General features: G+C 35.9%; 1 protein-coding gene across 2 annotated transcripts; it reads left to right on the forward strand.

Annotated features, from left to right (window-relative positions):
* Window positions 1-12,975: 12,975 nt before the first annotated feature.
* Window positions 12,976-50,013, forward strand: CYP2C110 (cytochrome P450 family 2 subfamily C member 110). Of its 2 annotated transcripts, none has more exons than XM_070224298.1 (9): window positions 12,976-13,235; window positions 14,730-14,892; window positions 15,066-15,215; window positions 21,476-21,636; window positions 22,820-22,996; window positions 36,571-36,712; window positions 39,567-39,754; window positions 46,488-46,629; window positions 47,437-50,013. In XM_070224298.1, the coding sequence occupies exons 1-9, from the start codon at window positions 13,068-13,070 to the stop codon at window positions 47,550-47,552; spliced, it is 1,407 nt and encodes a 468-aa protein (XP_070080399.1). In that variant the 5' UTR covers window positions 12,976-13,067; the 3' UTR covers window positions 47,553-50,013. The 2 variants fall into 2 exon arrangements, with proteins under 2 accessions (XP_070080399.1, XP_001502212.2); XM_001502162.4 differs by having other exon boundaries at window positions 12,986-13,235; window positions 48,290-50,013.
* Window positions 50,014-72,089: the final 22,076 nt, after the last annotated feature.

The following is a 72,089-nucleotide window of genomic DNA, read 5'->3' on the forward strand; positions in this document are numbered from 1 at the left end:
AGAAGCCTTATGGTTTTAGGTCTCACCTTTAGGTCTTTGATCCATTTTGAGTTTATTTTGGTGAATGGTGAGAAAGAATGGTCAATTTTCATTCTTTTACATGTGGCTTTCCAGTTTCCCCAGCACCATTTGTTGAAAAGACTTTCTTTTCTCCATTGTATGCCCTTAGCTCCTTTGTCAAAGATTAGCTGTCCATAGATGTGTGGTTTTATTTCTGGGCTTTCAATTCTGTTCCATTGATCTGTGCACCTGTTTTTGTACCAGTACCATGCTGTTTTATTCTTCCAATCCATGTACATGGGATGTCTTTCCATCTCTTTATGTCACCATCTATTTCTTTCAGAAAAGGCTTGTAATTCTCATTGTATAGGTCTTTCACTTCCTTAGTTTAATTCACCCCCAGGTATTTTATTCATTTTGTGGTGATTGTGAATGGTATTGTGTTCTTGAGTTCTTTTTCTGTTAGTTCCTTATTAGAGTATAGAAATGCTACTGATTTATGCAAATTGATTTTATACCCTACAACTTTGCTGTAGTTGTTGATTATTTCTAAAACTTTTCCAATGGATTCTTTGGGGTTTTCTATATATCAGATCATGTCACCTGCAAACAGCAAGAGTTTCACTTCTTCCCTCCCTATTTGGATTCCTTTTATTCCTTTTTCTTGCCCAATTACTCTGGCAGGACCTCCAGTACTATATTAAATAAGAGTGGCAATAGAGGGCATTCTTGTCTCATTCCTGTTTTCAGGAGGATGGCACTCAGTTTTTGCCCATTGAGTATGATGTTGGCTGTGGGTTTGTCATATATGGCCTTTATTAGTTATATTATATTATTATTATTAAGATAGTTCCCGTCTATCTCCATTTTGTTCAGAGTTTTTTATCATAAATGGCTTTTGGATCTTTTCAAATGCTTTCTCTGCATCTATTGAGATGATCATGTGGTTTTTATTCCTCAGTTTGTTTTTGTGGTGTATCACGTTGATTGATTTTCAGATGTTGAACCATCCCTGTGTCCCTAGTATGAATCCCACTTGATCATGATGTATGATCCTTTTGATGAATTGCTGAATTCGGGTTGCCAAGATTTTCTTGAGAATTTTTCATCTATGTTCATCAGCGATATCGGCCTGTAGTTCTCTTTTTTCGTGCTGTCCTTGTCAGGCTTTGGTATCAGCGTGATGTTGGCCTCATAGAATGTGTTAGGAAGTGTTCCATCCTCCCTAATTTTTTGGAATAGCTTGAAAAGGATAGGTATTAAATCCTCTCTGAAAGTTTGGTAGGATTCCCCAGGAAAGCCATCTAGTCCTGGGGTTTTATTCTTTGGGATGCTTTTGATTGCTGTTTCAATCTCTTTCCTTGTGATTGGTCTGTTCAAATTATCTGCCTCTTCTTGAGTGAGCTTTGGGAGATTGTAGGAGTCCAAGAATTTGTCCATTTCCTCTAGGTTATCCATTTTGTTGGCATAGAGTTTTTCATAGTATTCTCTTATAATCCCTTGTATTTCTGCAGAGTCTGTTGTTATTTCTCCTCTTTCATTTCTGATTTTGTTTATTTGAGCTTTCTCCCTTTTTTTCTTTGTCAGTCTGGCTAGTGGTTTGTCAATTATATTTATCTTCTCAAAGAACCAGCTCTTTGTGTCATTGATCCTTTCTACTGCCTTTTTTGTTTCAATAGCATTTATTTCTCCTCTGATTTTTATTATTTCTCTCCTTCTGCTGACTTTGGGCTTTGTTTGTTCTTCTTTCTCTAATTCAGTTAGGTGTAGTTTGACTGCGTATTTGGGATTTTTCTTGTTTTTTAAGATGTGTCTGTAGTGCGATGAATTTACCTCTTAATACAGCTTTTGCTGTATCCCATGTGAGTTGATATGGCATGTTATAATTTTCATTTTTCTCCAGGTATTTTTTGATTTCTTCTTTAATTTCTTCAATGATCCATTACTTATTCAATAGCATATTGTTTAGTTTCCACATCCTTGTGCCTTTCTCAGCTTTTTTCTTGTAATTAATTTCTAGCTTTACAGTATTATGATTGGAGAAGATGCTTGTTATTATTTCAATTTTTATAAATTGTAGAGGCTTGCCTTGTTTCCCAACATATGGTCTATCCTTGAGAATGTTCCATGCGCACTTGAGAAGAATGTGTATTCTGCTGTTTTTGGATGAAGTGTTCTATATATGTCTATTAAGTCCAATTGTTTTAGCTTTTCATTTAGCTCCACTGTCTCCCTGTTGATTTTCTGTCTGGATGATCTGTCCATTGATGTGAGTGGGGTGTTGAGGTCCCCTACTATTATTGTGTTATTTTTAATATCTTCTTTTAGGTTTGTTAATAGTTTCTTAATGATCTTTGGTGCTCCTGTGTTGGGTGCGTAGATATTTATAAGCATTATTTCTTCTTGATGAAGTGTCCTTTTGACCATTATATAATGTCCCTCTATGTCTCTCTTTACCTGCCTTATTTTGAAGTCTGTTTTGTCTGATATAAGAATTGCTACACCTGCTTTCTTTTGTTTGCTATTAGCTTGGAGTATTGTCTTCCACCCCTTCACTCTGAGCCTGTGTTTGTCCTTGGAGCTGAGGTGTGTTTCCTGGAGGCAACAAATTGTTAGATCTTGTTCTTTAATCCATTTTGTCACTCTGTGTCTTTTTATTGGAGAGTTCAATCCGTTTACAGTGAGGGTGATTATTGATGCATGAGGGCTTAATGCTGTCATTCTGTTGCTCATTTTCCAGTTTTCCTGTGTTACCTTTGTTTCTTGTCCTGTGTGTTTTAGCCTAACCATTGACTTCTGCAATTTCTTATGCTGGGTTTCTTAGATTTTTCCTTATTTATGTTTTGTGTCTTTGTTCTGTTTTTTAGTTTAGTGGCTACCCTGAAGTTTGTATTCAGGATATCCTGTATAATATAGTCCATTTTCTGGTGGTCTCATACTTACTTGGCCTAGACTGATTCAGTCCCTTTCCTCTTCCCCTCCTAAATTATTATTTTCATCTCTTATTCCAACTCATGTTGTGAGTTTGTGGTTAGAGTGATAAGATCGTTTTTGCTTTGGTGGTATCCTTCCCTTTATCCTAATTCTATAGTTGAATATTTGCTATCCTATTCTGATTCTATCTGTTTGTCTCCCTACTCTGTGATTTGTGACCCCTTTCTCCCTTTTTTTCTTTTTTCAGGTAGGAGAGCCTTCTTGAGGATTTCTTGTAGTGGAGGTCTTTTGGATACAAAGTCCCTTAGCTTTTGTTTGTCTGGAAAAGACTTAATTTCTCCATCATATCTGAAGGATATTTTTGCTGGATAAAGTATTCTTGGCTGTAGATTTTTATCCATTAAAGTTTTGAATATGTCATTTCAATGTCTCCTAGCTTGCAAGCTTTCTGTAGAAAAATCCACTGAAATTCTGATAGGAGTTCCTTTGTAGGTTATTTTCTTCTGCCTTGCTGCCCTGAGTATTCTTTCTTTGTCATTCATTTTTGCCATTTTTACTACTATATGCCTTGCAGTAGGTCTTTTTACATTGACAAATCTAGGAGATCTGAAAGTTTCCTCAACACACATTTTCCCTCAATCCCTAGATTTGGGAAATATTCTTCAATTATTTCTTTGAGCACTCCTTCTGTTCCATTTTCCTTTTCCATGCCCTCAGGGATTCTGATAATTCTTAAATTGGATTTCCTCATTGAATCCACTATTTCTCTGAGATTTTCTTCATTCTTTTTAATTCTTAGTTCTCTTTCTTCCTCTGTCTGGAGCCATTCAGTCTGTCTATCTTCAATTATGCTAATTTTCTCCTGTATGGTATCTACACGTGCATTCAGGGAATCTGTGTTCTGTTTTATCTGATCCATTTGATTTTTCATCTGTGATACTTCTGATTGATTCTTCTTTATCGTTTCAATCTCTTTTGTGAAGTAACTCCAGGACTCGTTGACTTGTTTCTCTATATTTACATTTACCTCATTGAGTTTTTTGATGATAGCTACTCTGAACTCATTTTCACTTAGTTTACCTATTTCCAAGTCCTCAGGGCTTAATTCTGTGTTTTTATTGTTTTCCTTCTGGTCTGGAGCTTTTATAAATTGCTGGATGGTAGAGGAGTGGTTTTTGCACATGTTGCTATTATTCAATGGCAGTTACAACCTGTCGCCACTAGATGAGGGTCAAGAGCAGCACAATCTGAGCCCTCCGCCTTCAGCTGCAATGGTGGCACGCAGCATGGTTTGTGGAAGGAGGGGCACTTTCTCTCTCCCACAGACCTGGATTCTGATCAGCTCTCACTCTCTGGTTTCCCAGGGCCATGGCTTGATGGGGTCCCCACACGCAAAAGCTTTCCCTCATGAGTGGGTTTCTGCTGCATGGGCGGTGGGAGTCCTGGATGAACCTGGATGTGCAGCACCTCCCCCGCTCATTTCTTCACCTGCAGCAGCAATCCCAGTCTCTAGGGGAGGCAGCGAAGTTCTCTCCTACCCCATTCCAGATCCCCCAAGGGCGGCTCCAGCCTCTCTGCCCTCCATGTTTGGCTGCTGTGGGTCTCTGACAGTCCGTGTTTTATTAGAATTATTGGTTGAAATTCAGTGGTTTGTTTTTTGGTTGTACTTTGGAGGGGAGAGAGTCTCGGGTGAGCTCACTCCGCAATGTCACTGACATCACCCTCAAAAGGCATCTCTTACATAAGCCAACTTCTCCAAGATCAGGAGACATAGCCGACTCACCTAATACATAGATATAAGCACAGATAAAGAGGCATAATGAAGAACCAAAGGAATACATTTTGAGCAAGGGAACAGGACAAAACCCCCCAAAAAGGACTAAAAGAAGCAGAAATGAGCAACCTACTTGACAAAGAGTTGAAACAAAATCTCATAAGGATGCTCACAGATATTGGGAGAAGACTGGATGAACACAGTGAGCTCATCAACAAAGAACTGGAAAATATAAAAAAGAACCAATCAGAAATGAAGAATACAATACTGGAAATGAAAAAGTCACTAGAGGGACTCAATAGCAGAGTAGAAGATACAGAAGAATGGATCAGCGAGATAGATGAAAGACTAGATGAAATCACCCAAGCTGAACAGAAAAAAGAAAAAAGAATTAGACATAATGAGAACAGTCTAAGGGAACTCTGAGACAATATGAAGTACACTAACATTCATATTATAGGTGTCCCAGAAGGGGAAGAGAGAGACAAAGGGGCGGAAAACTTATTTGAAGAAATAATAGGGGAAAATTTTCCTAAGCTATGGAAGGAAACAGACATCCAAGTACAGGAAGCACAGAGAGCTCCAAAGAAGATAAACCCAAAGACGCCCACACAAAGACATATTATAATTTAAATGTCCAAAATTAAAGATAAAGAGAGAATCCTAAAAGAAGCAAGAGAAGGGCAACAAGTGACATACAAAGGAAAGCCCATAAGGCTATCAGCAGACTTCTCAGCCGCAATCCTAAAGGTGAGAAGAGAATGCCATGACATATTTAAAGTGGTAAAAGGAAAAAACCTACAGCCAAGAATAATCTCTCCATCAAGGTGCCATTTAGATTGGAAGGAGAGATAAAGAGTTTCCCAGACGAGCAAAATTTAAAGGAGTTTGTCACCAAGAAACCAGTTCAACAAGAAATGTGGAGGGGAGTAGTTTAAGTGGGAAAGCAATAAGTACAAATAGGGATGAAAAAATTATCAACCCCCCCCCAAAACACCAATCAATAAAATCACTGGTAAAGGTAAAAATATAGTAAAAGTAGCAGACCAACCACCTGTGAAGATAAGATGAAGATTAAAAGACAAAAGTACTAGAATTACCTGTTTCAATGAAAAGAGGGTAAAGGATAGACACACAAAAACAAGAGATTAGATATGATTTCAAAAACGTAAAATGTGGGAGGAGGGGAGTGAAAAAGTAGAGCTTTCAGAAAGAGGTCAAGCTAAAGAGTCTAACAACTCAATATAGACTGTTTATATATATATATATATATATATATATATATATATATATATATATATATAGAATGTTATACAGGATCCTCATGGTAATCACAAATCAGAAACATATTACCAGTAAGCAAATAAGACAAAAGAAATCAAACATATTACTAAAGAAAGTCGTCAAACCATAAGAGAAGAGAGCAAGAAAAAAAGAAAGGAACATAAAAGAACTACTAAAACACGCAGAAAAAAAGGAACAAAATGATAATAAATACATATTTATCATTAGCTACTTTAAATATCAATGGACTAAATGCTCCAATCAAAATGCATGGGGTGGCCAATTGGATAAAAAAACAAGACTCACATATGTGCGGCATACAAGAGAAACACTTCAGACCTAAGGACACTCACAAACTGAAAGTTAAAGGATGGAAAAAGATAGTCCATGCAAATGACAAAGAAAAGAAAGTGGGGGTAGCAATACCTATATCAGACAAAATATACTTTAAAACAAACATTGTAACAAGAATCAAAGAAGGGTACTACATAATGATAAAGGGAACAATCCAACAAGAAGATATAACACTGGTAAATATCTATGCATCCTAACATAGGAGCACCTAATATCTAAAGCAATTATTAACAGACAAAAAAGGAGAAATAGACAGTAACACAATAATAATAGAGAACTTTAACACTCCACTTACACCAATGCACAGATCATCCAAAGATAAGATCAAGAAGGAAACACTGGCCTTAAATGACACATTTGACCAGATGGACTTAGTGGAAGTATATAGACTATTCCATCCAAAAACCACAGAGTACACATTCTTTTCAAGTGTACATGGAACATTCTCCAGGATTAGTCACATATTAGGCCACAAAATAAGTCTCAATAAATTTAAGAACATCGAAATAATACCATGCATCTTGTCTGACCACAAATGTATGAAACTAGAAAAGAACTACAGGAAGAAAACCAGAAAAGCCACAAAAATGTGAAAATTATACAAAATGCTACTGAAAAACTATTGGATCAATGAAGAAATCACAGGAGAAATAAAAAAATTCCTGGAGACAAATGAAAATACGACATGCCAAAAATCTATGGGATACATCAAAAGTGGTTCTAAGAGGGAAGTTTATAGAAATTCAGGTCTAACTCAACAAAGAAGAAAATTCCCAAATAGACAATCTAACAGTGCATCTAAAGGTACTGGAAAAAGAACAAAGCCCAAAATCAGCAGAAGCAAGGAAATAATAAAAATCAGAGCAGAAATAAATGAAATAGAGACTAAAAAAAATATAAAAAATTAATGAAACCAAGAGATGGTTCTTTGAAAAGATAAACAAAATTGACAAACCCTTAGCTAGACTCACCAAGAAAAACAGAGAGAAGGCTCAAAGCAATAAAATCAGAAATGAAAGAGGAGAAATTGCGACAGACACCTCAGAAATACAAAAGATAATAAGAGAATACTATGAAAAGCTATATGCCAACTAATTGGATAATCTGGAAGAAATGGATAAATTCTTAGAAATATACAACCTTCCAAAACTGGACCAAGAAGAAGTAGAGAAGTTGAACAGACCAATCTCCAGCAAGGAGATCAAAACAGCAATCAAAAACTTCCCAAAAAATAAAAGTCCGGGACCAGATGGCTTCCCTGGTGAATTCTACCAAACATTCACAGAAGACTTAATACCTATCCTTCTCAACTGTTCCAAAAAGTTGAAGAGGAGGGGAGGCTTCCTAACTCATTCTACAAAGTCAACGTTATCCTGATACCAAAACCAGACAAGGAAAGCACAACAAAAGAAAATTACAGGACAATATCACTGATGAACATCGATGCAAAAATCCTCAACAACATATTAACAAATCAAATACAACAATACGTGAAAAAGATCATACATCATGATCAAGTTGGTTTCCTTCAAGGGAGGCAGGGATGGTTCAACATCTTCAAATCTATCAACGTGATACACCACATTAACAAAATGAAGAATAAAAATCACATGATCATCTCAATAGATGCAGAGAAAGCATTTGACCAGATACGGCATCCATTTATGATAAAATCTCTAAATAAAATGGGTATAGAAGGAAAATATCTCAAGAAAATAAAGGCCATATATGACAAAACCACAGCAAATATCATTCTCTATGGAGAAAAATTGACAGCTATCCCTCTAAGAACAGGAACCAGACAACGATGCCCACTTTCACCACTCTTGTTTAACATAACATTGGAAGTCCCAGCCAGAGTAATCAGGCAAGAAAAAGAAATAAAGGAGATCCATGTTGGACAAGAAGAAGTGAAACTCTCACTCTTTGCAGACGACATGACTTTATATATAAAAAACCCTAAAGAATCCACTAAAACACTTTTGAGAAATAATCAACATCACTAACTATCAGGGAAATGCAAATCAAAACTACAAGGAGATATCACCCCTTCAGGTCAGAATGGCCACAATTAACGAGACAGGAAGCAACAAGTGTTGGAGAAGATGTGGAGATAAGGGAACCCTCAAACGCTTCTCGTGGGGGTGCACACTGGTGCAGACACTATTGAAAGCAATATGGAGTAGCCTCAGAAAATGAAGAATAGATCTACCATACGATCCAGCTATTCCACTGGTGGGTATTTATCCAAGAAACATGAAAACACAAATGCATAAATATACATGCACCTCTATGTTCATTGCAGCATTATTCACAATAGCCAAGACTTGGAAGCAACCTAGGTGCCCATCAAGGGATGAACGGATAAAGATGTGGTTGTTTGTTTTTTGTTGTTGTTGAGTTGTATGAGTTCTTTATATATTTTGGATATTAACCCCTTGTTGGATATATGATTTGTAAATATTTTCTCTCAGTTGGTGGGTTGCCTTTTGTTTTTGTTGATTGTTTCCTTTGGCTTGCAGAAGCTTTTTAGTCTGATGTAGTCCCATTTGTTTATTTTTTCTTTTGTTTTCCTTGCCTTAGTAGACATGGTGTTTGAAAAGATGCTGCTATGACTGATGTCAAAGAGTGTGCTGCCTATATTTTCTTCTAGGAGCTTTATAGTTTCAGGTCTTACATTCAAGTCTTTAATCCATTTTGAGTTAATGTTTTAGTATAGTGCAAGAAAATCTACTTTCACTCTTTGCATGGGGCTGTCAAGTTTTCCCCACACCATTTATTAAAGAGACTTTCTTTTATCCATTTTATGTTCTTGGCTCTTTTGTCGAAGATTAGCTGTCCATAGATGTGTGCTTTTATTTCCGGGCTTTCAATTCTGTCCCACTGATCTGTGTTTCTGTTTTTGTACCAATCTCATGCTTTTTTGATTGGTATAGCTTTGTAGTATGTTTTTAAGTCAGATATTGTGATGTCTCCAGCTTTATTCTTTGTTTTTCAGGGTTGCTTTGGCTTTCAAGGTCTTTTGTTGTGCCACATAATTTTTAACATTCTTTGTTCCATTTCTGTGAAGAATATTTTTGGGATTCTGATTGAGATTGCATTGAATCTGTAGATTGCTTTAAGGAATATGGACATCTTAAACTATGTATATTCTTCCAATCCATGTGCATGGAATATCTTTCCATTTCTTTATGTCTTCATCAAATTCTTTCAATAATGTCTTATGCTTTTCAGTATATAGGTCTTTCACCTCTTTGGTTAAGTTTATTCCTAGATATTTTACTCTTTATGTTATGATTGCAAATGGGATTACATTCTTGAATTCTCTTTCTACTAGTTTGTTATTACTGTATAGAAATGCAATTGATTTTTGTAAGCTGACTTTGTACACTGCAAACTTGCTGTAGTTGATTATTTTATAATAGCTTCTGATGGATTTTTCAGGGTTTTCTATATATATATAATCATGTCATTTGCAAATAGCAAGAGTTTCATTACTTCCTTTCCAGTTTGGATTCCTTTTTCTTGTGTAATTGCTCTGGTCAAAACATCCAGTACTGTGTTGAATAGGAGTGGGGAGAGTGGGCACCTGTTCCTGTTTCTAGAGTGGTGGAGTTTAGCTTTTCACTGTTAAGTCTGATATTGGCTATGGGTTTATCATATTTGGCCTTTAATATATGATGTATTTTCCTTCTATACCCACTTTATTGAGAATTTTTATCATAATGGGATGTTGAATCTTGTCAAATGCTTGCTCTGCATCTATTAAGAGGATCATGTGATTTTTATTCCTCATTCTGTTAATGTGGTGTATCACATTGATTGATTCGCAGATGTTAAACCTTCCATGTGCCCCTGGTGTAAATCCCACTTGATCATGGTGTATGATCCTATTAATGTATTGCTTTATTCAGTATGCCAAATTTTGTTGAGGATTTTTGTATCTATGTTTATCAATGATATTGGCCTGTAATTCTCATTAATTTTGTTGTCCTTGTCTGGTTTTGCTATCAGAGTAATGACCTCATAGAATGAGTTAGGAAGGGTTCAGTCTTTCTCAATCTTTTCGAATAGTTTCAGGAGGATAGACATTAAATCTTGATTGAATATGTGGTAGAATTCTCCGGAGAAGCCATCTCATCCTGGACATTTTTTTCGGTGGGAGGTTGATTACTGTTTCAATCTCTACTTGTGATTGGTCTACTCAGATTCTCTATTCCTTCTTTATTCAGTTTTGGGAGGTTGCAAGAATCTAAGAATTTATCCATTTCTTCTAGTATGTACAATTTGTGGACATATGGTTTTTCACTGTGATTCTTTTTTTTTCACTTATTTTTTTCACTTATGATTCTTTGTATTTCTGCAGTATCTATTGTAGTTTCTTCTCTTTCATTATTTATTTATTTATTTATTTTGCTTGAGACTTCTCTCTTTTTTCTGGTAAAAATCTGGCTAAGGGTTTGTCAATTTTGTTTACCTTATCAAAGAATCCAATCTTACTTTCCTTGATATTTCTATTGTTTTTTAGTCTCCATTTCATTTATTTCTGTTCTAATTTTTATTATTTCACTCCTTCTGCTGACTTTGGGCTTTGTTTATTCTTCTTTTTCTTCTTCTCTTAGAACTAGATTACTTATTAGGTGTTGTGTAAGATTTCTTATTTGAGATTTGTCTTGTTTGTTGTAGTGGGCCTCTACTGCTATGGATTTCCCTCTTAGAACATGTTTTGTTGTTTCCCATAAAAGTTTGTATGTTATAGTTTCATTTCTGTTTGTCTCCCGGTATTTTTCAATTTCTCCTTTGGTTTCTTCATTGATTCAATGGTTGCTCATTAACACGTTGTTTGTCTCCACATATTTGTGACTTTCCCAGCTTTTCTCTTGTAGTTGATTTGCAGTTTCATAGCATTATGGTCAGAAAAGATGCTTGATATGATTTCAATCTTCTTAAGTTTATTGAGGCTTGCCTGGTTTCCCAGCATATGGTATATCTTTGAGAATGTTCTACGTGCACTTGTGAAGAGTGTTTATTCTGTTGTTTGGGGATGAAATGCTCTCTGTATCTATCAAGTCCATATGATCAAATTATTTAAATCCGCTATTTCCTTGTTGACTTTCTGTCTGGATGATCTACCCATTTATGGAAGAGGGGTGTTGGGGTCCCCTATTATTACTGTGTCCTGTTAATTTCTCCCTTTGGTTTGTTACTAGTCACTTTATATACTTTGGTGCTCCTGTGTTAGGTACATACATGTGCAAACGTCTACAAAGCTTTGAGCAAGGAGATAAATAGATAGACAAAAATCACAAAACTGTAGGTCTTTTTCAGAACAGGAGGAAATAATTATAACTTAAAAATAAAGGGAAGGAAAACATATAAAGTAACTATAAACATTTCAATTTAGTCACAAACTTATGACACAAAACAGAATAATTTGTAACAACAATGACTAAGAAGGGGAAGAGGTAGGAGATAGGACCTGCTTAGGCTAATGGAGATAAGAGGCTATTAGAAAAGGGACTACCTCATCTATGAGATCTTTTATACAAACCTCAAGGTAACCACTGACAAAAATCAGAGCAGGGCCACAATTCAGAAAAAAAAGAAAACTGAGAAAACCTCCAAAACAAAAGGATATTCAGACATGCAAAGGATGAGAAGCAATGAAAAAGTAGAACAACCAGAAAACAAGGGATAACATGGCGGTACTAAGCCCTCATATATCAATAACACTCTAAATGTAAACAGACACAGAACAGCTGGATATATTAAAAAACAAGATCCAACAATATGCTGCCTCCAAGAAACACATCTCTGTTCTAAAGATAAACATAGTCTCAGAGTGAAGTGATGGAAGATGATACTCCAAACAAATGGCATACAAAAGAAAGCAGGTATTGCTACACTTATATCAGACAAAGTAGACTTCAAGATAAAAAGGACAATGAGAGATGAAGAGGGACAGTATATAATGATGAAAAGGACTTCCCTTTAGTCATTTTAAAAATAAAATATAATAAACTCTTTTCTCCTGTGATTGTTAGGGGGTTAATGATAAAAGCTGTGTTTATTTCCTCAGTTATTTACTTGATATAGATATCTATCTGTCTATCATCTATCTATCTATCTATCTATCTATCTATCTATACGTATGGTCATTCGAGAACTGAATTATGGTAGCTATTTTGTTTGAGTGGCTATAATGTTAGCACAGTGCATTAAAATATTTAAAAGCTTTCCATTTTCAAGGAGAAAGTATCTTAGTGTTTGATAAAACATTAAAAGATGAACATTTTTACATATAAGAGATGGAACATGCTGATTTCCCCTGAAGTCATAAATTTCCAACTGGTCATCACTCTGAGAATCCAGAATGTTTAGAAATATTTTGGAAGAAATCATTTACTTCAGTGATTCTTATCTTGGCTGAACTTGAAAGTACCTGAGGATTTTGTTTCTTTGTATTTTGATTACAACTTCCTGGCCCTATCCCAGTACAACTAAACCAGAATTTCAAGGATAAGAGATTGGAGAGAAGAGTAAGGCTAAAGAACACTTTGTTTTATCTTTATCAGTGGGCCAAAAGTCCACTCAGAAGAGATTAGAGTTGATTTACCTGGTTGATTGGTCACTTTATATGTCAGAGGCAGATATTGAATTGGCAACAAGTGTTATAAAAGCTTTGGATTTCAGGTCACAGTTGTCTAAGTAAAAAGAGACCATGGATCTGGTTGTGTTCCTGGGGCTCTGTCTCTCCTGCTTGCTTCTCCTTTCACTCTGGAAACGGAGATCCAGGAAAGGGAAGCTCCCACCTGGTCCCACTCCTCTCCCTATTATTGGAAATATCCTGCAGTTAGATGTTAAGAACATCAGCAAATCCTTAAGCAAAGTACGTATGTTTTAAGTTGGCTATGGCTTACAAAAAGTAAGTAAATTAATCTTTACTATTAAATAAAATGTATTCCCGGTGGCAAATGATTAAAATAGATCATTGTACAGAAAATACTCACTCTGGTGGGCTGGGTCGTGGCTGAGTGGTTAAGTTAGCACACTCCACTTTGGCGGCATGGGGTTTTGCCAGTACAAATCCTGGATTTGGAGCTACCACTGCTGGTCAGGCCATGCTGAGAAGGCATCCTACATAGCACAACCAGAATGACCTACAGCTAGAATATACAACTAGGTACTGGGGACTTCAGGGAGAAGAAGAAAAAAAAAGATTCCAGGCTCTGAACTCAGACAGTCTGGAATTTCATATTTAAAAAAAAAAAATACTCTGCATTTCCATGTTTTCATTGTTTGTTTTTTAGTTTGTTCTTGTCAGATAGTGGAATGAAGTGTTGCATTTTGGAGGAAGAGAAACATTTAAATTATCATAAGATAGACTCATAAAGTGGAAAAGTCTGTAGTGCTGCTGCTTGAAATTGTTTCATAGTCATTCATTGTGATTTTTATGCCTTCAGGCAAAAAGAGATTACAGATTTTATTCAAGATGTTACTTTCTTTACAAGCTATGGGTTTTGTTCATATTAGTTGTGAAAATTAAACTTCTCTGAAGAAGAAAATTATGTCTAATGTCAAGAAATAGCTATGGGCTCAGGATCAGCAATCTCGAGTGAAAGAAATAATCATTGAGGATCCACTGGGTGGTAACAGAGTCCTTTTGGATTCTGCACAAAGTTGCTGTCTATACCCTATGAATGATGCAGGATAGAAGAAATTGTTCTTCCATGAGACGCTGCATGTTCTGGCACTGCCTCTGTAATGCTTTCTCTCCTTCTGTATTAGCAATATCAGTGGTTTCAAACTGGAGTAGGTGTTAGACCATCTGGGTTCATTAAAAAAAAAAAACAGATTTCTAGTATTCATTACAGGGCTACTAAATCAAAATTCCCATGAGAAGAATTCCACAAGTGATCCTGAAGCAATCAGCCTCATATTGTTCCAAAGATGGGAGGCATTGTGGACTGATAAATTGCTCAAGCATCAGATGTTGACAAAACATAAGTTCAAATTTGGATCTTTTATTTATTAGCCATCATGCACTGCAAAAGAATTTGTAATTCTTTGTCTTCAATTTCTTTATTTGCAAAACAGGGCAAATAAACTTGCTGAATGTGTTGATGTGAGGATTATATTTAATATGTGTGCCAATTGCCCAGGTCATTCCATGGCACATTGTAGGCCATCCATATGTGGCAGCTATAATAATCATCATATTTATGAATAAAATTCAGAAGTACTTAGAGCAATGATGACAATAAAAATATAAAATGCATCATGATAATATCAGTCTGAATCGTACAAATTATAGACTAAATTGTGACTTCTTTTGCTAAGAATATTTTGCTAAGAATATTTGAATTATCTTTCCGCTTTCCAGCTCTCAAAACTCTATGGCCCTGTGTTCACTGTGTATTTGGGCTTGAAGCCCACTGTGGTGCTGCATGGATATGAAGCAGTGAAGGAAGCCCTGATTGATCTGGGAGAGGAGTTTTCTGGAAGAGGCAGTGTCCCACTTCTTGAAAGATCTAATAAAGGATACGGTAGGTGTGTGTGTGCAAGTTCAGCATTGGTAATGGCAATGAGAAGATAAAAAACAGAGACTTAAAGAGCTCCTTAATTGAGTTTAGCCCATCCACAAGCCTACCACGTGTCGTGTCAGTTTCCTCTTCGTTACTGAGAACCTCCCTTACAGTTTCTGTTTACCCTCTGATAGGATTAGTGTTCAGCAGTGGAAAGAGATGGAAGGAGATCCGGCGCTTTTCCCTCATGACCCTGAGGAATTTTGGCATGGGAAAGAGGAGCATTGAAGAATGTGTTCAACAGGAAGCCCACTGCCTTGTGGAGGAGTTGAGAAAAACCAATGGTGAGTGATTCTATACTCTGTAAGTCTGACATTAACAGGCTGTTCTCTTTTCCAATAACATCCTTGAAAGTACTTTAGGAGTGGACAAATCTTTCATGTGGGTCATGGCTACCAGCCCTCAGGTGCAAAAAGAAGGGTGTGAAGCAGAAAGCCAAGGAAGCTCCAGTGTATGTCTGCTTGTTGTGTGTGTACACTCATGATTGTGCATACAGTCTGGGTATACAAGTTCATTTAATCTTATTCTGTCCCAGCTTTATTTGTTTATTGTCAAATCATTATATTACAAAAGTAGAAAGTTGAGTCTAATTTTTTAAAAGTTAAAGAGTATTGTTTGTCCCATAGAGTAATCATGGGTTACTTCTTCCAGAACATCTTGCCAGGGAACACTTGTCAAGCGTAAGTAACCTTTCATACACTTATGTTGCTGAACCAAGTGACATGTGCTCTCACTTAATTGGACTGTGTTTGTGCCATCATCCCCACTGACAAGCCTGAGGGTTTTTTTGCAATGTCCCTTCCTACAGTTCCCATCAATAATGTTGCTGTATATGATTTTTAATTAAACATACGGTTTTAATTGTTGTGGCATATCTTTGTGCAATTCTCCTCAATTATAATTTTCATATAAAAAGCATGATTTAAAAACTCTCAGCATGAATTCTCATATTACCCACTTCTTAACATATTGAGTTACATATTTCATGAATGTATATGCTACAGCATAATTCTGCAAAACACACAAGTGCCAAGTAGTATAATTATTTAACTAGACTTCAACTATTATTAATCCCCCTCCCTAACTATAATTGGCTCTGTTTTTGGTTTTGCTTATTTTCCTCCCTCTTTTATTGGATTTTGGATTAAAACTAAATGGTAATTATTTACCTCCCACTACCAACTCTAGTAACCTGTGAAGTGCTTTTCAGAATGACTCTGATTTTCCGTTTGGATTCCCAGTTGCCCTGTTTTAAAATTTATCTCCAAATGAAATGAAAGCACAGACTGAAAATTTGATTTTACATGTGGCTCTGTCTCTATAAATCTATGTGAATCCATCTCACACACATATCTTCTAGGTGTTGCAAATTACTGTACACCTCCTTAGCTAAAATAAAGCTCTTTTTCTGAAAGTTTAGAACGCTGGAATGTGTAAAGGAGCCTGGCATAGAAACAGATAACTCAATAGGTCTCCTATTATTCAATGCCCTGTTGTTTCTTCACATTATTTGTGATTCAAGTCACCTTTAATTAAATCTACAAAAGTGAGTTTGGGAGGATTTTGCATATAAAGTTTATTGGTCATTTTATTACAATTTCATTTTACAGATCACCACCAAGAAGAAGACCTTTCCTCTACTTTAATTTCTTTACCTACAAAATGATAGAATTAATAAAATGATGGTAAACTTGAAAATTTACTAAAATACACTATTCTGTTGATGACTATGCAGAATAATATCTCAGAGGTCCACAAGAGAGTGGTTTTGCACAAATAAATTAAATTTGGGAACTAATTGGAGACAGTGGATTCTGCTTCCTAATGTAGAAAATTATTTTTGTTTTCTATATATGAAATGAAGAAATAAAAGGACTCCATTTATCAATTTAAACTCTTTTGTTTGCCTTACCTGGGATTCAGTTTTAAATTAAAATTTCTCATTTTAATTTTATTTAAAGCAAATAAATCTAACATTAATTTTTAAAAATTATTTTATTGAGGATTCATTGGATGTAATGTTGTATAAATATCAGGAGTATATTATTATATTTCAGTTTTTTATGAACTACAATGTGTTCACCATCAACAGTCTAGCTGTTATCCATGACCATACATATGTACCCCTTTACCTCTCTTGCCCTCCCCTAACCCCCTTTTCCTCTGGAAAGCACTAATCTGTACTCCTTTATCTATGTTTTTGTTTATCTTCTACATATGAGTGAAATCACATGATATTGGTCTTTCTCTGTCTGACTTATTTTGCTTAACATAATACCCTTCAGATCCATCCATGTTGTCACAAATGGCACAATTTTTCCTTTTTGATGTCTGAGTAGTATTCCATTATATATATATACACACACATCTTCTTTATCCATTCATATACTGATGGGCACCTGGGTTGCTTCTAAGTCTTGGCTATTGTAAATAATGCTATGATGAACATAGGGGTGCATAAATAATTTTGAGTTATAGATTCTTTTGGATAAATTACCCAGTAATGGAAAAACTGGATGATATAGTATTCTTATTTTTTTTCCAGGCCAATTGCTGTGTAATCCTTATTTTTTTTCAGTTACTTTATTGATGTCATAATGGTTTACAACATTGTGAAATTTCAGGTGTACGTAATTATTTATCGCTTTCTTTATAGACTGCACCCTGCTCACCATCAGTAATCTAATTTTTATCTGTCACCATATATATGTACTCCTTTACCCCTTTTGCCCAACCCCCTTCTCCTCTGTTAATCATTGATCTGTTCTCTTTATCCATGTTTATTCAGCTTCCACATGTGAGTGAAATCATGCAGTATTTATGTTTCTATGTCTGGCTTATTTTGCCTAACATCATACCCTCAAAGTCCATCCATGTTTTTGCAAATGAGACTATTCTATTTTTTATGGCTGAGTAGTATTCCATTGTGTATATATACCACATCTCCCCTATCCATTCATCCATAGGAGGGCCCTTGGGTTGCTTCTACATCTGGGCTATTGTGAGTAATGTTGCAATGAACATAGGGGTGCATAAATACTTTCAATTGTTGATTTCAAATACTTTGGATAAATACCCAGTAGTATGATAGCTGGATTGTATGATATTTCTAATTTTAATTTTTTGAGAAATCTCCCTACTGTTTTCCATAGTAGCTGCATCAGTTTGCATTCCCACCAGGAGTATATGAGGGTTCCCTTTTCTCCATATCCTCTAAAAAGCTTGATATTTCTCATCTTGTAAATTATGGCCACTCTGATGAGTATAAGGTGCTATCTAATTATAGGGGTTTTTTCGTTTTTTGAGAAAGATTAGCCCTGAGCTAACTGCTGCCAATCCTCCTCTTTTTGCTGAGGAAGACTGGCCCAGAGCTAACATCCGTACCCATCTTCCTCTACTTTATATGAGGGATGCCTACCACAGCATGGTGTGCCAAGTGGTGCCATGTCCACACCCAGGATCTGAACCGATGAACCCCGCTCCGCCGAAGCAGAATGTGGGAACTTAACCGCTGTGCCACCCGACCGACCCCTAATTATAGTTTTGATTTGCATATCCCTAATAATTAGTGACGTTGAACATCTTTTCACATGCCTTATGGCCATCTGTGTGTCTTCTTTGGAACAAAGTCTGTTCATACCCTCTACCCATTTTTGATCAGGTGTTCATTTTTTTGTTGTTGAGTTGTATGAGTTCTTTACATATTTTGGATACTAATCACTTGTTGTATATATTTTCAAATATTTTCTTCCACTAGTGGGTTGTTTTTTCATTTTTTTGATGGTTTCTTTTCCTTGCAGAAGTTTTCTAATCTGCTGTACTCCCATTTGTTTATTCTTTCTTTTGTCTCCCTTGTCTAAGCAGACAATATATTTGCTAAGACCTATGTCAAATAGTATACTATCTATATTTTCTTCTAGGATTTTTGTGGTTTCATGTCTTATATTCAAGTCTTTAATCCATTTTCAGTCAATTTTTATTTATGATATAGGATAATGGTCTACTTTCATTCTTTTGTATGAGGCTGTCCAGTTTTCCCAACACCACTTATAAGAGAGACGTTCCTTTCTCCATTGTATGTTCTTTGCTCCTTTTTCAGACATTAGTATCCATAAATGTGTGGTTTTATTTCTGAGCTTTCAATTCTATTCCATTGATTTTTGACTGTCATGTAGCAGTACCACACTGTCTTGATTACTATAGTTTTGTAGTATATTTTGAATTCAGGGAGTGTGATACCTCCAAATTTGTTCTTTTTTCTCAAGATTGCTTTAGCTATTCAGAGTCTTTTGTTGTTTTATATAAATTTCAGTATTCTTTGTTCTGTTTCCATGAAAAATGTCATTGGGGTTGTGATTGGGATTGCATTACATTTGTAGATGTCTTTAGGTAATATGGACATTTTAGCTATGTTTATTCTTCCAATCTATGAGCACAAAAAATCTTTCCATTACTTCATGTCTTCTTTGATTTCTTTCAATAATGTTTTACTGTTTTCAGTGTGTAGGCCTTTCACCTCTTTGGTTAAATTTATTCCTAGGTATTTTATTCTTTTTGTTGCTATTGTAAATGTGATTGTATACTTGATTTCTGTTTCTTTCTGTTAGTTTGTTGTTAGTGTATAGAAATGAAATTTATTTTTTATGTGGACTTTGTACCCTGAAACTCGACAGTATTTATTTCTAGTAATATTTTGGCGGCTTCTTTAGGGTTTTCTATATATAGAATCATGTCATCTGCAAGTAGTGACAGTTTTACTTCTTCCTTTACTATTTGGATCCTTTTACTTGTTTTGCTTTTCCACTTGTTCTTTCTGAAACTTCCAGTACTATGTTGAATAGGAGTGGATAGAGTTGGCATCCTTGTCTTGTTCCTGTTCTCAGAAGAATAGCTTTCAGTTTTCCACCATTGAGTATGATGTTGGCTGTGAGTTTGTCATATATGGCCATTATTATGTTGAGGTACTTTCCTTATATACTCATTTTATTGAGAGTTCTTTACCATAAGTGAATGCTGTATCTTATTAAATGCTTTCTCTTCATCTGTTGAGATTACCATGTGATTTTTATTGTTCATTTTGTTAATGTGATATATCACATTGACTGATATGTGGATATTGAACCATCCCTGCATCCCTGGATTAAATCCTACTTAATAGTGATATATGATCCTTTTTAATGTATTGTTGGATTAAATTAGTTAATATGTCGTTCAGGACTTTTGCATCTATGTGTTGTGTTGTCTTTGTCTTGTTTTGGTATTAGGGTAATGGTGGCCTCATAGAATGAGTTAGGAAACTTCCCCTCCTCTTAAATTTTTTGCAAGAGTTTGAGAGGGATAGTTATTAAGCTTTTTTTGGATGTTTGGTAGCACTCACTGAGGAAGCCCCCTGGTACTGAACTTTTGGTTTTGGAGAAGTGTTTGATTAATGTTTCAATCCCTTTGACTGTGATTAGTCTATTCAGATTTTCTATTTCTTCTTGATTTTTGGAGAGGTTGTATGATTCTAAGAATTTATCCGTTTCTTCTATGTTACCCAGTTTGTTGGCATATGGCTTTTATTAGTATTCTCTTATAATCCTTTGTATTTCTGTGATGTCTGTTGTAATTTCTCCTCTTTTATTTTTGATGTTATTTATCAGAGTCTTCTCTCTTTTTTCTTAGTGAGTCTGGTTAAGGGTCTGTCAATTCTGTTTATCCTTTCAAAGTACCAGCTCTTAGTTTTATCGTTCATTTTTATTGTTTTTGTCTCTATTTCATTAATTTCTGCTCTGATTTTTATTATTTCCTTCCTTCTACCTACTTTAGGCTTCATTCTTTTCTGTGTTCTTTTAAGTATAGTGTAAGATTATTTGAGACTTTTATTTTCATTGAGGTTTTTATTGTTCTTGTATTTTAATTTTTTCAAAGAAATTATTAGTACATTCTCCATTTTTACATATGTTCCTTCAAATATACAAATTCACTCCTAATCTCTGTCTCTTTAGTCATCCCTTCTACTGTTGTATAAACAGTTCTTTCTACTATTCATTAAATACAAAAATTTGGAAGTCTCTAACAATTTTTTCTTCCTTTGTCAGTCCTTAATTGTTTATAGGCTTTAAAGATAGATGTATTCTGCACTGATATATTATTTGGTGTCTCAAAAAGAGGCCTCTTTGAATGTATTCTATATCCCTCCAAAATAAGAGGTACCTTGGGTTAGAATGATGTTAAAAAAGGTGGAGATATGAATAGAATATTGGGGAAACCATTATTTAACTAGCTAGGATATAATGGTCAACTCAGGCTTAACATAAAAGTGATATGTTGATTTTATGCATGATGAATTTTTCTTGTTACAGGAAGATGTTGTTTTAAAGTTTCTGAAATTAATTTTCTCTGATACCTCAAAGACAAACACTTTTATTTATATATATATATATAATGTATATGTATATATATATATATATATATAATGTATATGTATATATATATATATATAATGTATATGTATATATATATATAACGTAATGTTATTATTTAAATGTTTCCATTTCTTTAGCTTCACCTTGCGATCCCATTTTTATCCTGGGCTGTGCTCCCTGCAATGTGATCTGCTCCATTATTTTCCAGAATCATTTTGATTACACAGATCAGAATCTTCTTAGCTTGCTCAAATTAATGAATGAAAACGTCAATATTCTGAACTCCCCATGGGTACAGGTGAGAATACATCCTTTATTTCTGAAAAACCAGTGATACTCTTTTCTCTGGCAAGGCCTAAATTCCATATGGACTAAACTGTGAAGTGAATGTTTGAATAGGACAGTCCTACACAGAGCTTAGTGTTATGGAGCAAACTTCTGGGAAAGATGGCCAAGTTCTTTATTTTACACACAAGAAAATAAATGCCCAAATACAGTTCTTGAATTCAAGTCCATTTGCTCCCTGTCCAGTGGTTTTTCCACTAAATTTCAAAGCCAAGTTCCCATAAATTGTTTTAATGATTGTCCAAAAAGTACAGCTATAGCAATCAATGGGCATCCAAGCCCTTGCTGAAAGGCTTCTGCTACCCAGAAGTATTGCCTTCCAATCGATACGTTAAGGCATCCTCATCACATTACTTGGCAGAAATATCCCAATTAGGGTGTCAAGGAGGGAGAATATTTGGGAATACAGATGCTGCTGAGAAACTCTGAAGAGGGAGAGGATGTTTGATGCTTCAGCTGGGATCCTTGTTGATGAGATAACTAGGTTAGGAATGACAAAATGATTGAGTTTTATGGTGTATGAACCCTAAACAAACACAATTTCACCCAATGCTGAGCTGGCATGTGCTGTAATCTGTTTAAAAGATAATTGTTTGATTTTAGAGAAGTCACTTAACTGCTCTTGTACACAGTTATTTTATGCATAAAATGGATTTCATGGTATTTGAAAGACCCTCTCTATTCTAAAACATTGATTCTGTTTGTGAGTCTGCTTGATACAAGTGAGAAACAGTAAATACTAGCTGATGCTTCTTGTCAGGTTACTCAAACTCCCTTAACCTTCGTTCTCATCTACAAATTGGGAATCATAGGAATTCATGCCACTCTATATTTCCAGGTTGTAGGAAAGTGTTGATGTAAAATAATGAGAGATTTGATATAAATATGTTTAAAAAAATTTTTAATAATGATATGCGTGTAGGAAATGATTAGCATCTTTATCCTCTGGTCATAGTTCTCTCCCTGAAATCTTTGTAAGCATAGGGAATTACAATATATGTGCAGTGAAAATTCCTTCCTAAAGATAGGCACCGTATTTTATTGATTTTTATACTAAAAATTTCTAACCAGGACTTTGCATATGATATACATGTCTTCTTTAACTTTTTCTTATTTAATAATTTTTTCTCTTTCAGGTCTGCAATATTTTCCCTGTTTTCATGGATTATTTCCCAGGGATTCAAAACAAATACTTAAAAAATTCTGATAACATAAAAAGTTATCTTTTGGAGAAAATAAAAGAACACCAAGAATCCCTAGACATTAACAATCCTCGGGACTTCATTGACCATTTTCTGATCAAAGTGAAACAGGTAATAAAAGCTCAATTATTTGATTGTTTGTGCACTTTGTGGTTCATTAATGAATTCTGTAGTTACTAGAGATGTTTACATGGTCAGGCAGGAAATGCTTGGCAACCACTTTCAGTACTTATTGTGAGGATGGATCCGAACTAAGCATCAGGGGAAATTCAAAATTGAATTATTAAATGACTAGAACACATGGACCGTGTCCTTGGGTGCTAATAGTATTCTTGAGGAAGGACAGGATGTGCAACTCAGGTGAAATGGATAATTACAAAAAAGTTACAAAATACAAAATGTTGAGCCATAAAATGAAGATGGAAATGATCATTTGTACTCAGTGTATGGAAGAATGAGAAGGAAGACTTGACCAAGGTGGGCTTCCTGAATATTCTGAGGTTTGAGTAGATCTTGAAATTTTTTCAGTGAAGGGTAAGGGAGGGAATTTCAGGTGGGTTGAATGATGAATGCAGATGTTCAAAGGTGTGATTTGGCAGAAAAGATTAGTTAGGTTAAAAAGCAAACCTTTAACTGAGAGTAACCAAACAGGAATTTGGACAGATAAAGAGTTGGAAGTTGGTGTTTACCAAGTAATTGGTAAGCATGAATGCTGGCATGGAAAATTTTGATTTGATCAGGAAGAAATGTGAGATGGGAAAAGAATGGAATTCAGATAATTATTAGGAAAAATTATCCTGCACTTCCTGTAGAGAGATCTGTATGATGAAAACGGAGCTCAAAGACTAGCCTGGAGATTTTTAATTTCTTTAAACTGATGACTTGATGGTAGATTGGGTCATAGAAGTTCAGAGGAGTCTCAAGCAAAATCAAGGTTATCCATCTTATCGTTTACTCAGAGATCTAGGAAGACAATCAGTTAGGCTGTGCCACAGAAGTCAAAGCAGAAGCAATAGGGATGGCTCAGTGGCATAGTTCTTAAGTTTGTGCACTCTGCTTAGGTGGCCTGGGTTCTGTGTGTTTGGATCCCAGGTTTGGACCTACACATTACTCATCAAGCCATGCTGTGGTGGCATCCCATATACAAAACAAGGGAAGATTGGCATAGACATTATTTCAGGGAAAGTCTTCCTCACCAAAAAAAAAAAAAAAACAAAAAACAAAGAAAAAAACAAAAAAGGAGAAGCAATATTTTAGAAGTAACTTAACAGATAAAAAAACTGGAAAATGAAGAATGTTCTCCCTGGGAACATCCTTGGATTTGAGTAGACTTTGTGTCAGGAGTTCTATAGAGAGTGGTTTTAGTAGAGAAGGAAGGATGGGAGTCATATTTCAGGATCTTGTGTAGTAAATTTTAGAGATGAGACCAAACGTCCCCTATGGTAAGTTCAACCAAGATGGGAAAGATTTGAATGGTGAATTTAAATCGTGGAAGAGTCAAGTTGAGAAACTGAGTAAAAAAGCTAATATGTGTCATGGAGACACTTGTGTTGGTACAAGGTACTCATTGATGGGAAGTGAGGTAGACTCCAGAATAATTTGAAAGAAAAGCTAAGTTTAGAGAAGAAACTTCTTTCCCCCGAGGTCACCATTACCTTATTCAACCACTTTGTAGCACTAGCAAGATACGAAAAATCAGTTATTAGGGTAAGATGTGAAATCAAAGATGCTGAAGGAGATGATATTCAAAGTATTACCCATAGAATTTGAGCTAGACCTTCAAATCATGTGTTCTAGATGGAATAAAGTGAGAAGGTAAAATGATTTGAATAAATTGGAAGAGGTAAAAGGCAAATTTTTTAACTCTGTATTCTCTTCTTTTAGAGCAATGACTCATTCTTTTTGGGGTCCTGTTAATTTGAGAATCTGATTTAATATGTGAACACTTTTCCAGAAGAATGCACCTACATGAGTTCAGCATATTTTTACACAATTATTGGGGTTTCCTTGGTGCTGTGAAGCCTCTTCAGTAATCTCAGGTCAGGGAGAGCTCTAAGATCTTTGGTATTTATATTTCAAGTAGCTATTTCCTGAGTACTATATTTAAAAACAATGTTGTTTCTCTGGACTCACAATGTGTTTAAGGTTCTGGTTAACTTATTTTTTGTAAGAGCTGTATTGAGATATCATTCACATATCATAGCACTTACCAATTGGAAATGCACAATCTAATGGTTTTTAGTATATTTCTGGAGTTATGAAACCATCATCATAATCAATTTAAGAACATTTTCATCACTCTAGAAAGAAACTCCATACTCTTTAGCAGTCATCCCCCATTTTGTCCCAAATGTCCCAGCCCTAGGAAACCACCAATCTACTTTCAGTCTCTAGTATCTGCCTATTCTGAATGTTTTGTATAAGTCAAATTTACAATATGTGGTCTTTTCTGACTGGCTTCTTTCACTTAGCATAACTGAAAGCAGAGCTTTCAATTAGCATGTTTTCAATATTTATTATCATTGTAGCATGTATCAGGACTTCATTCCTTTTTATAGATTAATATTCCATTGTATGAGTATACCTTATTTTATTTATTCATTCATCAATTAATGGACATTTCACTTTTTCCATTTTTTGCTGTTATGAATAATGCTTCTATAAACATTCATGCACAAGCTTTTGTGTAGACATATGTTTTTATTTCTTTTGAATATATACCTAGAAGTGGAAATCCTGGGTCAAATCAAAACTTTATTTTTAACCTTTTGAGGAATTGTGGCTGGAACAAAAATCTAAATGGAAGAGCTAAACTTGTAAAAGTCTTAGAACAAAACACAGGCAGAAATGCAGCTGCAGCATGCTCATATTCCCAGTGTATAATGGTTCTAATTTCTCCATGTCCACATCAACACTTATTACCTGTAGTTTTGATTATAGCAATCCTAATGAATGTGAAATGATCTCTCATTTTAGTTTTGCTTTGCATTTTTCCTGGTGGTTAATGATGTTGAGCATCTTTTCGTGGTTTTATTAGCCACTTGAACATACACTTTGGTGTCATATCTCTTCAGATTATTTGCTTGCTTACTCCAAGGTTATTTATTTTTATTGTTAACTTGTAAGGGTTCTTATGTATTCTAGATAGAAATCCCTTATCAGATATTTTGCCAATATTTTATCCATTTTATGGGTTATATTTGGTTTCTTGGTGTTGTCATTTGAAGTGTCAAATTTTTAAATTTTGATGAAGTCCACTTTACCTGTTTTTTCTTTGGTTGCTTGTGGTTTTGGTGTCATATAAAAAAATACCTAATATAAGATCACAAAGACTTATGCCTGTATTTTCTTCTAACAACTGTATAGTTTAAGCTCTGTCATTTAGGCCTACAATCCATTTTAAACTGATTATGTATATGGGAGGAGTTTCAAGATGGTGGCATAGGAAGATCTTGAACTCACTTCCTAACCTAGACACCAAATCTACAACTGCATTTGGAATAATTCCCTCTGAAATGGACCTGAATATTGGATGAACAGAGCCTCCACAACAAATGATAAAAGGACTGAGTCAAGATAAGTACAAGAGGCAGAGTCATGGGCTTGCCAAAGAACAACACCACAACCACAGCAATCCACAATCAGAGAGATCTCAAAAGTATGAAATGTTTCCCTGAGGAGCAAGGGGTTCAAGCTCCACGTCAGTCACCACAATCTTTAGATTCTACATAGGACAAGTTCCCCAAACACTGGGCTTTGAAAATCAATGGGAATTATGTCCAGGGAAATCATAAAACTATAAGAAATGTAAAACTCACTTTTAAAGTGCTGGCATGGAAATTCACTTAACCTGGAAAAAAGTACAAAAACACTAGTTTGAAATGCACAGAACATAGGTAAAAAAGACTCATTTCTGACTTTAAAGCTTTGGCCACAGAGGCACAAATCAGCTGAGACTCCCTTCCAGGGACTGAGACACTAGTAGGAGCCATCTTTGTGATTTCAGTATATCTTTCTAATACCAGCATTGCTGGGTGCCATTTTTCAACTCTCCCTCTAATCTGCTAGTGCAAGTGAGTGCATCCCACTGAAAATCCCACCTGCCAAATCACTGCTGCAGTAAAAGACATGCCTCTCAGACAGGCAAGGAGCCAGTCCTTCCCACAAATGCGTTGTAGCAGTCACTGATGCACCTGGCAGATGGCCATGGGCTATCCCCATCAACCAACATGCCAAAATAGTCACATAGGCACCTAGCAGCAGGCATGGGGCCAACCCCACTTGCCAATGTGCTGGAGCAGATATGGGTGCAACTAGAAGCTGGGTCAGGGGCCTGTCCTGCCTACCAATGCATCACGGTGGTTGCAACTCCACCCTGAAGTGAACTGAGACCAGACCCGTGATCAACATGCCACAGTCAAGGCCCAGACACAACAGGAAGCTCATGCCTTGAATGCCTGGAACAGATGGTCAGGGAAGACTGTGCTTCAGTATCCCATAGGAAATCTATATAAGGACACTCCTTCAAGACTGGGAGAGGTAGGTGATTTAGCTAATATATAGAAAAAAAAACTCAGTGAGTTGGGCAAAGTGAGGAGACAGAGGAATATGTCCCAAACAAAAGAACAAGACAAAACATCAGAAAAAGAACTAAGCAAAATGGAGATAAGCAATCTATCTTATAAAGAGTTCAAAGTAATGGTCATCAGAATGCTCACTGAACTTGGGAGGAGAATGAATGAATACAGTAGGAGCTTCTACATAGAGATAGTAAATATAAGAAAGAACCAGTCAGAGCTGAAAAATAAGATAACTGAAATGAAAAACACACCAGATGGAATCAACAATAGACTAGATGATACAGAAGAATAGATCAGTGACCTTGAAGACAAGGTAGTATAAATTAATCAGAATAGAAAAGAGAAAAAAGGATTAAGAAAAATAAGAATAGTCTAGGAACCTATGGGGCAACATCAAGTATACCAACATTCACATTCTATAATTGGTTCCAAATGAGAACAGAAAGAGAAAGGGGCAGAAAAGCTATTTGAAGAAATAATGGTGAAAAAGTTCTCTAACCTGTGGAAGGAAACAGAAACCCAAGCACAGGAACCACAGAGAGTCCCAAACAAGACAAACCCAAAGAGATCTACACCAAAACAAATTATAATTAAAACATCTAAAGTTAAAAATAATCTTAAAAGCAGCAAGAGAAAAACAAATAGTTACATACAAGGAAACCCCCATAAGACCATCAGCAGGTTTTTCAGCAGAAACTTTACAGGCCAAAATGGAATGGCATGACTTATTGAAAGCACTGAAAGGAAAACCTTACAACCCAGAATACTTTACCTGGCAAGGTTATCATTCAGAATTGAAGGAGAGATAAAGAGTTTCCCAGATAAGCAAAAGCTGAAGGATTCATCACCACTGAATAACCTTACAAGAAATGTTAAAGGGACTTCTTTAAGTGAAGAAGAAAAGACCGTAACTTGAAATAAGAAAATATGTGAAAGAGAAAATCTTGCTGATAAAGGCAAATATAGAGGAAAGGTAATGGGTAAATCACTTATAAAGTTAGTAGGAAGGAGGAAAGACAAAACTGGTAAAATCAATAATAGCTACAATAATTAGTTAATGGACACAAAAAAAGAAAAATATGTACAGTATGACATCAAAAAAGACATGGGGAGAGTAAAAATGTAGAGCTTTTAGGATGAATTTGAACATAAGCTACCTCCACTTTAACATAGACTGCCACATATATAGGTTGTTATATGTGAACCTCATGGTAATCACAAACCAAAAACCTATAATGGATACACAAAACCAAAGAGAAAGAACTCCAAATAAAACTAAAGGAACTAAAGAAGGTCATCGACCCACAAGAGAAAAGAGCAAGAGAAGAAGAAAGGAATAGAGAAGAACTACAAAAACAACCAGAAAACAATTAGCAAAATGTCAGTAAGCACATACCTATCAATAATCATGTTAAACGTAAATGGACTAAATGTTCCAATCAAAAGACATAGGGTGGCTGAATGGATAAAAGAACAAGACTCATCTATATGCTACCTACAAGAGACTCACTTCCAATCTAAGAACACACAGATGAAAAGTGAAGGGATGGAAAAAAGATACTTCATTCAAATGGAAATGATAGGAAAGCAAGGATAGCAATATTTATATAAGAAAAAATAGAATTTAAAACAGAGACTGTAACAAAAGACAAAGAAGGGCATGCCATGATAAGAAAGGAGTCAATCTAACAAGAGAATATAACATTTATAAACAGTTATGCATTCAAAGTAGGAGCACCTAAAAATGTAAAGCAAACAGCCAACATAAGATAGAAATTGACACTAATACAATAATACTAGAGGATTTTAATACCATACTTACATCAACAGATAGATGATTGAGATACAAAATCAATGAAGAAATGGTGACTTTAAATGACACATTAGACTTAACAGATGGATTTAACAGGTCTGTACAGAATATTCCATCCCAAAACTGCACATACATACTTTTTCCAAGTGCACATGGAACATTCTCCACGTTAGACCACATGTTTGGCTACAAAACAAGTCTCAAGAAATTTAAGAAAATTAAAATTACATCAAGCATCTTTTCTGTCACAATGGTATGAAACAAGACATCAATTACAAGAAGAAAACTGGAAAACATACAACATGTGAAGACTAAACAACATGTTACTGAACTACCAATAGGTCAAAGAAGAAATTAAAAAATACATTAAGACAAATGAAAATGGAAACAAACCTTTCCAAAATTTAGAAGATGCAACAAAAGTAGTTCTAAGAGGGATATTTTTAGTGATACAGGACTACCTGAAGAAACAAGAAAAATCTCAATCTAACCTTACACCTAAAGGAACAAGAATAAGAACAAACAAAGCCCAAAGTTAGTAGAAGGAAGAAAATAATAAAGATCTGAGTGAAAATAAATAAAATAGAGACTAAGAAAACAATAGAAAAGATCAATGAAACTAAGAGCTGACTGTTTGAAAAAATAAAGTTGATAAACTTTTAGCTAAACTCATCAAGAAAAGAAGAGAGGCCCTACATTAGTAAAAAGCAAACGAAAGGGGAGAAGTTACAACTGATACCACAGGAAAACAAAGGATCATAAGACACTACTATTTGACAATTATATGCCAACAAATTGGACAGCCTGGAAGAAGTGGATAAATTCCGAGAAACATGCAATCTCCCAAAACAAAATCAGGAAGAAATAGAAAATCTGAACAGAGTGATTATTAGCAATGAAATTGAATCAAAAAGTTCCCAACAAATAAAAGTCTAGGCCCAGATTGCTTCACAGGTGAATTCCACCATACATTTCAAGAGGATTTAATACCTATCCTTCTCAAATTATTCCAAAAAATTGAAGAAGCAATACTTCCAAATACATGTTTTTGTTGAGTTCGTGATAGTTTACATCATTGTGAAATTTCAATTGTACATTGTTTCTTGTCCATCACCATAAAAGTGCCCCCATCACTCCTTGTCCCCACCCCCCAACCCCCTCCCTTGGTAATCAATGAACTGTTCTCTTTGCCCATGTGTTTAGCTACCACATATGAGTGAAATCATATGATGTTTGTCTTTCTCATTATGGCTTATTTTGCTTAACGCAATACCCTCCAGGTCTATCCATGTTATTACAAATGGGATTATTTTTGTCTTTTTTATGGCTGAATAATATTCCATTGTGTGTGTGTGTGTGTGTGTGTGTGTATACCGCATCTTTATCCCATCATCAGTTGATGGGCATTTGGATTGCTTCCATGTCTTGGCTAATGTGAATAGTGCTGCAATAAACATAGAGGTACATAGGTTACTTTGGATTGTTGATTTCAAGTTGTTTGGATAGATATCCAGTAGCGGGATAGCTGGATCATATGGTATTTCTATTTTTAGATTTTCAGGAATCTCCATACTGTTTTCCATAGTGGCTGCACCAGTTTGCATTCCCACCAGCAGTGTATGAGGGTTCACTTTTCTCCACACCTTTCCAACATTTGTTATTTTTAGTCTTAGTGATTATAGCCATTTTAACAGGTGTAAGGTGGTATCTTAGTGTATTTTTATTTGCATTTCCCTGATGATTAGTGATGTTAAACATCTTTTTATGTCCTTATTGGCCATCTGTATATCTTCATGGGAAAACTGTCTGCTCATATCCTCTGCCCGTTTTTTGATCAGGCTGTTTGGTTTTTTTGTTGCTCAGTTGTGTGAGTTCTTTATATATTATGGAGATTAACCCCCTGTTGGAAGTATGATTTGCAAATATTTTCTCCCAATTGGTGGGTTGTCTTTTTGTTTTGATCTTAGTTTCCTTTGCCTTGCAGAAGCTGTTTAGTCTGATGAAGTCCCACTTGTTTATTTTTTCTTTTGTTTCCCTTGTCTGAGAAGACATGGCATTTGAAAAGATCCTTTTAAATTCAATGTCAAAGAGTGTACTATCTATAATTTCTTCCAGAATCTTTGTGGTTTCAGGTTTTATCTTTAAGTCTTTGATCCGTTTGGAGTTTATTTTTGTGTATGGCATGAGATAATGGTCTACTTTGATTCGTTTGCAAGTGGTTATCCAGATTTCCCAGAACCATTTATTGAAGAGACTATCTTTTCTCCATTGTATGTTAAATATATTTTACAAACCAGTATTACACTGATACCAATACCAGACAAAACACTATTAAAAAATAAAAGAAAATTAAAAGCCAATATCCTTGACGAATATGGATGTAAAAATCCTCAACAAAATTTTGGAATATCGAATTCAACAATAATTAATTGATAATTGACAATTAAAATGAACATACACTATAGTCAATTGGGATTCATTCCAAGAATGCAAGGAGGGTTCAACATCTGCAAATCAATCAATGTGATACACCACATTAACAAAATGAAGGACAAAATGCTTATGATCATCTCAAAGGATTCAGAAAATGCATTTTGCAAAATTCAGCATACATTTATGATAAAGGCTTTCAACAACATGGGTATAAAGAAAACATACTTAACATAATTAAGGCTCTATATGACAAACCCACAGCAAATATTGTACTCAACAATGAAAAGCTGAAAGTCTTTCCTGTAAGTCCTGTAAGATCAAGAACAAGAGAAAGATGCCAACTCATGTCACTTTTATTCTACATAGTTTTACAAGTCCTGGCCAGAGCATTTTTGCAAGGAAAAGAAATAAGAGGAATTTATTTTGTAAAGTAAAAAGTAAGGCTGTCACTATTTGCATATGACATGATACCATATAAAGAAAACCCTAAGAAATCAGCCAAAAAACTATTAGAACTAAGAAATTAATTCAGTAAACTTGCAGGACATAAAAATAACATACAGAAATCGGTTGCATTTTATACAATAATAGCAAACTGTCAGAAGGAAAAATTAAGAAAAGAATCCCATTTACAATTGCAACAAAAAGAATAAAAGACCTAGAAACAAATTTAACTAAAGAAGTGAAAGAACTGTACTTTTAAAACTACAAGACATTGATGAAAGAAATTGAAGATGACACAAATAAATAGAAAGATTTACCATGTTCATGGATTGGAAGAATGAAGATTGTTAAAATGTTCATACTACCCAAAGCAATTTACAGATTTAGTGCAATCACTGTCAAAATACCAATGGCATTTTTCACAGTAATAGAACAAATAATTCTAAAATTTATATGGAACCACAAGAGACCCTGAACAGCAGAGGCAATTCTGAGAAACAATAACAAACCTGGAGTTATCACACTACTTTATTTCAAAATATGCTACAAAGCTATAGCAATCAAACAGTATGGTACTGGAAAAAAATCAGACACATAGATCAACGACACAGAATAGAGAACCTAAAAATAAATCCACACATGTATAATCAACTAATCTTTGACAAAGGAGGCAAGAATATATGATTGGCAAAAGACAGTCTCTTCAATAAATGGTGTTGTGAAAACTGGGTAGCCACATACAAATAATGAAACAATCTTACACCATCTACAAAAATGAAATGAATTAAAGACCCAGATGGCCTATAATTATGTCTCATTATTTTTTCTTGAGCCTGTGCCCCTGACTGTGAACTTCACCAGAACTTCTCAGTTTTTCTTCTCTCTCCTTAGGTGGAATAGAATGGATAGATGAGACTGGGATTGTGTATTTCTTTTCTCTCTTGTGGAAGCCTATAGCCAGCTGGAGTTGGGTATTCCCTCTCCCAAAGTATAATAGGCTCTGATAAAACCCAAGCAGATGAGGCTGTGGTGAAGCAGTTTATTCTGAAAGCAGACCTTGTGAAGAACAACAGAATGCTCTGGCATATTTCAAAATGGTTCCTTTTCTCTTCTTGCCAGAAATGAGAGGATACTTTTCCCTACTATACTTTTAGAGTTCCTGAAAGTAAAACTGACAGAAATGTGGGTCCTTATATGATTGGGTTCCCCCGGAGTTTTTAACTCTCAGACTTGTCCACACTAAACCTCCAGCAATTTGTAATTGCAGTTTAGGTTTTGCAGTTTAGGTTTTCCTACCCTTGTGCTGGTTCCCACAGAGGTTTTGGCTCATGGGTTTCTGTTCTGCTAAGTCATGGTTCTTTGTATCTTCTTGTCTGTCCCTCCAATTTTGGAAGCAGTGGTTTTCCCTCTGATTTCGCTTATCTGATGGATCTAAAAAGAGTTGTTTATTTCCCAGTTTGTACAGATTTTTATTTGTTGTTAGGATGGAGTGGCAATTTCTAAGCTCCTTACATGCCAGGACAGAAATTGGAATCTTATTAATATTTTTGATGATCCTTTGACATGATAAGTCATTTTTCTGTTGCTGCCTTAAATATATTTTTCCCTCTGTCTTCCGGCCTCCACTGTTTCTGATGAGAAATCAGCTCTTATGGTTTTTATGATCTTTTGTACATGATAAGAAAATTTCTCTTTCTGCTTTCAGAATGCTTTGTGCATGTTGTTATTTCTCATGGTATCTCTTAATCTCTGTTCATTATTCTTCATTCTTTTGTCTTTATGCTATTCCAACTGGGTAATTCCAGTTTCACTGTCTTTACGTTTGTTGTTTCTTTCTTCTACCTGCTTAAATCAGCTGTTGAACCATTCTAGTGAATTTTTAAAAGTTGTTCAGCTATTATACATTTTATCTCTAGAATTTATATATGTATTTATATTTATATTTTCTATCTCTTTATTCACATATTCTACTTGCTCATTAACATTCTCCTAGTTTCCTTTAGCTCCTCTCCCATGGTTTCTCTCAGCTCTTTGAGCATATTTAAGACATTTAATTTAAGGTTTTTATCCAGTAAATCCAATATACAGGCTTCCTCAGGGATGATTTCTATTTTTTTCCCAGTTACTGGGGCATACTTGCCTATTTCTTTGAATGCCTTGTGATTTTGGTTGAGAACAGAGCATTTGCAATATTGTAATATGGTAACTTTGGAAATGAGATTCTTTCTGCTCCCAGGGATTGCTGTTACTTGATGAAGTCTTCGGTAATCTATTTCTTTAGTGATTTTTCTAAACAGTTTTTCTCATCTTATGTGGTCACTGAAGTCTCTGATCTGTGAGTTCCACAGTCAGTGACCTGGCAGAGATTTTCTTAAATGCCTGAATCTAATACAAATAGAAAACAAATTCTCTCCATTTAAATTATCTTAGCCAATGTCACAGAGGCAGTTTGTTCAACCTGTGGGAATTTGTACAATGGCCAGCCTCTGTGCTGGCCCCTCAGTGATCAAAAGCAAGCAATCAACACATACTCCTGATTTTTGTAAGACAAGGTCCTTATTGTCCACACTAGGACTAGCAACCTGCAACAGTTTTGTGGGCCACTGTCCTCAGGGCTGCCTGCAGGGGAGCTGGTGTGTGAAGAATAGTAGTTGGTATGCCAGATACTGAAATTTATCAACTTCATTCTGATCAAGCACTCTCATGCATTCTGTAAGTGTTCAACTAGACTCCAGATTCCCAAAATAGTTTTTTCAGACAGTTCATACAAGGTCCATGGTTGGTTCGGTGGAAGGAACAATTCTTGGTGCTTACTACTCTGCCATCTTTGTGGCATTACTCTAGTAAATCCAACTTAACAATAATAAGTGTTTTGATTCATGACATGGAATTTGTTTCTATTATTTAGGTCTTCTCTGATTTCTTTCAACATTGCTTTATATATTCTAGCTTACTTTTGATTGGATATGTGCACATAGCCATTAAATACCCAAATTCACATCAACAGATAAAACATTAATATTGGTTTATGAGTACTCTGCTCTTCTTACTGATTTTAATGTAGTTTAGATTTGACAAGCTTAGAAAAGTGTGGAAAGCCAATGTTAATAAGGGAGGTGACTGTCTATGTCTAGGAAGTACACCTGTTCAGAAGGTTAAGTCTTTCTTACTGATGTTGATTACATAATATTAGACATTCCACAGGTCACCTGGAGATTATAAGCACAACATCAAATTAATGCTGACCTAGGGTCTGATTAGAATATATATAAGAGAGAGAGGGAGACAGAGAGATAGATTTTTTGACCGTCTAGTCAAAATTTAAAATTAACCCTTTGTTGTCAGTTCTGTGTCACATAATCCCATTAGTCCTAAACCAAACTTAGTTGTCCTTATCAGGTGCTTTCCCTCTTCCAAAAACCAGTTAATGAGAACTCCATTTAGTCAGTTCCTTGTCCTGCTCTACCTTTACCCTCAATTTCATCTCTTCTGAGAAATTAATGCCCAAACTCTCTGTCTTCATGTTTGTGGTGTTCCTTGTATTTTTAATTCCTATGCATTCCTGCACCTATTTCCTGGAACAAATTGCCTATCACCTCACAGATGAAATATAATGGTGGTCAGCCCCTTCTTGTCTTTGTGAATCCGTTCTCTTTGCCTATAATCTGCCTTAAGATGTGCTGCCATATTAGCTTTGGCACAATTTCAACTTCATAATGAGTCTGTAGGTAATACTGAGTCCAATTAAATTCTTAACAGAGAAGAGAATTGCATACTTTTGATTTATTCTTATTACATCTTCCATGGTATGGCCTTAATTGAGCCATTTATCTCAAATAATATTATGTTTGTTTGCAAATAAGAGAAAATTCAACTAATAATGTCTTAAACAAATAGCTTGTTTATTTATCTTACCTAAAAGGAGTCTTGTGGTCAGCCAGTATAAGGTTAGTGCAGTAGCCCTGAAACATCACAGACTCAGACACTTTACATTTTCCTTCGCCATACTTAGTATACAGGCCTTCATCTTTATGCTTAAATACTGCTGTAGCAAGATGTTGTCTACCTCACCTCCACTTTCACATCTGTATTTTGAGTAAGAAGCAGGAAAGAGAAGTGGCTCCTCCAGGCTTTTGCATAATCTCACTCACAAGAAACATATATTACCTGGCTGACCAACTGCAAAAAGGATGGTGAATATAATTTTTAGGCAAGAAAGCAGCAAGGGGGTAAGAAATGAAGACTGGCTCTACTATTCTGCAGTCTATGATACCATACAGCAGCTTTTTATAATACTTCACTATTCAGCTTCAATCATGGCTTGATTTTATAACAATCTAAGTTATTTTATATTCATTGTAAATAAATATGCTGGCAAACTAATTTGTCAAATAATTGTACTAAATCATTCCTAGGAAAAGCACAATCTACATTCTGAGTTTACTATTGAAAATTTGTTATACACTGCAAGTGATTTATTTGCTGCTGGGATACATACAACAGCAACCACCTTGAGATATGGACTCCTGCTTCTAATAAAGCACCCAGAGGTAACAGGTATGGCTACACGTGATGAACAGGGAGAACTTCAGAATAGAAATCTGGCAAGGCACTGTTAGTGTCCTCTATCTTATTTCTCTTAGAGAAGCTTCATTATTGAAATTTCTATGCAACTTTTTGTAATTTGTCCAAATTGAATGAAGAGACAAAAATGACGCAACTTTGCACAACAGAGGATGGTGACTGAGAGAAGTGAAGGACAGTGTAGGTAGTAGGAAATCAATAAAGTTTTGGTGAACTGCCTGGATTCCATTGGCGGGGGGTGATTTGTGTCAGGCAACAGCCATCATGAATTGGCCTAACATTACATATTAGTTTTCTTAAGAAGAGGCCACTTTGAATGGTAGATATGTTCTTGAAGAACTCTTTCCTTATTCTGAAAATACAGTGTTCTGATGCTTGGGTAGGGAAGATGGAATCTCTTTTTATAGAAGCATAAGTGGAAATTCTAGAAATCGATTGAACTTGGGAAAATTTGTACAGTCTGAAAATATTCTAAAAGTTTAGATAAATAAGAAAAGTGTTATTATTTAGGGAGAAGGCACACCCAAAGGAATTTTTTTATTTCAGAAGTCTGTTTCCAGGAAACTGGGCTTGACAAAATAAGAATTTTAGGGAGCAAATAATTTTATCTTTTATGAACAATGTTATTTTACAAATTTACCTCAAAGGAGTTCTAGTCGTGCATAGTAGACTAGAAGCATCCATTATCTTTTCTTGTGTCAGGATCTCATTGAAATGATTATAAACTAGTTACAAATGAGAATTAATTAGTCCATTGAAGGTGGAGAAGAGGAGTACAAAAGCAGCCAACAAGTCTTCAACGAATTTCTGAAACACAGAGAGCAGAAGGGAGGATGATTACTCCAGCAGAGATGATGAAATGGTAACTTAAATGTCAGAAGAAGATTTATCAACAGGGAAAACCTAATTTTTGTCCCTAAAATCCCCAAAATTTTCACTATTTGGAAATACCAAGTGTCTAATAAATTAGGGGAGAATGAGCCAGAAGGTAAGAGGCTTCCCTCTACAATGTGAACAGGTTTGTACAATTGTACAGGTTCTCTCTACAATTTTTTTGAGCAAGTAATTGTTTTCCTCTCACAGGAAAGAGAGACTTTCCAAAGGAAAGACCTACATTTTCTACCATTGAGATAGAACATTTTCTCCAAGTGTTCAGCAGAGTAAACAAAATAAATCATTGGGCCAGCCTGGTGGCACAGTGGTTAAGTGTAAACATGTTGCTTTGGTGGCCCAGGGTTCACTGGTTCAGATCCCGGGTGCAGACATGGCACCGCGTGGCAAGCCACGCTGTGGTAGGCGTCCCACATATAAAGTAGAGGAGGATGGGCACGGATGTTAGCTCAGGGCCAGTCTTCCTCAGAAAAAAAAGAGGAAGATTGGCAGATGTTAGCTGAGGGCTAATCTTCCTCAGAAAAAAAAAAAAAGTTTCAAAAAGAAATAAATCATGAATCCCAAGAGACAGGGTCATGAAATTTCAGAACATCAGTGAAAAGTTAAAATCATGAAAATTTTCAGAGATAAATCAGGTTCTCTATATATAAATGATTAGGAATCTGAATGGTATCAGAATTCTCAAGTGCAACTATCATCTTGTGTGTTAATAGAAAAGGATAATTTCAGATGCGCATGTTTGCCAAAAATTTAACTCCCTTTTTCCACTTTCTCAGAAAGATGCTGGAAGATATGCTCTGTCTAAATATTAGAAACCAAGTCTGTCATAGTCATGGGCTCCAGGAATCAGAAGACCTCATGTAGGAGGATGGAATTTTCAGGGAGGGTACTCAGGCCCAGACCTGGGAAACAACCAGTTTACATTGTACTAGATAGACAAGAAGGTGTGAGAGAAGTTAAGTTAATAAAAGCGAAGTGACTGATAATGTGAGGTTTGAGTATTTGGAAAATCATTACTAGGAGTTTAAAACCTCTGCCTGAACATTTGAAAATAATTCTAAATAGTCAACTAGAAATTTAGGAATTGATATAAATTGTTCAAAGATAAGTTTAAAAATATGTAGAATGAATAATAATCATGATTATCTTACCAGTGAAGAATATTTATGTGGCTATAGTGGTGTAAACAATGCACATTGATATAATCAAAATTATGATCAAAATATATAGACAAGAGTGGATTGAAGGGAATTGTGTGTCTGTGTGTGTTTGTGTGTGTGTGTGTATCTCTTCATGTGTATTTTGCATGGACTGGAAGTAGAGATGTATATCCTCATCTCTCATACCAGGACTTCATTAAATATTGCCTAAAATTAGATAAATGAATAAATAGAGGCAGAAATGGAGTCATTATTTAGAAATACGTATATGAATTTGAGAAGAAACTGTAAGAATGATTTAAAGAGGCTGAACCTGGGGAGTTGGAGGTTGAAGGGGGTACCACTGCAAGTTGCATACACACACATGCAAGCAGGCATACACAAAGAAATACATATATGTAGATCAATTAGTAGAATTTAATGTATTATTTTGACATAAATTAACATTTATTTCTATTTTTCCTTATGTAGTGACAGTAATTTCTTGAGTTAATTATGTGATAAGTGTTCATATTTTGAAAAATTTAATCATTTCTGTTTGTATTAATTATACTTCATGGTATTATATAGGTATGTAGAGATATATATAATACCTAGATTGTAGGAGAGTTATATGTTTCTATATTATAACAATTCTCTATGTCTAGTTGCACTTCTGGACATATATGTTTATAATGATGTTCGGACACCTTCGTAATTCTTAATGTAACACTGAATTGCTGTGGCAAGTGTGTCATTTTACTCCTTTTCCATCAGTCTTCCTTGTATCTTATCAGCTAAAGTCCAGGAAGAGATTGACCGTGTGATTGGCAGACACCGAAGCCCCTGCATGCAGGACAGGAGCCACATGCCCTACATGGATGCTGTGGTGCATGAGATACAGAGATACATTGACCTCGTTCCCACCAACTTGCCTCATGCAGTGACACGTGATGTAAAGTTCAGAAACTACCTCATCCCCAAGGTAAGATTTCTTTCTCTTATATTGACCTCACTGCTCCTGAAGTTCCCATAGCCACAACATGGTTCCACTCTTCTACCAATACAAGGTGAGAGAAACGCAAAAATCATACATTTGGCAGGTTGAAGGACTTTGTGTTGTATCCACTGGGCTATAAAGCTTTATAACAGGTCTTGGTAGCTGGCAGTGTAAGTCTTCCAAATTTCTTCTGCTTCTTCATTATTCTTTTGCTTACTCTTAGCTGTTTACGTTTCCAAATACATTTTAGTTTCAGTTTGCGAATTTCGCAAAACACTTTCCTGGGATTTTATCAGGGTGACATTAAATCTACAGATCAGTTTGAAAAGAATTGGCATCTTGAAAATAATTGACATGTTGAATCTTTCAATTCATGAATATGGCATGTGCTTCCAACTTATTTGAGCTTTCTTATTTTTTTCAATAATGTTTCCTTTTCAGTGCAACAGCTTGCACATCTTCTGTTAGTTTTTTTCCCAGGAATTAACATTTTTGACACTATTATCAATTCTATAATTTTAAAAAATGCATTTTCTATTTCTTCACATCTAGTATACAGAAATGTAATAAATTTTATTGTTTTGATGACCTTTCCTGTAATAACCTTGCTAAATTGACTAATCACTGCTAAGAATTTGTGTGTAGATTCATCTGGAATTTCTATGTACACAATCCTGCTGGCTGGGTTAGTACTTTTTTAATTGCGGTATAATTGACATACAACATTATATGAGGTTCAGGTGTACAACATAATGATTCAATACTTGTATACACTGTAAAACCATCACCACAATAAATCTAGTTACCAACTGTCACCATAAAAAGTTAACAAATTTTTTTTCCTGTGATGAGAGTTTTAAGATTTACTCTTTTAGCAATTTTCAAATATGCAATTCAATATTATTGACTATAGTCACCATGCTGTGTATTTTATCCACACGAGTTATTTATTATATAACTGGAAGTTTGTACCTTTTGACCCCCTTCACCCATCTCACCCACCCCACAGGCCCCCTCCCCTTTGGCAACCACCAATCTGTTCTCTGTATCTATGAGTTTTGTTTGCTCATTGGTTTTGTTTCATTTCATATTTTCTAGTACTCATGATTTTAATTCCTTTTTATTGAATTACTACATTGGCTAGAATTTCCAGGATAGTGTCCAAAAAGTGGTGCTCGTGGACCTCCTTATTTCAATTTTGAATTCCAGGAGGTGGTGGAGGTTTAACACTGCACGATAGATAATAACGTATTATATACATTGTGGTAGATATTCTGTATATAATAAGAAACTTCACTTCTCTCATTTTTGCATGACATTTTGTCCTGAATGTGTGTACAATTCTGTCAGATGGACTCTGTGTCTATTGATATATTCTGTATTTTGGCCTCCCTTTCTCCACTACATATGCATATTCTAACTATAAGCACATAGCTTGATTTAATCTGCTATATTTTGTTCTGGACTTTTATATTTATATTCATAAGACAGATTAGCCTGCAATTTTGCTTTCTCAAAATTTCCTTCTGAGATTTCTGATATGAAAGTAATGCTGGCCTCAAAAAATGAGGTGGGAAATATTACCTAGTTTGAGTCTGTTTTTATTGCCGTCTCCTCTCACTTTTCTTTTTCTAGCCACTAGTTGCATCCTTGGAATGCCTAATAAATTTTGGTTGAATACAAAATACCATATAGGAAAAAATGGAGTGTTTCAAGGATGTTTATCTTCTTCTAGAAAGAGCTCTTCTCTCCTTCACTAAGCAGTCAAAATGATGTAATGCTTCCGGCTCTGATTCAGAATTGAAAATGAAGACAGTCTAAAATCGACTATGGGTGTCAGCTGACTTCTCTGAGGTTGTCTCCTCTCTGGAATTTTGAGGACACTTTTCATCTTAACAGCTTTCCAATGCCTTCTAACACGTGGTTTTTATATTTATCCAGACTTTATAGTTGCTGCGCTGCAAGCTACTTCATTCCACTTGAAGCTAGAACATATTACTAATAAAATGAAAAATAACATAACTAAAAATTCTATTTCCATGAGGGAAAAAGAGCTGTAAATTTGGTAAGGTTGCAATTACTATCACTATCTTCTGGGGAAGAGGGACTTGAGGACTTTACCAGGAAGTAGTGGGGCTTGCCCTGAGGGTCACAGATCTGATGCAAAGGTTAGGACTTCAACTCCAGTGTTTTATCAACCAACAACAACAACAACAAAAAACGCTACCAGGCAAAGGCTTTTCTTTTTTAATATTGGAACATGAGGGTAAAAATTAATAAAGTTTGTTTCTCCTCCTATTACTAACGAAATGAGAAATAGACTCAGGAATCAGATAAGGATTGCCAGCCTCCCCCATCTACTGTAATATTTGTGGACCTGCTTGAGGGGAGCATCGCATCTGCTGAGCACACCCATCAATTTCTCTGCGGAGCAGATCACCTTGTGCCTGGTGGCTTTTGAGCCTGCACAGCCGAGAGCCCAAAGGAATGACCCATTCCATTCTGCATGGGGCAGCCCAGTATAAAAATATGTAACGCTGAGAATCTGATTCTATCTACCCTCTTTCTAATCAGATAAATGATTTCTTCTACCATGGAATGGAGTTACTGAACTAAGTAGAGATAATGGTCTAAGACAGGAGTTGGAAAACATTTTCTGTAGTGGGCTAGATAGTAAATATCAGGGCATTGGGTCTCTGTCGCCACTACTTAACTCTGCCATTGTAACACAAAAGCAGTCATAGATTGTACATAAACGAAATAAGATTATGTGTTCCAATATTTATGGACAGTGATACTTAAATTTCTTGTAATATTTACCTGTCACAAAATATTGTTCCTTTCTTAATTTTTTTCAATTTTAAAATTCTTGGTTAATGGGCTGTACAAACACAAGTGGCAGGCTGGATTTGAATGGGCTGTGCTTTACTGACAACTTGCCTAAGACAGCCCTGTCCAACAGAACTTTCTGCAGTGATGGAAATGTTCTATATCTGTGCTATCCAATACAGTAGCCAGTAATCACATATACCTATTGAGGCCTGTAACGTGATTAATGCAATTGAGGAGCTAAATTTTTAATTTTATTGACTTTTAATTAATTTAACATAAATGTTAAGAACAGTGTGTAGCATGTAGCTTCAGCATTGGGTAGCATGGATCTAAAATTTTTTCCTAATACCAAGTTAGACATCCTTCATCCTCAACTTTGCAATACTGAAAGTCCTGAAAATACAAATAAAATGTAAGTTTGGTGCGATATCACTGGGTAGTCAAAACCTGGCTTGAATTGAAGTGAACTATTTATATGCTTACTTATCACACTTTGTGTAAATATTCATATTTTGCTTAAAAAGTATGAATATGTTTAATTATATGGTATTAATCTACAATCTTTTGGGAGTATTGTAAATTATACAGTGTATACATCATAATCCTTTGTAAAATGTCAAACAATTCCAAAATTTGAAATACATTAGGATCCATCAGTTTTACTTCCAGGATTGTGTATTTATACCTTGAGGGAAGACAAATGTTCAAATTTAATGGGCTGAAGCAGAAAAATAGGAAGAAGATAAAATTATCTGCCTAGAGGTAATTTTATGATGGATGATGAAGCATTTTGGGGGAAGGATAACTTCCCCTGAGTTGTAGAAAGTCCACTTGTATTTCATGTGCCAAACTTATACCTCTTTCATTTTTTTTTCTTTTTTTTTTTTTTTGAGGAAGATTAGCCCTGAGCAAACATCTGCCACCAATCCTCCTCTTTTTGCTTAGGAAGACTGTTCCTGAGCTAACATCCGTGCCCATCTTCCTCTACTTTATATGTGGGATGCTTACCACAGCATGTTTGCCAGGCAGTGCCATGTCCACACCCGGGATCTGAACCGGCAAACCCTAGGCTGCGGAAGCAGAATGTGCAAACTTAACCACTGCACCACCAGGCCGGCCCCCCTCCTTAATTTTTTAAGTTCTTATTTCTCAGCCAGGAAAATGCATGATCAGAATTATTATTTTTTTCTTTTTGGTGAGGAAGATTGGCCCTGAGCTAACATCTGTGTCAATCTTCTGCTATTTTGCATGTGGGACGCCTCCACAGTATGGGTTGATGAGCAGTGTGTAGGTCTGCACCTCGGATCCAAACCCCTGAACCCTGGGACATTGAAGTGGGGCACACGAACCTAACCACTATACCACTGGGCTGGCCCTGAGAATCACTGTTATTTTTGCATGTAACAACAGTTCCTTCCCTTTTATTGCTGAGTTGTATTCTGTTATGTGGAATACCACAAATTGATGATCCATTCACCAGTAGTGGATATTTTAGTTGTGTCAGTTTTTTGGCTAGCTGAATAAAAGTACTATGTTCATCTGAATACTTATCATTCACATAGTATGAACATTGACATGCAGATATTTGTATGTACATATATTATCATTTCTTTTGGGTAAATCCCAAAAAGTGGAATTGTTGCATAAGTGTTTAAATTTATACAAAACTGATAAACTGTTTTCTATTGTGGTTTTGCCATTTTACATTCCCACCAGCAATGTATGAGCATTCCACTTGCTCAACATATACTCTATCACTTGCCGTGGATAGTCTTTGTAAATTTTAGCTACTGTAGTGGTTGTGTAGTGATATCACATTTTGCTTTAACATCCCATTCCTTGATGAGTAATAATGTACAGCTTCTTTTCATGTCCTTATTGGCCATCTTGTATCTTCTTTGTTAAAGTGTCTGCTCAAATTATATGCCTATTTTCTATGGTATTGATTTTTTGTTGTTGTTGAATTGTTGTAACTCCTTATATATTCTGAATATGAGTCCTTTATCAGACATGTGCTTTAAAATGTTTACTCCCAGTCTGTGGCTTTTTCTTCTTTCAGTCTCTTAAGATCATCCTTCAAGGAGTAGAAGTTTTTACTTTTAATGGAGTCCAACTAATCAATTATTTCTTTGATTATTCTTGCTTTTGTGTGCTATCTAAAAAATACTTGCCAGCAAAAATTCTCAAATACTTACCCCTATCATTTTCTAGAAATTTTATACTTTTAATTGGTGTATTTAGATCAGTGATCCATTTCAAGTTAATTTTTACTTAAATTATAAGGTTATAGTCATGCATCATTTCCTTTTTTAGTAAATGTCCAATTGTTCTAGCACTATTCATGGAAAATATATTTACTATTGAAACTTCAAGAAGCATTTTCACATAGTAATTGTGTGAAAACATAGAAGGGAAAACTTAAAATCAAAGTTATAGACTTTATATATGATAAACTCAGGGGATGGAATTTTGCCCAAGTTTATATTTAAAAAAATTAAAACTATATAAAATTTTAAAAGATATGTGTACATATATATGTGTTATATATATGAAAGTGCATATATGTCTACTTTTATGTCTAGATGTCTATCTATCCCATTTAACGCCTCAATACTTCAGTATTTATCTCTTAAAAAGAACTTTCTCCTACATAACAAAAATATCATTCACATTCAAGGAATTATTATTGGTTATAATATTATCTATTACACAGCCTATATTTAAAGTTTCCCAGTTTTAAAAAAAAGTTCTTTATACTTTTTGTTCTTTTCAAATATAGTTTTCTGTCAAGGAAGAATCATATAATTTGATTTTCTTATCTCTTTAGTTCCCTGTAATCAAGAATGGTTCTCTTTCCTTTGTTTGTTACTTCCCTTTCAATACAATGACATTTTTGAAGAGTCCGGGCCAGTTGTCATATAAAATGTTCCTCAGTCTAGTTCTGTGTGATTGTCTTCTAGAGATTATATTCCAGTTATGATTTTGGCAAGAAAACTACATAGTTAGTGCATACGTCCCATTGAATTACACTGAGGAGGCCGGAGCCCATAATGTCGCTTATCCCATTATTGGCGATGCCATGTTCAGCACTTAATATAATTGTGTCTGCAAGATCTCTCCATTGCAGAGGTTCTGTTTTAATATGTAATTAATAAAAATCTACAACCTGGTATTTTAAGACCTTGTGAATATACAGCTTCCCAAATCATTCACCCAACAGTTTGAGCATTAACTGTAGATATTTATTGTTGAAAAATGATAATTTTTCTAATTTATCATCCCTTCTACCTTTTCTCCTTTTTTTCCCCTCTGGGAATCATCTATAAATAAGAGTTCCTCAACATTTTTAAATGAAAAGAAACAAATTTCACGTCAATGATAAACACTCAATGTTTGTTGTTGCGCTTGTTGTTATCATCCCAGAAGAGATCATTTCTAATTAGATCAGACCTCTGTTTTAAAACTCCCTATGAAAAGATACCTAAATGGTATTTCAAGAAGCTAAAGAGATAACCACTTTAAACCATAATTCACATATAAGATGTGTAAAAACAGGAATTATTAAGTAGAGCAGCAAGTGGGGACATACACCACTGTCCAAATGTGATGTAAGGAATGTAGATGGGGTTCAGAAGGCTTGACATTCAATTCCCCAAGTACATAGTACTTCAAATGTAATTGGAGGCTACTTAGCAAGATCATTGGTACTGACCTTAAAATTATACCTGTTTATTGCTTGTTATGTCTGCCTGGAAATGTCATTGCTCTTCTTTGGACCCAAGTCTGCTGCTCTATAGATCATAAGGTTGAACTAAGTAATGTCCAACATTTCTTCTCGCTCCATGACTTCTTTATTATTCAGTTCATCTTCCTCTGTTCATTCCAGGGAACAACCATATTAACATCCCTGACGTCTGTGCTTCATGATGATAAAGAATTCCCCAACCCAGGGGTGTTTGACCCTGGCCACTTCCTGGACGAGAGCGGTAACTTTAAGAAAAGTGACTACTTCATGGCTTTCTCAGCAGGTAATAAAAATTTATTTCTTTCAGTATATCAAGGGACAGTTACCTTCACAGGATCTGTTAAAATTTCAGTGTCTACTCTTGGGTTCATAGGATTTCTTTTTGTATGTGATCAGGAGTACCACTCCCAATGCCCATGCACTTTCCCACCTTTTGCTACTGCTCATTATTGGCCCAGATTAGTGTGATTTAAAGAGGTGACCTAGTTCTTCCAAAGAAAGAAAGATATAGAATGGTTTGACTGAGTTCCACCTCAAGATACATCACTGTGCCACCCAGAATTATTTCTAGAAAGTTAACCTCATCTAGACTGTCATCACATGCCCTAAGGAAGATATCTAACTTCACAACTTTTAGTATCTCCTAGGTAGTTCCTCTCACCGCTAGGTTGAGTTCTAGGGATACAAGTACTCACAAGCACAGAATGGACACCCAAAGATTTTACACCCCAGTTGGTGATGTAGATGAATACACAGATAATTATAATCTGGTGTGACTAATGATGTGAGTTAAGGAAAGACAGGCTGTTTGTGGAGGAAGGATGGGGTGAGGAAGAAGCTGCTCCCTCATACCACACGCAAAGTGAGGCACAACATGGATTAAGTGACCTTCTAATAGAAGAAAGGACATTTGAGCTGCCTCATGAGAGACACAGGAAAGGGAAAGAAGAGAGGCAGGACATTTTAACAGAGGTAATGGATCACAGGAGCAGGAAATTTGCTCTAGTTTGAGGATGTGAGAGCCCCCTGCCAGTAAATATGGGTCAAGAAAAACTTGAGAATGTGACAGATTATCCTTTAATGATTCCAGATCACCTTGCTCTTCCTAAAATCAAGGTCTCACCTTTGGATATTGGAACCTCTGCACCAGAACTTGTGCTGAGTTTCTGGACATGGTGTTGCCTTCATTCGTTCTTTGGTGTTTGATGCCTACTTTTGGGTCTGGCATTATACATACTAAGATGATAAGAACTGAGACCTCCTTTCAAGAATTCATATTTTAGCAAGCTATAAAAATAGAGAATTATGATTCAAGTTGACCTATGCTTAATTGGAAACATGAATGTGATGCTGAGGAAACCCAGAGAGTGAGAAAACACCTCCTGAAGGAATCACTAAGATTGCAATGAGGAATTGAAATTTGACCTAGTTTTGAAGAGAAATATAAGTTAACTGCATCTTAGCCAAAAGGGACATATCAGGTAAATCTTGAAACTTCATAGTATGTTGAAGATTAATGAAGTGTGGATGTAGACAGAACTGAGAATAAAAAGTGTGAAGAATGCAAGAAAGATCATGGAACATCAGCCTGGGAACAGGGAACACAAGCTGTATGGGTGTGTTTCTAGGAAAAGATTGATGGAACCCCTAATGTCAGAATAGCAGTTATAAACTGGGGATATTTAGTGAAATGCTTGGCATACAGCTGATACTCAGTAAAAATTTGTTGATTGAAGGGTGCCTCCTAAGAGAAGATGTTAAGGTGGATAACATGAGTCCATCTTTTATCCATCTGTCTATCTAACCATCATTCCAGCCATCCTGCCTTCTGTCCATCCATCCAATCAATCTTTCCTCAAATTGCTACTGTTTATTCTTTGTTCTTTTTGTGCCAATCAGAAATATACTGTCCAAGGACTGTATACTCTCTGTGTTTTTTTCAGGAAAACGGATGTGTGTGGGAGAGGGACTGGCTCGCATGGAGCTGTTTTTATTCCTGACCATCATTTTACAGAAATTTACCCTGAAATCTGTGGTTGAGCCAAAGGACATCAATATCACTCCAGCTACCAGTGGGTTGACTTCTCTGCCACCTTCTTACCAGATCTGCTTCATTCCTGTCTGAAGAAGGGCAGACCATCTGGCTGCTGATGTGCCATTGTCTGCAATTTCCCCTTCTCTGGAATATCATTCACCTCTTTCCCTCTTCATCCCTTTCCCAGGGATGCCTTCTCTATCCTCTCATCTCTGTATTACCCCATTCCCTCAACATTCAGTGAACATCCAGCCTCATTAAGGAGAGTGTCTTGATTTTCACGGCATGAATATATTTCGCCTATTTCTCACACTGGGTAGCACTTATATTGGCCACTACATACGTTAAAACTTATATGAATTATTACTATGTTATCAATATTAAACAGTAAAATGATTTTAGCCAGCTTTATTGAGATTTATTTGGCATATAATATTGTGTAAGTTTAAGATATACAACATGATGATTTGATATATGTATGTATTGCAAATAGTTTACCACAATAAGGTTGGTTAACATATCTATCACCTCACATAGTTACCTTTTTTGGGTGGTGAGAATGTTTAACATCTATTATCAGCAACTTTCAAGTATATGATATACTATTGTTAACTATAGCCACTCTGCTATATGTTAGATCCCCATATATTATGCATCTTACATTAGACCTCCTTGAAGTTTGCATTGGATCAACATCTCCCCATTTCCTCCACCTCTTCTAACTCCTGCCCATCTCCAATCTAATCTCTCTTTCTGTGAGTTTGGCTTTTTTAGATTCCACATTTAAGTGTGAATATATAGGACTTGTCTTTCTCTCTCTGACATTTAACATAGCGTATGTCTTTAGAGTTCATCCATGTGGTTTCAAATGGCAGAATTTCCTTCTCTTTATGGCTGAATGATATTCCTTTGTATATACATATCACATTTTACTTACCCATTCATCCATTTATAGACATCAATAGATGATGTCCTTAAGTTGCTTCCACATCTTGACTATTGTGAATAATACTGCAGTGGCATTGGGATGCAGTTATCTCTTCAGGATAGTGATTTCACATCCTTTTGATATATTCCCAGAGGTGAAATTGATGGATTATATGGTAGTTCTATTTTAACTTTTTGAGGAACTTCCATTCTGTTTTCCAAAGTGGCTGTACCAATTTACTTTCCCACCAACAGTGCATAAGGGTTCCATTTTCTCCAAAATCTTTTTAGCTCTCTCTCTCTCTTTTTTTTTTGGTCATAACCACTCTAACAAGTGTGAGAAGATACCTCATTGTGAATTTGATTCGCATTTCCCAGATGATTAGTGGTATTGAGGACCTCTTCCTATACTTCTCTGCCATTTGTATGTCTTCACTAGAAAAATGTCTATTCAGGTCCTTTGCCTATTTTTAATCATGTTATAGTAGTTCCCTCCTATCTGTGAGTGATATGTTCCAAGACTCCCCACTGTATGCCTGAAACTGCATATAGTACTAAACCTTATGTATACTATGTTTTTTCCTATACATACCTATGATGAAGTTTGATTTATGAATTAGGCACAGTAAGAGATTAACAACAGTACCTAATAATAAAATAGAACAATTATAACAATATACTGTAATAAAAGTTATGTGAATGTGGTCTCTATCTCAAAATATTTTTTTGTACAAATGTAATGCCTTTTCTTTCTTAACTAAGCACTTATGACACTGTGGCTCTAACTTTTGAAGTTTGAGGTGTGACAGCAAAACTAACATGAACTTCTTTTTCCTTCTTCACAATTTCGTGGATAGAAGATTGTTTTTTACCATAGATCTTAGCAACCTCAGTATACCACTTATTTTCTTTCCTTAAGTCAAGAACTTTCACCTTTTCATTTAAAGGAGGCAATTTATGGCTTCTCCTCAGCATATTCAAATTGCCAGCATCACTACTCTTGTGTTTTGGGGCCATTTTTAAGTAAAATATGGGTTACTTGATCACAAGCACTGCAATACCACAACAATCGATCTGATAACCAAGACAGCTATTAATTGAATAACAGGCAGGTTGTGTATACAGCATGGATATGCTGGACAAAAGAATGATTTATGTGCCAGGAGAGATGGAGCAAGATGGAACAAGATTTCACCACACTACTCAGAACACTGCACAGTTTAAAATATATGGATTGTTTATTTCTGGAATTTCCAATTTAATATTTCTGGACCACAATTGTTTGCAGGTAACTGAAACTACAGGAAGTGAAACCATGCATAATGTGGGAACTACTGTAATTGATTTATTTCTATTGAGTTTTGTGACCTCCTTATATATTTTGGATATTAACCTCTTATCGGACTTATGGTTTGCAAAGATTTTCTCCCATTTTGTAGGTTGCTTTTTCATTTTCTGAATCATTTTATTTGCTGTGCAGAATCTTTTTAGTTTGACTTAGTACTGATGTGGAAGGTCATCAGGAAGACATGATTGCCAGTTTGGCCCATGAGTTGGACCCAAGCAATCGGAGGCTCCTCTCACCCTCCCCGTCCTTGGAATTTGATCTTTGCTTGCCTTCCTCGTGCTTGAAATAGTAGTGTGGTGTTGAAGGCATCTGGACTAGGTACATGACTAAACCCAGTTAAGGCCTTTCTGTAAACTTTTAAGATTTGGAGGGTGGGTGCAGAAAATTACTCATCTTGTGTCCACCCTAGACAAGCCTAATAAGTGAGTTCCCTTCCTTATTGAACTTGCCACCTATAACAACGAGTGGTCTGCCTTTTTCTTCAGTCTCTCCTTGCTCTCCATGTACAGAGGCCAGTTTCAGATTACATCTGGGAAGCTCCCAGGCAGGTTGTGTACCAACAAATCCCTCTTGTTTATTTTTGCTTTTGTCACTTGTGCTTTTGGTGTCATACCTAAAAAGTCACTGCAAAGAACAATGCCAAGGAGTTTTCTCCCCATGTTTTCTTCCAGGAGTTTTATGGTTTCAGGTCTTAAATTTAAGTCTTTAATCCATTTTAAATTAATTTTTGTGAGTGGTATAAAATAAAGATCCAATTTCATTCTTTTGCATGTGATTCTCCAGTTTTTCCAACATCGTTTATTGAAGAATTTTCTTTTTCCTATTGAGTATTCTCAGCTCCCTTGTCAAATTATAATTGACTGTATACGGGCTTTCTGGGCTCTCAATTCTGTTCCATGGTCTTTGCATCTGTTTTTATACCGGCACCATAATGTTTTGATTACTATAGCTTTGTAATAGAGTTTGAAATCAGGAAGTATGAGGCCTCCAATTTTTTTCTTCTTTCTCAACATATCTTTGATATCCAGGGTCTTTTGTGGTTCCCAACAAATTTTAGGATTTCTTTTTCTTTTTCTGTGGATACTGCCATTGGAATTTTGATAGGGATTGCAATTAATCTATAGCTTACTTTGGATATTATGGACATCATAACAATATTAATTTTTCGAATCCCTGAACATGAGGTATCTTTCAATTTATTTGTGTCTTCTTCCATTTGTTCCATCATTCTTTTACAGTTTTCCATATACAGATCTTTCCTTTCACCTCCTTGGTTAAAGTTAATCCTAAATACTTGATTATTTTTGCTGTTATTGTAAATGGGATTGTTTTTTTCATTTCCTTTTCAGGTATTTCATTGTTAGTGACTAGAAATGCAACTGATTCCTGTAGGTTGCTTTTGTATCTGCAACTTTACTAAACTCATTGATTAGTTCTAACAGTTTCCTTGTGGAGGCCCTAGGGTTTTATATGTATAAGATCATGTCATCTACAAAGAAAGTTTTACTTTTTCATCTCTAATTTGGAAATTTCTGATTTCTTTTTCTTGCTGAATTGCTCTGGCTATGACTCCACTAATATCTTGAATAGGAATGGTGAGAGTTGGCACTCTTGTCTTGTTCCTGATGTTTCACCAATAAATGTGATGTTAGCTGTATGTTTGTCACATATGGTCTTTATTATACTGAAATATAATCCTTCTAAATTGGATTTGTTGAGAGTTTTTATCATGAAAGGGTGTTGAATATTGTCAAATGTTTTTTCTGCATCTATTGAGAGGCTCATATAATTTTTATCCTTATTTATGTTAATGTGGTGTAATGTCATTTTTGGATTTGTGTCTATTCTTGCAGCCTAGGAATAAATCCTTCATGATCCTGGTTTGTAGATGATGTTTTTAGTGTCCTGTTGAATTCAGCTTGCTAATACTTGCTTGATAATATTTGCATCTGTATTCACCAGAGATAATGGTCTCTCATTTTCTCTTCTTGTAGTGTCCTTATTTGTCTTTGGTACCAGGATAATGTTGTCCTTGTAAAATGAATATGGGAATGTGTCTTCCTTTTCAATTTTTTTGATGATTTTGATAAGGATTGACAGTAATTCACTCTTTAAAGTTTTGGTAGAATTCACCAATGAAACCAGCTTCTCCTGGGGGTTTTTTCTGTTGTTGTTGGGAGGTTTTGATTATGGCTTCAATTGCCTTAGTCATTATTAGTCTGTTCAGTTTTTCTATTTCTTCATGATTCAGTTGTGGTATGATGTGTGTTTCTAGGAATTTATCCATCTCTTCTAGCTTATTCACTTTGTCAGCATGTAATTATTCAGACTACTCTCTTATGATCCTTTGTAGTTCTATAGTATCAGTGGAATGAGCCTCTTTATTTCCATATGCTTGAGTTTTATTTCTTTTTTCATGGTTAGTCTAGCTAAAAGTTTATCAATTTTATCTTTCCCAAAAAACAACTCTTAATTTCATTGATTTTTTTTTCTATTGTTTTTCTGGTCTCCATTTATTTATGCTCAAATAGTTATTATTTCCTTCCTCCTGCTAACTTTGGGTTTAGTTTATTCTTTTCTTTCTAGTTCCTTCTGTTACAAAATTAGCTTATTTCTTTGAGACCTTTCTTTTTTCTTAATGCAGGCATTTATTGTTGTAAATTTTCTGTTAGAAGTGCTTCTGCTGCATCCCATAAGTTTGGCTGTGTTGTGTCTTTGTTTTCACTTTTTTTGAGATATTTTATGATTTTCCTTTTGATTTCTTCCTTGACCTATTAGTTGTTCATGAATGTGTTATTTAATTTCCTCAATTTGATGATTTTCCTGGTTTCCTCTGGTTATTCATTTCTAATTTCATATCATTGTGGTCATAAAAGATACTTGAAATGTTTTCAATGCTTAATTCCTATCTCTTTCTCTTTTGTGTATGTACCATAGTATTTTTTCTTTGTAGTTACCATGAGGCTTACAAAAAACATCTCTTAGTTACAATAGTCTATTTAAAGCTGCTATGAACTTACCTTCAATGGCATACAAAAGCTCTACACTTTTACTTCCTCTCGTCCCACATGTTATGCTACTGATGTCACACTATAAATCTTTTTATATTATGCATTCATTTGTATATCATTGTAACTATAATTATTTTTAATACAAGTATCTTTAAAATTTTATATTAGAGATAAAATTGATTAACGCACCAGCAACAGTTTTAAGGCATTTTGAATTTAACTATATATTTATCTTTACCAGTGAGATTCATACTTTCGTATGTTTTCATGTTGTTACATAACATACTTCTGTTTCAACTTGAAGAATTCCCTTTAGCATTTCTTTTTCTAGTTCTAGTTCTTGTTCTAGTTTAGCATGTCTAGTTCTGATGAACTCCCTTAGCATTTGCTTGTGTGGGAATATCCTTATCTCTCCTTCATTCTTCAGGCCAGTTTTCATGGGTATAGTATTCTTGGTTGGCATTTTTTTCCCTCAGCACATTGCATATGTCATCCCACTCCTTCCTGGCCTTTGTATCTCTACCAAGAAATCAATTGATAGCATTATGGGGGTTCCATTGTATGTACTAAGTTATTTTTCTCTTGCTCCTTTCAAACTCCCGCCTCTATTTCTGACTTTTAATATTTTGATTATAATGTGTCTCAGGATAATCTTTGCGTTGATCTTGCCTGGGTTCCTTTGAGCTTCCAAATGTGGATGTCCATATTTCTCCCATGATTTTGTAAGTTTTTGGGCATTATTTCTTTAATAAAATTTTTGATCCTTTCTTTCTCTCTTCTCTTTCTAGGACTCCCATAATGAGTATATTAGTTCCTTGAAGTTGTCCTGTAATTCATACAGGCTTTTTTCACTCTTTTATATTCTTTTCTTTTTGATCCTCTGACTAATTTCACACAACTTCTCTTCCTGTTCGCTTGTTCTTTCTTCTGTATAATTGAGTCTGCTTTTGAAGTTCTGTGTTGAATTTTTCAATTCCAGTCTTTGTAGTCTGATTTCAACAGGTAAATACCTTCTGCTATTGGTTCCTCAGGCTTATGGAATTATCTCTAGAATCACAGTTGTATAGGGTAGAACCTGTTTATAAGCCTATTTCTGGGTCTGCAGTGGATTCTGTAGTTGTTGGGTTTGTTGCTAGGGACTCAGGCAGGCATGGAATCTGTCTGGTCCTCAGGGGTATGGGACCACTTCCAGGAACTTGTTCAGTATAGTGATGATGAAACAAGGGTCTGCTTCAAGGTCCACAGTCAGGTCCTCTGACAGGGGGATTCTTATCAGATGCATGGGTGGGCGTGGGGCCTGCCAAACCTGCCAAACAGTAGGAAGTGGTTCTGCCAAGTGCCTGGGAGGGTCACTGAGATTTTTCCTGGGTGAGGAGGGCTGACTTTGGATTGTGGCTGAGAGAGGCTGGAACTGAGTCTCAGGGCTGCTTTAGGATCTACAGAAAAGATTATAGTCTCCAGATATGGTTCTGGAGGCATGGATAAGCATGTCTTCCTCCAGGACCCTGGGCAGGTTGGACCATTCCTTTACCGTGGCTGGAGCAGTTGAAACTTACTATAGGGCCCTTTTAGGATCTCGGTGGGGAACAAACAGAAGCATCTCCTGCTGGGTCCCTTGGCAGTCTGGTTTTCTCTCTTACCATAGATGGAGGGACTGGAGCAAAGTATAAGGCCCTTTTAGGGTATCTGTGGGCACAGGTAGTTCTTTTCTGGATCTGTATGCTTTCAGGACTTGACTAAGAGAGGCTAGAGCTCATCTTTAGGGCTGTTTCATAATCTACACTCAGATTGGGTTTGATGGGCTCAAATCCAGGGTCTTCAAGTTTGGAGCCAAGATGAGCTAAAGCTGGTTCATGGGCCACTTCAGCATTCACAGCCAGGACAAGGGTCTGTGTGCCTATCACTTAAGGCATGGGTAGACATGACTGTTGCAAGGTCCATTGGCATATGGTGCTGGTGACAGGATCAAGGCTAAGTAAGGCTGTAGCCAAATTCTTGAGGCATGGAGCTGTTTTTGTGTCTGTAGCTATGACCATAGTCAGGCAACTAACCTCCTGGGTATGGAATTGCCTTCTCGAAATGGCTTTTCTCAATCTTGGATTCCACCAGTGTTTTACAGTCTCCTAGCTAGACCCCAAACTTCACACAAAGGGCCTTTTATCTGTGGATAAAGTTATTGTTGCCAAATTATTGTTGCTGAGGGAGGATATGAAGAGGAGACTTCATATTCCATCATCTTACTGATATCCATCATCTTACTGACATAACTCTATCAATATACTCCAATTCACAGTCATTTCTCCTCTGCATGTTCTAAAGAAAAAGTGTTATTATTTTCTGGGTCAGCTCTCAGACATTCCCTCTTCTGTATATGATGAAGGTTAAAAAATTGAAGAGGAGGATTGGCAGTAGTTAGCTCAGGGCTAATCTTCTTCAAAATAAATAAATAAATAAATAAATAAATAAATAAACTGTGGTTGGTAACTTCCCCAAACTTGGGAGAGATTTAGACATGTAAGACCATAAAGCTAACAAGTTATCCCACTTTTTTCAATCCAAAATAATCTTTTCCATGCCATACTATAATAAAACTGTCACAAATAAAAACAAAGAGAAAATTCTAAAGGCAGCAAGAGAAGAGAAAATTGTAACCTAAAAAGAGCCCCCATCAGAATATCGGTAAATGTCTCAGCAGAAACTTTGGGTTAGGAGAGAGTGTGATAATATTTTCAAATTGGTCAGAAAAAAAAATGTCACTGTGAATACTCTATCTGCCAAAGTCATCTTTCAGAAATTATGGAGAAATAAAGATTTTTCAGACAAACAAAAGCTGAGAGAATTCATCACCACTAAATCTGCCTTACAAGAAATATTGAAAGGAGTTCTTCAAACTAAAATGAAAGGATGCTAACTAGTAACATAAAAGCATGAAAATACACAACACAGTGATAAAGGCAAATATATAGTCAAATTCAGCAAACTCTAATACTGTAATATGATAGTGTGTTAACCACTAAACTGTAATATAATGGTTAAAAGGGAAGAGTATCAAAAATAACTATAGTACTATAATCTGTGAAAGAATGCATAATATAAAAAGAGGTAAATAGTGACATTAAAAAAAGAGGGAACTAAAAGGGTAGACTTTTTGTATGCAACCAAAGTAAAGTTGTTATCAGCATTAAAAGAATATTGTATCTATAAGATATTTTATGTAAGTCTTATGGTAACCACAAAGAAAACACCTATAGTAGAGTCACAAAAGATAAAGACAAGGGAATCAGAGCATACCACCATAGAAAATCACCACTTCAGAAAGGAAGACAGCAAGAAAGTTAAAAAGGAACAAGAAAACTACAAAACAATTAGAAAACAATTAATAGGATGGGATTAGTAAGTCCCTACATATCTATAATTACTCTAAAGGTAAATGGATTGAACTCAGCAATCAAAAGGCAAAGAGCTGCTGGATTAACTTTACAAAAACAAGACTCAAGTATATACTGCCTATAGGAGACTCACTTCAGCTTTTAGTACACCCACAGGCTCAAAGTGAACGGATGGAAAATATTTCAGGCAAGCATGAAACAAAGGAGAGCAAGATTTTTTATACTTCTATCAGATACAAGTTAAGCCAAAAGTGATAATGAGAGACAAAGAAGGCAATTATATAATGATACAGAGGTAAATTCATCAAGAAGATATATAACCTCATCACACTCAAAAAAATTATTAATATGGGTGGTGATGGATGCTAACTGACTTAGTGTGATGCATTTTAAAATATCTGCAAGGGGTCAGCCCCATGACCAAGTGGTTAAGTTCACGCGCTCCACTGCAGGCAGCCCGGTGTTTCATCGGTTGGAATCCTGGGTGCGGACATGGTACCACTCATCAAGCCACACTGGGGCGGCATCCCACATGCCACAACTAGAAGGACCCACAACTAAGAATATACAACTATGTACCAGGGGGCTTTGGGGAGAAAAAGGAAAAAAATAAAACCTTTAAAATATATGCAAATATCAGCTCATTATGTTATACAACTGAAACCAATATAATGTTATATGTCAATTATATCTCTATAAAAAAGAAGCTATAACAATCATAAATATATACTCACTCAACATTGGAGCAGCAACATCTATTAAGCAAATACTAATAGACCTGAAGAGAGAAATAAACAACAGTACAGTAATAGAAGGGGACTTCCATACTCCACTTTGAGCAATGGATAAATCATCCAGACTCAAAATGACAAGAAAACATTGAACTTGAACCATACGTTAGACCAAATGGACCTAAGAGACATACAGGACACTCTATCCAAAAGCAGGAGAAGACACATTTTTCTCAGTTATACACAGAATATTTTGTTGGATAGATCATATGAGTCTCAAAATGAGTCAGTCAATTTAAGAAGATTGAAATCATATCAAGTATCTTTTCTGAACACAATGGTGTGAAACCTGAAATCAACGACAAGAAGAATCCTGGAAAATCTACAAGTAGTTGGAAATTAGACAACACATTTCTGAACAACAAATGGGTCAAGGAAGGAATCAAAATGAAAATAAAAAAATTTCTTGAAACAAGTGAAAATGGAAACACAACATACCAAAAGTTGTGGGGTAGTGAAAAATAGTTCTAAGAGCAAAGTTTCTGGAGAAAAATTACTATGTTAAGAAATAAGAAAAATTTCAAACAAGCTAACTTTGAACCTCAGGAATTAGAAAAAGAAGAACAAATTAAGAACAAATTTAGCAGAAGGAAGGAGAAAACAAAGGTCAGAGAATAAAAAAGATGAAATAGAGAACAGAAAAAGTAATAGAAAAGATCAATGAAACTAAGAATTGTTTTTTTGAAAAAATAAACAAAATTGACATACCTGTACCCAGACTAAGAAAAAGAGAAGATTCAAATAAATAAAAACAGAAACAAAAGAGGAGATATTACAACTGATGACATAAATACATAGGATCATAATAGACCACCATATACAATTATGTGCCAAAAAATTGGATAACCTAGAAGAAATGGATAAATTCCTAGAAACATACAATGTACCAAGACTGAATCAGAACAAAATTGAATATATGAACAGACCAATAATGGGTAAGGAGATTGAATCACTGTAGTATATGCACCTGCCATGAAGCTATTGATTGCTGAGGCATCCATTTCAAGATCCATCCATTCAGAACATATTGCTGGCTATATGACACAGGTACTGGCAAAACAACCAGTACCTCATGATCATGATCATTGGTTGAATGCTCAAGTGGCTGAAAGCATCCTCATGATCTCCAGACAGAAGGCTGCAGACGAAAAATAGACAATCACCTAAATAACAATTAATCGTGAGCTTCCACAACTGGATCCTCAGGCATTTGATGATTATGGGGGGGGGGGGGGGGCATTTGTCAGTAAGCATTGTTTCCTTATCTCTCTGTAGAAAATGCTGCTTCCCCTGGACAGGAGGATTCCTTGCCTCTCTCCTCAGACTCTCCCCTTGGCTACCAAGATCCTTCTCCTCCTCCATTCCCCACATACATTTCCCATGGATCTAAGGAGAGTTCCTGGCAAGAGGATGTGATATATTCCTCAGTTCCCCAAGAAGCCTGGGTGCATCCGTGTGGACCTGTGTCCCAACCAAGGGGTGCTTGCCCTCCTTTGGTCCTTTGGACCTGAGTTTTTCCACGTACACCCTTTCCAGAAAATGGTAAAGAGGCACCTCTAAAATTCACTCAGCCGGACTTCACCTAGTCATCAAAATCCTGAAATAAACCGAGCACCTAAATCAATAGGTATCTACTTCATGAAACATTAGTGAAAGATATTAACTTTCAATTACAATTCTTTTTATGTGAGTTGTTTTCCTTTTGCTCATTTTGCATCTTGATAGAATTGTTAATAAGCAACAGGCTCATTCTGCTTGCTGTGAGACTAGCCAATAAGTCAGGAGGAAGGTCAGTGGAATAGAAAGGGTTTATTCATGTTTACAAGCAAAAACAGAAGACAGCGGACTAGCATCCTCAAAGCCCATCTCTTCAGAATAAAGACTACAGGCCAGTTATATAGGGGAGAGGACACACTGGCATACTCAAATCTATTTTTGGAATGCAGTTTTTTTAGACATCTGGTTTCCAGGTGGGCCTCCAAGGTCTGGTCTTGATACCGACTGACTCTTATATCAGTTTCCCCACATTAAACCCAGCATGTATGAGGTTAAAACCAAAACACTCTGTCCCTGCTTACTCTCTGGCTTCCTGGTTCCAGAATACACTATCCTCCTTGGAGACAGACACCACCAAGGACAAGCACCTGGATTCACTATCTCCTCCCTGCCAAGGAGATACAGGCTGGTGGGAAACCTGCTGACCAGCAAGGTCATAGGCTCCCTCTTCTCTGCATGTAGTCTCAAGGCCAAAGACAGACTGGTGGGAAAGCTCCAACCAGCAAGGCCATATGCTCCCCCTCCCCTACCTAAAATCCCAAATAAAAACCCTTCATTTTAGCTTTTCGGGGAGTTTGGGATTTCAGTGTTAGCTCCCCTCTCTCCTTGCTCAGTGCTGCGCAATAATAAAATTCCTACTTTCTTCTACCATACCCAGTGTCAGAGATTGGCTTGCTGTGCAATAGGCGAGCAAACTCACCTCAGGTTCAATATCAGTCTTATTTCCTGATGCTCTGTTTTTCCTCCTCTGTGACAAATGATCCTGTTTTTGAGGGACCAGGCGTGTGTCCGAGGCCGGTTCAATGCCATACAATCTGATTTAGTTTAAAGAAAATAAGAACAAAAGCTTTAATATGTATAGTAAAGATTACCGCTTTCATGTGTTGCACCAACAGTATTATAATTTTCTGGCTAGTTTTACTAAATAAACCTCATTTAAGTTATTCTCATTCTATCCTACATACTAGATAATATAAGTGGTAAATTTTAATTTGAGGAGCCTGTACACTCCTCCCTAGGCAGTTCAGCCACTAGAATTATTTGAAATATCAAAGCATGCTTCCCTCTTATCCTGTTTTCTGTACCACTAAGAGAAAGCAGAAGGTACTTCTGGGTTTTCATACATGGCAATTGATTTAAAGATTTAAAGTCTTTGAATTGTTGATTTCAAGTTCTTGGGATAAAACCCAGTAGTGGGATAGTTAGGTCATATGGCATTTCCATCTTTAATTTTTTGAGAAAACTTCGTGCTGTTTTCCATAGTGGCTACCCCAGTTTTCATTGCCATCAGCAGTGTATGAGGATTCCCTTTTCTCCACACTCTCTCCAACATTTGTTACTTTTAATCTTAGTGATTATAGCCAATTTAATAGCGATTAGGTGGTATCTTAGTCTAATTTTGATTTGCATTTCCCTGATGATTAGTGACACTGAACATCTTTTCATATGCTTATTGTCCATCTGTATATCTTCTTTGGAAAAATGTCCGTTCATATCCTCTGCCTATTTTTTGATAGGATCACTTGTTTTGTTGTTTTTTGGTTGTGTGAGTTCTTTGTATATTACAAGATAATGGTCTACTTTCATTCTTTTGCATGTGGCTGTCCTGTTTTCCAGACACCATTTATTGAATTGACTTTCCTTTCTCCATTGTATATTCTTAGCTCCTTTGTCGAAGATTAGCTGTCTGTAGATGTGTGGTTTTATTTCTGGGCTTTCAAATCTCTTCCATTGATCTGTGTGCCTGTTTTTGTGCCAGTACCATGCTGTTTTGATTACTATAGCTTTGTAATACATTTTGAAGTTAGAGATTGTGATGCCTCCAGCTTTGTTCTTTGTTCTCAGAATCGCTTTAGTTATTTAGGGTCTTTTGTTGCCCATATGAATTTTAGGATTCTTTATTCTATTTCTGTGAGGAATGACACCAGGTTGGGATTGCATTGAACCTGTAGATAGCTCTAGGTAGTATGGACATTTTAACTACGTTTGTTCTTCCAATCCATTTACATGGAATATCTTTCCATTTCTTTGTCATCATCAATTTCTTTCAGTAATATCTTATACTTTTCATTGTACAGGTCTTTCACCTTCTTGGTTAAATTTATTCCTAGATATTTTATTCCTTTTGTTGCTATTTTAAATGGGATTGTATTCTTGAGTTCTCTTTCTGTTAGTTTGTTATTAGAGTATAGAAATGCAACTGATTTTCATATGTTGATTTTGTACCCTGCAACTTTGCTGCAGTAGTTGATTATTTCTAATAGTTTTCCAATGTATTCCTTATGGATTCTATACATAAAATCATGTCGTCTGCAAAGAGCAAGTGTGCCACTTCTTCCTTACCCATTTGATTTCTGTTTATGTCTTTTTCCTGCCTAATTGCTCTGGCCAAAACCTCCAGTATAATGTTGAATAAGAATGGTGAGGGAGGGCACCCTTGTGTTGTTCGTGTTCTCAGAGAGATGGCTTTCAGTTTTTCCCCATTGAGTATGATGTTGGGTATGGGCTTTTCATATATGGTCTTTATTAATTTGAGGTGCTTTCATTCTATACACATTTAATTGATAGTTTTTGTCATAAATGGATGTTGGGTCTTCTCAAATTCTTTCTCTGAGTCTATTGAAAGGATCATGTTGTTTTTATTCCACATTTTGTAAATGTGGTATATCACATTGATTGATTTTCAGATGATGAACCATTTCTGTGTCCCTGGTATATATCCTACTTAATCATGTTGTATGATCTTTTAATCTATTGCTGTATTTGATTTCCCAATATTTGTTGAGGATTTTTGCATCTATGTTTATCAGCAATATTGGCCTGTAATTTTCCTTCTTTGTGTTGTCCTTGTCAGGCTTTGGTATCACAGTGATGTTGGCCTCATAGAATGTGTTAGGGTGTACTCTGTCTTCCTCAATGTGTTTTGTAATACTTTGAGAAAGATAGGTAATAAATCTTCTTTGAATGTTTAGTGGAATTCATGAGAGAAGCTGTCTCGTACTGGACTTAAATTTTAGGGGAGGTTTTTGATTACTGTTTCAATCTCTTTGCTTGTGCTTGGTCTATTCAGATTTTCTATTCTTGATTCAGTTTGAGAACTTGTAAGAATCTAAGAGTTTATTTCTTCTAGATTGTCCAATTTGTTGGCATATAGTGTTTCATACTATTCTCTTATAATCTTTTGTATTTCTGTGTTATCCATTGTAATTTCTCCTCTTTCATTTCTAATTTTATTTATTTGAGACCTCTCTTTTTTCTTAGTGATTCCAGCTAACGGTTTGTCACTTTTGTTTATCTTCTTGAAGAATCAGCTCTTTTTTTGTTGATCTTTTCTCCTGTCTTTTTTGTTTCAGTTTCATTTATTTCTGCTCTAATTTTTATTCTTTCCCTCCTTCTACTGATTTGGAGCTTTGTTTGCTCTTCTTATTATAATTCTTTTAGGTGTAGCTTAAGATTGCTTATTTGAGATTTTTCTTGTTTATTAGGATGGGCCTGTATTGCTATGAATTTCCCTCTTAGGACCACTTTTACTGTCTCTCATATAAGTTGATATGGTGTGTTTTCACTTTCATTTCTCCCAGGATATTTTTTTATTTCTCTTTTCTTTTTTTTTTTGGTGATTCACTGGTGGTTCAGTAGCATGTTGTTTAGTCTCCATAACTTTGTGACTTTCCCAGCTTTTTTCTTGAAGTTGATTTCTAGTTTCATAACATTATGGGTGGAAACGATGCTTGATATGATTTCAATCTTCTTAAATTTATTGAGTCTTGCTATGTTTCCCAACAAATGGTCTCTCTGTGAGAATGTTCCATGCACACTTGAAAAGAATGTGCATTCTGCTGTTTTTGGATGGACTGTTCTATATATATCTATTAAGTCCATCTGGTCAAGTTTTTTCATTTAATTCCACTATTTCGTTGTTAACTGTCTGTCTGGATGATCTACCCATTGATGTAAGTGGGGTGTTGAAGTCCCCTACTATTATTGTGTTGTTGTTAATAGCTCCTTTTAGGTTTGTTAATAGTTGCCTTACATACTTTTGTGCTCCTGTGTTGGGTGCATCGATATTTATATGTGTTATGTCTTCTTGTTGGAGTGACTCTTTCATCACTTTATACTGCCTTCTTTGTCTCTCTTTACCTGTTGTATCTTGAAGTCTACTTTGTCTGCTATAAGTATGGCAACATCTGCTTTCTTTTGTTTGCCATTTTCTTGGAGTATTGTCTTACACCCCTTCACTCTAAGCCTGTGTTTGTTGTTGGAGCTGAGATCTGTTCCCTGGAGGCAGCATATTATTGGTTCTTGTTTTTTAATCTATTCAGCCACACTGTGTATTTTGGTTGGTGAATTCAATTCATTTACATTAAAAGTGATTATTTATATCTGAGGGCTTAATGCTGCCATTTTATCACTTGTTTTCCAGTTTTTCTTCATTTCACTTTGTTTCTTGTACTGTGTATTTTGGACTACCGGTTCAGTTACATAGTTTTCTGTGATGGTTTACTTAGCTTCTCCTTATTTATCATTTGTATCTCTTTTTTAATTATTATTTTACTAGTTACCACTAGGTTTGTATAAAAATCTTGTAGATGAGATAGCCCAATTTTTGATAGCCTCTTAATTCCTTAGACTAAGCTGATTCCATCCTCTTCCTCTTTCCCTCCTAATTTATTATTGTCTCCTCTCATTCCATCTTGTGTTGTGAGTTTGTGGTTAAAATGATGAGATTATATTTATTTTTGGTGTTTTCTTTTGTTTTATCTTTAATGTTATAATTAAGTGTTTAGTCACCTGTCTTGATAGAGAGCTGCAATTTTCTGACTTTGCCTACCTATTTATCTCCTTGTTCAGAGCTTTGTAACCACTTTCTTTTTTTTCCCCCGGTATAGGGGCCTTCATGAGGATTTCTTGTACAGGGATCTTATGGTGATGAACTCTCTTAGTTTTTGTTTATCTGGGAGAGATTTTATTTCTCTATCATATCTGAAGGATATTTTCAGTGGATAGAGTATAATAGAGTATTCTTGGTTGAAAGTTTCAGTCTTTCAGAATTTTGAATATATCATTTCACTCTCTCTCTCTTATCCTGTAGGATTTCTGCTGAGAAATATGCTGAAAACCTAATAAGGGTTCTTTTATAGGTTATTTTCTTCTGCCTTGCTGCCCTAAGTATTTTTGCTTTGTCATTGATTTTTGCCAGCTTTACTACTCTACGCCTTGGAGGAGGTCTTTTTATAGTGATATAGTTAGGAGATCTATTGGCTTCTTTCACTTGTAGTTCCACCTCCCCAGACAGTTTTGGGAAGTTCTCAGCTGTTATTTCTTTGAACAAGTTTTCTGCTCCATTCTCCTTCTCTTCTCCCTCTGAAAAACCTATAATCCTTATGTGGCATTTCCTAATAGAGTAAGGTATTTCTTGGAGAATTTCTTCATTTCATTTTAGCCTTAGTTCTCTCTCTTCCTCCATTTGAAGCATTTCTATATGTCTGTGGTCAAGGACGCTGACTCATTCCTCCATAATATCTTAGAATATAATGGACTCCCTATTGTTTAGGGAGTCCAGATTTTTCTTTATCTCAACCTTAATGTTTTTCATCTCCAACATTTCTGATTGTTTCTTCTTTATAGTTTCAATCTCTTTTGTGAAGAAGTTCCTGATTTCATTGAACTATCTATCTGTATTTTCTTGTAACTCATTGAGTAATTTTTTGATACCTATTTTGAATTCTCTGTCATTTAGATTATAAATTTCTGTGCCTTCAGGATTGATTTACGGGTACTTGTCATTTCCCCTCTGGTCTGGAGATAATATATTTTTTTCATACTGCTTGACAGCATAGATTTGTGTCTCTGCATAGTGATTGTATCTGGTCACAGCTTCCACCTGTTGCCACTGAGTGGGGGTCAAAAGCTGTGTATTCTGAGCCTGCCATGGCCCACAACTCCCTTGCTTTAGCTACTGGGTGCTGTCTGTGCAGTGCTCTGGACAACTGGCTGAGCTGGAATACCAGGCAGAGGAAGCAGTGGTTTCTTTTGTCTGTGAAATCCCAGGGATGTTCTCACTGGGCCCTCACTGTCTGCTCTCCTAGGATGCCAGCTTGATGAAGACACCCCCATGATAGCTTAGTTGCCTCTGTTATCCACAGGCTGTGAGGGAATTTAGAGAGCAATGGTGTTCACATGGAGGGCCACTCATCCCTGTTTTTCCTCTCAGAGCTGCACACAATCCTAGGGTCACTGCTGTCTTTTGGGAGGGAGAGACGATTCCCCTTACCTCCTTTCACTTCCTCTTGGGGGTCCAGCACCTTCACCTTCAGGCATATGACTGTGTGGGTCTCTCAGACATCTTTTGTATTGTGTCCTCTATTGGTATATGAATGTCTTTTGGGTTATATCTTAGAAATAAGAGTCTAAGGAGGGATCTCACTCTGCCATGATGCTGACATCACCCATACACTGCTTATTTTTAAGAAACAAAAGACCCAGAAAGTTTATCTTTTTATCTTCCCCATAACTACCTAAAAGAATTCAGATTAAAAAAAAAAACTGTCTCAGGAAGGGAGCTATTATCTTAGCATAACATGAACTAGGTAGACAGGGAGAAATCTAGAAAGCTGGTTTTTGGGCTGCTCTCTATGTCATTCTGTTTCTGTGTGGCAAAACAAGTGCTTGTTTTCCAAAAGTTTGCTTCTTTTCATCTCCCTGTGAATTGTCTTCCTTCCTTTTGAAGTCCCTGACTTTCTCCACCCCTAACATCTTGTTTTGTCTTTAGCTGAAAATGATATTTAAGGTGAGAGCTTTGGCCATTTTGGTGGGTTACTTGTTTTTCCTGGGTTTGTATCATGTGTACGTGTCATTAAATTTGTTTTTGTTTTCCTCCTGTTAATCTCTCTCATGTCAATTTAATTCTTAGACCAGCCAGAAAAACCTAGAAAGGAAGAGGAAAATTTCTTTCTCTTCTACAATACCTACAGACACACATGGTATGACCTACTACATACCTAGGCTATATGGTATTCATCTTGTGAAACTACTATAACATATATGGTCTATCGACCAAAACATTGTTATGTGGCATGTGACTGTACAAACACAGTAAAGGTTGAGAATCCCAGTGAACTGAATGTTCCCTTGGAAGGAAGCCTACAAGACTCAGGGTACACTGGGTCCAACTGCAGAAATACCATTTGCAGACACTATAACATTGGGCATGGTGCTGAATTTCCAAGGCTCAGCTGTTTCATCATTAAAATGGGAATAATTTTAACTTAGGCAAAGATAATGGAGGGAATCAAAAGACGTAAGATGAGTGTGGAAATTCTGTGTAAAATGCAACTCTCCCTGTAAGCATGAGAGATAAACATTTTGTACCTGAGGTCTTGACAAAAACTTAATTTTTCCCTTAATACTTTAAAAGTAACCTTACCAATCAACTTGGAATAAACATGATGATATCTTTCAGGACACGCCTCTGTACAATCATTATTATTATAAATCAAGTAATTTACCTCATTCCAGAGATGTTCATATCCTCATGACTACTACATATTGTCTCCTGTTCAGGTCTGCATGTTGTAGTGATTCTGTGCTGTGTATCTGTTTCATGAAGTCCCTGCCTTCCATCCTGCACTGCTTTCATACCTGTTGTTCTGTCTATAATCTCTCTTCCCTGTTGTGCATACATTATTCACCTATTTCTGACAATGATAGGCCAAAAAAGTAACATAAGGTACTGTGTCTGGAGGTGACTGGGAGGTGGAGGAAGTCATCTGTTTTTCTTTATTTTGAGAACCTAATGCCCTTTTATCCTTAGAATGAGGTAAGGGACATCTACTTCATATGAAGCCTGTGGCTTTGTGAAGAGTCAGTGAGAGTATACATTCAGAGTAAACAGTGTTTGAGGAGTTTCTTTTGTTTTCCTAAAATTGTTCTGAAGCAGCTATGGTGTGCGCCATTGTGTGCCACAATAGGCATCAGGAGGTCTCCATTCTAATGTCAGTTCTGCCACTTGTGAGTTGTGTGATACTAGACAGATCTCCCATTTTCCTAGAGTCTCCCTTTCCCCATTTGAAAAATAAACAATAATAATCTCTGCTTTCTAGTGTTTTAGTCTGCTTTTTGTGTGATTATTTTCTTGAGATTATATTCCAGTTGGATATTTTTTTACAAGAAAATCACATAGGTGATGTTGTGTATTTCCCATTGCATGGCATTGGGGAGGTGGGGGAACATAATGTCAAGTTATCTCTATACTGGTGATATCGAGTTTCTTGCTTATTAAAGAGAATGCTCCAGAAACCTCCATTGTAGGGATACGATTTTTCACATGTAATCAATTTTTAAATCTATGGCATGGTACTCTAAGCCTTGTGAATATTTTGATTTCCAAATAATTTACCCAATAGTTTTAGCATTAATTAATGATAGCTGCCTGAATTTATGATCTTTGCCAGAACTACTGTAAAATGATGATTTTTCCAATTTTACCATTCCTTACTTTTTAATCTTTTTGTTGTTGTTGTTGCTGCGAAATATTTGCTCTGAGCTAACATGTGTTGCTAATATTCCTCTTTTTTTCCTCCCCTGAGCCCTGGTACATAGTTGCATTCTCCAGCTGTAAATCCATCTATTTCTAGTATGTGAGCTGCCACCACAGCATGGATACATCAAGAAGACCCCACTCTCATGAGCTTATATAAACATATTTACTTCCCAAACACCACATCTCCAAATACACTCACATGGGGATTTAGGGATTCAAAATACGAATTTTGAGGGGACACACACATTCAGCCCATAATATCACTACTTCAACTGCTATAGGAGCCCACTTTGGTAAGATTGTTGGCACTGACATCAAACATATCACTGTTTATTACCTGGTCTGTCTGGCTGGGAAAGTTATTATCTTCTTTGGACTTGCATTTTCTCATATACAAATCAAAGAGATTGGATTAAGTGACTTCCAAAATTTCTTCCAGTTCTATAACTTCTTTATATCTCAGTTTATTTTTGTCTGATCATGTTAGGGCACAACAGGGCATTTTGCTATGTCTGAATTCTGTGCTATATGATGAAAACTAATTCCCCAATCCACAACATTTGACCCTGGACACATCTTGGATGAGAGTGGCCATTTTAAAAAGAGTGATTACTTCATGCTTTTCTCAGCAGGTAATGAAAGTCATTTCCAGCTGTACTTCAAGGGACAAGATACCATTATGGGATCAGTTGGAACTTGGTGCCTAATCTAAGACTGACAAAATCATTTTTATACATGATTAATAGAACCACTCTCAGTGTGATGAAGTGCTTTCCCACCTCATGATATATCCTCATTATTGGGCCAGATCAGTGAGGCCGCGGGGAATTGACCCAGGGTCTAAAGTCAGAAAGCTATGGGATGAGATGATTGGATTAGTCTCCAGATACATCACTGCACAACCCTGAACTCTTGATAGTCAAATTCATTTAGACTTTTCTTGCACGCCCTTAGAAAAGTATCTAATGCCACAACTTTACTGAATATCTCCTATGTGGTGCCCCAACACCCCCAGACTGAGCTCTGAAGCACAAGTATCTATAATCACAGAATGGGCACTGAAGCAGCTCACACTCTAGTTAAGAAAGTCGATGAGTGAACAGATCATTATAATTCATTATGACTAGTGCTGTAAAAGGGGGAAGCACAGGCTGCTCTGTAGCCTAAGAGAGTGAAGCTGTCTACTTCTGTTCATTTATACCCCCACAGTGAGGCACAAAATGGAATAAGCAACATTATAATAGAATAAATACCTTTGAGGAGCCTCACAAAAGGCTACAAGTAAGGAAAGAAGAGAGAGAAGGGCACATTTACAGAGGTGTTGGGATAGTAGCAAGACATTTCTCTAGATTGAGTAGGTCAGAAAACCTGCCAAGGGACCTGTAGGAATGCGACAAACCCTGAAATGATTACAGAGTACTCTGGTCTCCTAAAATAACAGTTCTTTGTCTTTGACATCAGGCTCTCCACACCTGTAGTGTGTGCTGAATCTCTTGCAAAGTAGTCACCTTTATTTATCCTCTGTATTTTTATGCCTGATTTTGGCCTACAGTTTAAATACTCAGATGACAAGGACTAGGCACTCTCTTCAGGAACTCACATTTTAGCCAACTAGAAAAATGAACAGAGAATTATGACTGAAAGTGTTCTGTCCTTCAGTGGAAGCATAAATATTATGAATATGATGCTGAGGAAACCAGAATGAGATTCTACTGAGGGAATTACAAATATTTAAAGAGAAAATGATATTTGACCTAAGTCCTTGTTCATAAATTATTCTGTATGTTCTAATATCTCTGAGTGCTACTTAAAGAACTGACACAGAGTGTTCATCTATGTTCTAACCACTCACAACTCAGGCTGGAAAGTTGGTAGGACTGCTCAAAGACATTGTGATCTAATTAACTTCAAACATCTGGGGCAAAAGATTATGGGCAAAACATACAGTAGACCACATAGGGCTCATCCTTTTTCTCAATGAAAGTCTGGCCAAGTGTTAAAAGAATAAACCAGGAAAGAGTTTTTCTGAAAAGACTGGGAGAGATGAGGGTTTTTTGTTGTTTGTTTCATTTGCCTTGTTTTTGTTTCTTTAAATTCTTGGCATTCAAGGAAATCTCTCTGTTAAAACATTAGCTGAGCACAAGGTAAGAAAGGGAGACCTTCATGACTATATACAACAAGGAATATAATCACTGCAAAATGGTTTGCAAAAGTCACTAAAAAGACTGCTAAAGCCTTTAACAATCAATAAAACAACAAATCCTGGTGAAGGGAAAGAATATGATTTCCACGAGAACATTATGATATTAAAATGTTCAGTTTTCAATAAAAAATCACAGGGCATGCTGACAGAGAAGAAAGAGGATGGTATGGTCCTTTGAAAAGATGAAAGTAAGTTAATAGTAACTGTCCCTGAGGAAGTCTAGCCATCAGAAATACAAGACAAAAGCTTTAAAATAACTGACTTAAATGTGCTCAAAGAGGTAAATGATAACATGGGCAAAGAACTAAACTAAATCAGAAAAACTACATATGAACAGAATGAGAATATCAACAAAGAGAAACTATAAAAGGGTACTAAGAAATCTGAAGCTGAAAAGTGCAATAACTGAAATAAAACATTACTGAGGGGTTCAACAACAGATTTGATCAGGCAGAAGAAAGAATCAGAGAAGTTGTAGATAGAAAATTTAAAGTTATTGAGTCTGAAACAGAAAATAAATTTTTTAAAAAGTGAACACAGTCTAATACCCCTATGGAATACCATGAAATGGACCAAGATATATGTCACGGGAGTCCCAAACCTTAAAAAGAGAGAGAAATAGGGGGCTGGCCCCGTGGCCGAGTGGTTAAGTTCGCGCGCTCTGCTGCAGGCGGCCCAGTGTTTCGTTGGTTCGAATCCTGGGCGCGGACATGGCACTGCTCATCAGACCACGCTGAGGCAGCGTCCCACATGCCACAACTAGAAGAACCCACAACGAAGAATACACAACTATGTACCGGGGGGCTTTGGGGAGAAAAAGGAAAAAATAAAATCTTTAAAAAAAAAAAAAAAAAAAAAGAGAGAGAAATAGGCAGAAGGAATCTTTGAAGAAATAATGACCAGGATCTTCCCTAATTAAATGAAATGCATGAATACAAAACCAAGAAGCTCAACAAATGCCAAATGGTACAAACTCAAAAAGATCTACACTGATCCACATTATAATCAAACTATTGAAAGACACAGACAAACAGAAAATCATGAAAACAGTGAGAAAAAAGTGACTCATCCTGGACAAGATCAACATGGAATTTCTTTTCACAAACCGCAGAGGCAAGAAGGCAGTGTGAGGATACATTTAAAATACTGAAATAAAATAAAAACTTATGAAACAAGAGTTTTATATTTGATGAACCTCTTCTTCAAATATAAGGGAGAACTTACATTCTCAGATAAACAAAAGTGAAGAAGCTCATTACTACTAGAATTGCCCTAAATAAATGCTAAAGGGAGTCCTTCAAGTTGAATAAAAGGGCACTAGATATCAACTCAAAGCCATATGAAGAAATTAAGATGCCCATTCCTTGTAAATACATGGGTAATTTTTTTGTCTTTTGTTTTATTTTATTTATTTTTGTTTTGGTGAGGATGATTTTCCCTGAGCTAACATCTGTTGTCGATCTTGCTCCTTTTTTTGCTTGAGGAACATTAGCCCTGAGCTAACATCTGTGCCGGTCTTCCTCTACTTTTTCTATGGGATACCTCCACAGCATGATTGATGAGTGGAGTAGGTCTGCACCCAAGATCTGAATTCGTGAATCCCAGGCCACTGAAGAGAGCATGGAACTTTAACCACTTGGCCACGGGGCCAGCCCCAATACATTGGTAAGTTTTAAAAACGAATGCTATTTTATTTTTAGCCTGTATCTTCACTTTTATTA

Source organism: Equus caballus, chromosome 1, assembly GCF_041296265.1.
Source record: "Equus caballus isolate H_3958 breed thoroughbred chromosome 1, TB-T2T, whole genome shotgun sequence".
NCBI lineage: Eukaryota > Metazoa > Chordata > Mammalia > Perissodactyla > Equidae > Equus > Equus caballus.

Bases quoted from the DNA above. Each gene is read 5' to 3' on its own strand.
- CYP2C110 (XM_001502162.4), top strand. From the start codon at position 13,068: ATGGATCTGGTTGTGTTCCTGGGGCTCTGTCTCTCCTGCTTGCTTCTC. The intron at 13,236-14,729 runs GTACGTATGTTT...TCCGCTTTCCAG, and splicing joins TCAGCAAATCCTTAAGCAAA to CTCTCAAAACTCTATGGCCC. The intron at 39,755-46,487 runs GTAAGATTTCTT...TGTTCATTCCAG, and splicing joins GAAACTACCTCATCCCCAAG to GGAACAACCATATTAACATC.